A 72,089-nucleotide genomic window follows, 5' to 3' on the forward strand; every position below is an offset into this window, starting at 1 on the left:
GCAACAAAAGTCCAAGGGTCCAAGACTCCTCTGATGAACATTATAAAAAAAAAAAAAAAAAACTTTTTAGAAAATGATTTTGACCCGAGGGAAGGATATATTGTACAACACCTTCAGGAGAACATTAAAGAGCATTAAGATAAAGTTTTACATGCAACAAACAAGAGGAAAAACATAGATAGAAACAATGATAAACAGATGAAAATCAAACTAAACCTAATCAATAGAATCATCCAAAAAATTGTTTCAAGAAACTTCCACATTTTTATTCCTAGTTTATTAGTGATGTTAGTAGAAGTGGCTCCCTGTATGAGCGACGCCTACGGCATGACGTCAGGAAGAGCACGGGGTGTTCCCGACGCGAGTCATGCGCAGGCGTCGCGTCTCAGCTGACGGAAGTGCAGGGCGCTCGTGTTGTTGTGCTCGGGCTCGTGTCATGAACAGGGTTGCCGTGAGATGAGCGGTGTGATCGTGTCATGACCTCCGCGAGCATCATGGCAGCGCTCTCGGGACAGAGCGACGACTCCGCCGAACCGGACCAGTCCCTGCAGCACATGCTGAAGGCCATCGCGGACGAGCGCAACCGCCTGAGCGTCAAACAGGACCTCAGCGGACTGGGTCAGTAACGATACATTCAGCCGTGAACACTCACAGCCTCTCTGTCCTTCATGAACGCCGCAGACACGTCAGCAGAACTTGGTTTTATCATGTTATCCAGGCGCGAAAACAGGCCGCGGTCATCAGCTTTTGTTTCAGCCGGTGGTCCTCTATCATATGACATCATTATTCACGAGGCGCGCCGCCGCGCTGTCGAGCCTGTGATGTCATAGTGCTGTCGTCTCACTCCAGCGTTCAATTCGATATCTATCTATCTATCTATCTATCTATCTATCTATCTATCTATCTATCTATCTATCTATCTATCTATCTATCTATCTATCTATCTATCTATCTATCACAATACAACTCTCTCATAGCGAACACCTGTTGAAAATGACATCACTCAGTGATGTGTGGTAGCCTACTGTCTGTATATACCAGATATTTATAATTTTGCTTTGTGAAACTATATTGTGGCTGATTGATTTCATTGACTGTCCCTTTGGCTTTTTCCGTTCTATTCACAACACAGCAAAAGGTTTTTGATGAACTCTTTGGCTGTTAGGTGCTTTTTCTGCTGGGAAGCTGCTCTCATATTACAGTGTCCTGTTTGTCAGAGTCGTTCTAGTGATAACTAACTCAAGTCACATGCAAATTCATCATCAAAGATCATACATAAACACATTAGAGTGACTCTCTCATATTCTGAATCATATAGATATTTCAGTTCACCTCACTCAACTAAGCCAAACTGCACAGAAGAAATTTTAGACATTTTCCATTTTTGATTATGGTCTTTGTGCGTCATTCTCTCTCTCTCCCTGTCATCTTTCTTTGATGTTTTGTCCCTGTTAAATATTTCATTCTCTGTGCGACACACTGTTAATGTTTTGTGTTTTGCACGGTCTTCACTTCTGCTTTTGTGAACATCTTCCTCTGGTTACAACTGGCACATCTCATAAGGTGTTAAATTTTTTGGTAACACTTTACTGCACCGTGCAAGTTGTTAACATTAGCTAATGCATTAAACTAAAAATGAACTTTTTATTATTATTCTAGATTAATGTTAACTAACACATTATTTTTTCATTGTTATTTCATGTTTTGTTCATAAATAATACATTCATGTTAATTTACACAACTTTAAATGTTGAAAAAAAATGTAGAAATGAGCAAATGCTGTAACCTACTCTATTAACTTAATTTCACCTTATTCTGAAATGTAAAAAAAAATCCTTCAATCCTGTTAGTTAAGCATAGCTACTAAGTGGATCATTTTCAGAATATGTTAATAAACCAGTTTTTGATCATTTTTTTAAATACATTTTCTGTTCTTCACAGCATTACAAACTTTATCCAGCTGTGTTACCAGAGAAAGATATCATACTCTTGCTGGTTACTGGGGAAATAACAGTATATAAGTAGATATTGCAACCTTATGCCGAGTTAACCTCAAATTTAGCTGTTTAAGCAATAGTTTAATAGAAAGAAGAAAGTCTAGGATGGCTTGAGTGTGAGTAAATCATGGGCAAATGAATGAGGCATTAATCTTGTAGATTCAGAACTTAAGGCTTGTTGAGTGGTAGATCTTCAGGCAGAACTGAACATCTTCCTCTTTCTAAACGAGGATATGAGAGTCCAGGCCATACAATCATTTCTCTTTTTGGCAGCTTCAGATCCATGGAAGTAAATGTCATGTTAGGAGCCACTACTATAAAGCACTTTCCACTGGCAAGGTGCTGATGCCAGAGCTGGAACGGTTCCGGTTTTCACAACAACTCTCAGTCTGGACAAAACTAAATGGCTCATTAACAGCAATAAAGATGTCACTAGTGGACAACATCCAATGTGTGTTTAGCAGCTCCTGCCACTTTATATTCCTTGCTTGTCTAAAACTAAACTATTTTAGATATATCTATTTTACATATATCGAAATAGAATTGAATTGATTGCTAGTAATTTAATTTGTTATATATTTAACTTAAGGATGCTTCAGAAGCAGCTCATGATGACATGACGGAATTCAGTTACTTTTGATTACTTTTGATTAGATTTTAAATACAGTATGTTTTCAAAGCTTGTAAGACTCATATACAAAGTCTATATTCATTTTATCTTTTGAGAATTGGGGACATTTACACGTCACCGTTTTCATTCAACTACAAATGGAAAACTTTTTATGTGTTGTGGCCATTCATTTACAAGACATTGACGTTTTGGGGACTGAAAACGCAAACTTTTGAAAACGAGTTCAAGTTTCTGAAAACAATAACGTTATCGTCTCTGTGTAAACTACAAAAATGCAAATTTGTGAAAACGGTGATGTCATGCGCATACGTGTTACATGTCCAGTCTATAGGCACGTAGTGTTTCTTTACAAAGTGGCATCGCCAACTACTGGCCTGGCATGAATAATACAGCGTTTGTAGTTGTTTTGCGAATCAGTGCGAACAGGGATCGTTTTGACAACGTTGTCATTTGTATACGAACCTTTTCGAAAACACAAAGAACAACTTTTCTGTTTTTGGTACATTGTTGTTGTGTAAACGTACCCAAGAACTGAATGCAAATGACTAATTTACCATTGTTTAATAATATTGTCTATGCAGTGAGAAAGGAAAGTCATTTCAGAGGTGGAGCAACTTATTACAATTTTGGCATAAGATTATAAGCTTTAATCGATGTGTACTAAGCAAGTAAATAGGATCAATTTTGATTTCCTATTGACTGCAATATTGTCAAAACTGTTTGTCAAGTTACATTCAATATCACCAATAGCATCTGACAACAATGGTCAGAATTTTACTTAAGCTGAAATCCATCTACAAATTAGTATTTTTTGCTGTCTGTCCACACTTATTGTATATGTGTGTACTGTGTACTAAAAACAAACATATTGTGCATTTACTTTTTCGGTGCATTTAAGTAAAAACATTTGTGCTTGATTCTTGTTTCTTGTGACAGATTCTTGTTTTGTTTTGTTTTGTTTAGGGTGCTTCAAGGATGACCGTATAGTGTTCTGGACATGGATGTTCTCCACATACTTCATGGAGAAATGGGCACCCCGTCAGGACGATATGCTCTTTTATGTGCGTCGCAAGCTCTCGTATGTCAGTACAGACGAAACAGAAGGTAAAAAGGTGAGATGAACCTATTCATTGTCAATCAATTAATTGATCCAAATATGTCACACCTAATTAAACCATTTCATACATGCCTTAGTTTTTATTTTATTTTTTGTGAGCACTGCAACAAACGGTAGTCATACATGTTTGGAAGGACATGAGTGTGAGTAAATGATTCAAGGGTTAGTTTACCCCAAAATTAAAATTATCCCATGATTTACTCACTGTCAAGCCATCTGTGTATGTGTATAAAACTATCTTATTTCAGACAAACACAATTGGAGATGTATAAAAAAAAAATCCTATCTCTTCCAAGCTTTATAATGGAAGTGAACGGGATCCAATATTTTGAAACCCAAAAAAAATTGTATCCATCCTTCCATCATAAAAGTAATCTATGTGACTCCAGTGGGTTATTAAATGCCTTCTGAAGCAAAGCGATGGGTTTTTGTACGAAAAATGAACATATTTAGAATTTTATGAACTATAATGAATGACCCCCATACGTGCATTCTCGAGAGAGTGGTGTTCCTGTGCTTGACGTTGGACGTTAGCGTAGTGTAAGCTCCGGTGAGGAGTGACAAACACGGTCACGAACTAGAAGTCCAAAATGAGGATTTTTTTAAAGAAAAATGTTGGAGGATTTCGATATAAGAGAAGAGGAGCTTGAGTTTGTTGTCCAGCTCTATTTGTCTGATCCGCGAGAGGCATCTAAGCTTCCGCTACTCCTACATCCTACGTCATACATCGCGCCAGAAGGTACTCTTTTGGCGTAAGTCGTCTTGCATAGGCCGTCTGCTGGAAGCTAGTTATTTTAACTAGCTAAGTTATAAATATAGATATTTTTCTTACAAAAATCATTGCTTCGCTTTAGAAGGCATTTACCCCCTGGAGTCGAATGGATTACTTTTATGATGGTAGGGCTGTAATCTCCCAGTCGATTAGTCGATTATTTGGTCGATACGTTCTGGCTCGACCAAAATTCTGATTGGTCGATTTTTTTGCCGCGTTCATTTCATCAGTTTTGCCGCGTTCATTTCATCAGGTGGAAAGCACTTATTGCTAATGGGGGTGTTTTCAGAGCACCCCTGTTTCACAGGTAATAGTCTGTCTTCAGAACACCCCCCTTGTTTTCACTTCTTTTGGATTAGCCCAACCCACTGGAGAAGAGCGACAGATTGAAGAAAGTAGGCAACTAGAAGGTTTGCTGAATATTATTTATTTAATTGTGAGAGCGTTTAATTCATAGTCAGTCAGTCCTCTTCTACCATGTCAACAAAGACATCGGCAGTGTGGCAGAACTTTTTTATAAGTTAATAGTCTATTCGTGTCTCAGCCGCGAAGCTGAGCTCCACAGAGCGGCTGAAATGATAACGTTACTGTCTGTCAGTTATTATAATACATATGACAAAAACAATTGTCTAAATTATGTTGCATATTCCTCAAAAGTTCTAGTGATGATATCACTAGTTGACAACATAGCCTAGTACTATTTTCGTAAATCATAGGCTCTGATATTGCGCAGGTGCACGTTATGCAACGCTGTGAGAGCCGACAGACTCGCGTGTCAGACTCATTTCAGTGCAAAATAATTAGGTCAAAAACGATTTAATATACTGCAAATAGCCTACTAGTTTTGTATGTTTATTTATAATTCATTTAGGCGGACACGCAGCTAATTAATTTAACGTTTTTTTTCCTAACGTAATTTTTAGTCGAAAATTTCAGGACTTCAGTCGACCAAGATTTTCTTTGGTTGATTACAGCCCTATATGATGGATGGATGCACTTTTTTGGGCTTTAAAATATTGGGTCCCATTCACTACCATTATAAAAGCTTGGAAGAAGCATGATATTTTTTTAATATAATTCAGATTGTGTTTGTCTGAAATAAGATACCTAGGATGGCTCGAAAGTGAGTAAATCATGGGATAATTTTCATTTTTGGGTGGACTGTCCTTTGAATAGTTATTTTTAGGTAAACTCTCTTTAACGCCCAGTATGTCCTGTCTCCTTTACTCTGTTACTTTATCACCTTCTCCCAAACAGGAAAGAATTACAGAGTAAATAAATAAATTGTCACAAACTTCTGTAGTAATTGCTGATATAACAGAGAAAATTGCTTTATATTGCTTTATATAATCATCTGGACATTTAAGATTAATGAGATGGAGAACTTTTCAGATGTCATTTTTGATGCAATTGGCAAAGCTGATTTATGAAACGTAAAACTGTTGTAAAAAGCACATGACAAGGCTCAAAAGCACCTGACAAGGCTAATCTTGCCTACATTAATAATGACATATTATGCCAATCAGAGATCACCAAAAAATGAATGTTTTGATACCAAAAAGACAATTTTGAAATGTCCAAGCACTAACCAGACAGAGAATGCAGAGAGAATCTGAAGTTGTTTTATTTGTTGTAACGATGACTTGCTTTGGTTTCAGGTGGAGGTGGAGGTTTACAGAAGAGACTCTAAAAAGCTGCCTGGACTTGGTGATCCCGACATCGATTGGGAAGAGAGCGTCTATCTCAATCTCATCCTGCAGAAAGTAAGCAAACCTCAATGATACGTCGCCATCAGGGTTTATTTGTGCAATGTCAACAACTCAAATAAACCCAATATTTCTGCATCATTGATGTTTACATAATGCTGTTTTTGGTGTGGTTTTGCCTATGAAATCTTTTTGTCCCACAGCTGGATTACGTGGTCACATGTGCAGTTTGCACACGCTCAGATGCAGGAGACATCCACATCCACAAAAAGAAATCACAGGTAAGACAACATTTGTGCAGTTTGTGTTAAGAGAGGTAACAGGGTTGACAGTCTTAAAGTTCAATTTGTCATTTTTCGTCTAAGCTCAAGGTTAGGATACTAGAAGGTGTTTATTTTAAAATGAAAACAAATCTAATAAATGTTTCAATAGTCAGTTGTTTACTAAAAAAAAAAATCAAAGCAACAGGGTTAACAGTTGCTTAGATTTGAGCTGTGAGACTGTCAACCCTATTACCTTCCAGCACTTAAGGTGGAATATGATGCTATTTTCTAAAAACATGTTCCAGATGAAAACACAGACGTCTCATCAATAGACGTCTCCATGATGTATGTGTGCTATGAGGAAAACCGAACTAAACAAAGTGATAACCGAGACATTTACTAGTCCTTGAAGAATTTACTTCCTTAAAGGGTGATGACATGTCTGTCATAGTATTGGGCAAATAATCACTCAGCAGTGTTTTACCATTTAAATATTTCATATATTTAATTAATGAATTACTTCTGCGTATATTCTAATGAAAACAGCGTTTTCAACTGTTTTCAATAGAAACATTTCAGATGTCAAAGCGTTTCAATTAGAGCCCGACCGATATATCGGCAGGCCGATATTATCGGCCGATATTAGGCATTTTCAAAACTATCGGTATCGGCATTTATAACGGCCGATAAATTAATATTTCAAAAATAAAATAAAAATGGACGAAACACCCTTCAACCATGTTATGAGGGTTGCCGTTGTATAGTTAGTCCACCAGAGGGCACTCTACACCGTCCCTGTTGGCAACACTCGTGTATAACGCGCCTCACATTCTGACTGCAACCTGATCCAGCCCGAGTCGGGCAGAGAGAACCGCGAGTGAGATCAGCGGTGAAGTGTGTTCATGGTGAGTTGGTCACGACTCACGAGACATACATTGCTTGAATAACAATTAAAAGAACATCCCTATCAGTTCTCTTAACTCAAATAAGGATGACAAAATTCGTGACTCATGTCCAGTTTTGCTGCGGTTAAATAAGCCGAGAGTGAAGCGGAACAACGCGACGTAGGCTATATTCACATAAAATGTTAACACTGCAGTTCACAAAAGTTCATAATGTGCATGTGCTTTAATGCTTTGTCGGTTAAACATTTAATTTTAAATACTGATGCGCGTTTCTCAGCGCGTACATGTGAAGCTCACATGCACTAAAAGCCTTTCTACCAGTACCTGGATACTGGACTAAGTTATCTTTCGAGTATTATTGTGCTAATACTGTTAAATACACACAAGACTTACATAAACAAAGTCGGTTGTCTAAAGTAAAGGCAAAAATTGAGAGAAAATCTGCTTGTTAAATGCGTGTACATTAGACGTGTCGTGCTCAGCTCTTAAAGAGACAGTAGCAATTGTAAACACATTGCCGCTTGTCCTTAAAGGGATAGTTCACCCAATAATAAAAATTATCTCATTATTTACAGGCACTCTAATGTTGTTCCAACTGTATTAATTTCCTTCTAATATTTTTCTAATATTAATAGTTTGAAGAATGTGGGTAACCAAACAGTAGCTGGTCCCCATTGACTACCAAAGAAAAAAAAATATACTATGGAAGTCACTGGGGTACATCAACTGTTTGGTTACCCACATTCATCCAAATAACTTATTTTCAACAGAAGAAAAAAACAACTTGAGAGAGTAAATTATGACAATTTGAATTTGTTGTCAATTTGAATGTGAAATTGTTGTTTTTGTTCAAAGGACTAAACGTTTAGTCTTAAAAAAAATCTTAAGTTTGTATTTTTATACATTTTATTTATCAGAACTTTAATATATTTTGATGTTCCTCTGTTCTGTTGTGACAATAAAAGAAACAAGTTTCTTTTTAAAATGCATTATCATATTATTTTAGTTAAAACTCATAAATAACTACAAATAACTAATGTTAAGGAAATTTGTTAATGTTTTGTTGCGCGTTTCTGAAAAAAATAAAAAATAAATTTAAAACCAACAAATATTTGTACCGGTATCGGCCTTCAAAATCCTTTATCGGTCGGGCTCTAGTAGCCATCAAAAGTTTGTACACACCAATTGTAAAGTGTGTCCAAACTTACTATAATACACATAAATAATATTGCTACTGTATTATAATATACACAGAAATAATATCGGCCGATATATCGGTATCTGGCTTTTTTTTTATCGGTATCGGCATCGGTGCCCAAAAATCCATATCGGTCGGGCTCTAGTTTCAATTCAAAGAGTTTCAATTGTTTTCAATTAAAACATCTTTATTTTACAGCAAGTGTTTGCCTCTCCAAGCAAACACCCAATGGACAGCAAAGGGGAAGAATCCAAAATGAGCTACCCCAACATCTTCTTCATGATTGACAACTTTGAGGAGGTAACTCTCAAATGTGCTGCTGGAGCAACGATGCTAGAACAAAACTGCTAGTGTACTGCAACATCATGACGTTAATCAAAGGTGTGTGTCCTCCGAGATAAGGAAATGAAGTACATTAGCTTTCAGGTCATATCGCAGTGATCGCTTTCTGAGGTGTGTACGAACAGGTTGGACAGGTTTATGTGATTTTGCTGATGTTGTTGACACACTAGCACATTATTTTTTCCGTCAGATTACACAAACACAAATTAAGCCCTGTCTTAAAACAACCGTATTTATAAATCCAATCAAATGTTAGACAATATGTGTGTTGGCTGACGATCAGATTTTCTCATTCAGAAAAGGCTACAATCAGTTTTAGCACAAAAAGTTGTTTACCAAATAGTCCAGGCAAAATAGCGTTTTACGACAGACTAATTGTAAAAAAAATTTTCAGCATAGATCTTTTCTATGAGGTGTCCAGAACAACATACTAAAAGTCCTAAGAAATCCTAGTTGAGGAAATATGTTCTCATCAATTCGAGATGTGTGCCAATAAGGCCAGGCAAAAATACAATGGGGCTATTTTTTTCCTTTACTCCTAACAAAATGAAACTTTACACAATGAAAGTACCCATGAAAAGTAACATTTTTTGTATTACAAGTTTCTTTGAAAATTAATTTTATTATGCAAATGAGCTATAGACTAATCGAATATGCCCAAAATACACCCAAATAGGCTTAATTTTTTTCTTTACTCCTAACACAATAAAACTTTACATAGTAAAAATATACATGAAAAGTAACTTTTCTTGTATTACAAGTTTCTTTTGAAATGAATTAGAATATGCACATGAGGGCCACACCTATTGAATATGTCCTAATTTGCATAGGCAGATGGCAGAAACACCATTATGACAAATACATCGGCCCAATATTCATCCAATCATCCTACTGCCAATGGGTGATGGCAATGCTGCTTATAGACTGGCCTCTAACCTGAAAACTGCCTGGCTTGGTAGTGCCTGCCAGTGGTATAACCCCCACCGGTATAGTCTTCAGGGTCACGGAGGCACACAAGCCTCCCCACCACGACAAGCTAGCACCAACAGGGGAGGGTTCTTTCTGGTGTTTATTATTTTATTTTAGATTTTTTTAGTTTTTCTTTAACTAAGTAGATATTGCTGTTGCTAGCTTCTCATAACATTGCAAAGCTACTTTACAAATGGTGGAAGTCTGTGGCCTGCCTGGTCTGAAATATTTGCTAACTACAAACAGAGAAGCAGTTTTGGTGTCTGGCAAAATTATTGTAAAGAGCTGGAATGTCTGGAAAGTGTGTCTATCAGTCTTCTGTGTGAGAGTGAATCGTTTAGTTGGTAAGAATGACAGAAGCCTGTAATCTTACCAACAATACCAATCATTTGTAAATCTACCAGCCCAAAATTTAATCTCACCATGTTACTAATGACTAAAATGGCTATTCTAACTTTCTTCTTATGTTATCTGTTTGGGAATGTCATTAAGTAAGGCTTGTTTGCCAAAAAAAAAAAAAAAAAGAATTTAGAAAGCAACTGGAGGCAAGAATGTGCAATTAATTCTTAAAGGTAGGGTAGGTAGGATTTTCTAAAAAACTTTTTTTCAAATTTGTTTAAACTGTCTTTATATACCAATACATAATTAAAATGTAAGTGCTCTGAAAAAGAGAGTATAAAAATCGAGTGGCTGTAGACCTTTTAATCTGCAATAAACACAGCTCATTATTTCCATCCTGGACGAAACAATTGATTGGTTTGGGCGACAGTCACTCTCTCGCAACCATGGCAACCACCCCTGTTACAAGATCTGCCCATATGCGTGCACCCGACACCGTTTGATTTGAGGAGTGAAGAGAGGCGCGGAAAGAAAGAGCATTCAAAATTCAAAGCACCTGCATATGCAGTCAGCGAAGGCAAACCAGGCAAAAAAAGAAAGACAGTACTAGAAAAGGCAATGAACAAAAAGCATTTGGATAAACAAAGAAATCAAACGAGAGTAAATATCGGCGTGGCTTTCCAGCGATGGCGAGAACTGAGGGACCTAAAGGGGATGAAAAGTGATGCCTTGTGTGTCGTACACACTGTGTTGTGTGTGTGTGTGTTATATTATTTTGTGTCTGAGTTGTTTGAGTGTATGTTACTCTGTTTATCTGTAAACAAGGCATTATAAAACTGTGGTGATGTAACTTAGTTGTTGTTGATTTGTATCAACCAGTATCCAGTATCGATATGCTAGCTTGATAGTGAGTAGGCTACTAAAAGCCATCTTATTTGTTTATATTCATAGTGATAAAGTTAGGTATTTTATTACATGTGATTCTGACATGATGGCACTGCATGCACTGCGCTCCTTCCTCTCTACTCGTCTAAGGTAAATAAATGCGTCTTCCAGCTGAGCCTGAGCGTTTGGCGTCGCGCGTTCATGTGTTTTGGGGGTGTGGCTTTGGAAAGAGCTCAGAAGGGAGGGGGTGGAGTGAATGGAAATAATGAGCTGTGTTTACAACAGTCGTGAGAGGTCTGAAGACACTCGATTTTTATACTCTCTTTTTCAGATTACTTGCATTTTAATTATGTATTGGTATATAAAGACAGTTTAAACAAATTTTGAATTTTTTTTTTTTTTTTTTTTTTAATCCTACCTACCCTACCTTTAAGGTCAATATAAGTCTTTTTTTGTGGCAAGTAACCCAGGTAAGTGTGGCAAGTGACTTTAACCCTCTGGGGTCTGAGGGGTTTTTGGGGTCCTTGAGATGTTCTGACATGCCCTGACATTTGTGCTTTTTTCAGTTGCTTATAAACATATTAATGGCAAAGGTGTAAATTCACTCTATTTAGCACAAACAGGGCTACCATAATATGTGAACAACTTGCATGTACATGTTTGTATTTTTGATAGAATAATGTTTATGCATGGTTTTTTCAAAAACAAAAAACTAAAGTTTCTGAAATAAGGCCATAAAACACATTCTAAATATATGTAAATAAGACTTTTGACTAATGGATGACGTTGCCTAGAATTTTTTCTTCAAAATTATGTGAAAATCATCCTGCCTAATCATTCACATAACACAATACATTGATTTAAATCTTGTAAAACACTTTTTGTTTGCAAAGGCCATATGCGGGTGGGCGTGATTCACACCTGTGGAGTCAATGGGGCCCGCATAATGAGGCTGCATACGTAATGAGCCTTTCATTCAGGTGTGTGAATGAGCCACAAAAATGCAAGGACAATATCTAACTGGTTTGTTGTTTTTTTCCACAAATTTTGCTTGCAAATTGTACAATATCCAAGGTAAACATTTCTAGTAATTGTGCAGTTAATTGTTCTCATACTGTATTTTCAGATTTGGAATATATTCTCTTCCCAAATGTGTCACTAATAAAGCATAATAAAATTATTTAAAGAGAAGGCTTATAATGACCTTTTAAGATTTTGTTTACATCTATCCTTATATATATATATATATATATATATAATATATAATATATATATATATATTTTTTTTTATACAATTAAGGTTATACAATTACAACAACATTTAAAATTGTAACAATATTTCCAGTGTAATCTTTCTTTGTATTCGCGATTCATATTAAAACAGTATTTTTGCCAGCTGTAGTAGCTCCACAACAGCGCGCATCTGTGCGTTCGTTCATCCGTTCATTCATTCATACACAGAAACGCAACTCATATTTAAACAGTATTTTTGCCAGCTGTAGTAGCTCCACAACAGCATGCATCTTTGCGTTCATTCATTCAAACGCGATTCATATTATTTAAACAGTATTTTTGCCAGCTGTAGTAGCTCCACAACAGCCCACATCTATGCGTTCATTCATTCAAACGCGATTCATATTATTTAAACAGTATTTTTGCCAGCTGTAGTAGCTCCACAACAGCACGCATCTGTGCGTTCGTTCGTTCATTCATTCATACACAGAAACGCAATTCAGATTTAAACAGTATTTTTGCCAGCTGTAGTAGCTCCACAACAGCATGCATCTGTGCGTTCATTCATTCAGATTAGAACAAAGCAAACAGAACTGACCTAATTCCTCAGCGGGATCCGTTTGCTCCTCGAAATGGTACTTCCAGAACTTCTGAGGTAAATTTTTGCAGGATTATTATCAAGATAGTAGTATTCCTCACAGCATCGTAAAGTACATAAGTCTGAAAGTGAACTCGCGGTGTGTGTTATCCAGCTGATGTGGGCGTTTCACAGGTTTGTTTGGATCGCCTCACATTTGCGTTTGAATAGCGCGCGCTCTCCGTGGGCGGAGCACATTAAAACTTAATTAGCTGAGATGAGAACGACTGACATCTCTCTCTTTGCATACATATTACATAAACTGTGAATATTTGTTTTTTATAAAAATTACTTAATTTAAGGGAAAGAAAATTCAAGCTTCATGCCTGTGTGACTGTATGCCTGTTTGACTGAGTATTCGCTGAGTTACAGTTCATTTTCGGACGCGTTTCAGAATTGACTTCACTGACGGAGAGTAGGCAGAACTCGCATCATGTTTATTTTTCTTTATTTGGCGAAAAGCACAACACTTTGTTTTTATTATGAGCATACACAAAAAAAATACACACTAAACAGGATCGATTGATGTATAACACAAGCATATAAGATAAAAATTAATATTTTTTTTTTATTTTTTTTTGCACTCATACGGAAAAAAACGAGCCTATCGCGCCGGCGCGACAGCCGACCTCAGGGGGTTACAGGATTAGTTCACCCCAAAATGAAAACAGGGTTTCCGCGGAGTCATAAAAAGTCATAAAACGTCTTAAATTTAATAATTAGAATTTTAGGCCATAAAAAGTCATAAAAATGTCCGGATTTTCCATACAAGGTCATAAATTTCACTTAGCCACGTCTTAAATTGATATGCTCGTTCATTCGTTGGTTCTACCATTGCCTTTTCCCCCTGAAAATGCGCTGGCGGCATAAATGTTAAATGCGCCAAAAGCGGAACGCTCATTTGAACCGCGCGCCACACGGACCATTTACCCGCTCGGCTCCAAGTCCAAACGGCAGCACAGCGCGAGCTCAATAGAACTGATGCGTTTACTCTGACCGGTCTCGGTCACAAGATCCAGTGAGAAGTGCTTGAATTCAGCGAAGAACACACTGTCTCAGTGATTTAAACCAGTTTAAAGGCAGATGAAACAGCGCTGACCAACAGGAGAAACTCTGCACAACGATACAGTCAGAAGGCTTTTCCGTCTACAATCTCCCATCATTTACCATGGATTTACTGTAACATTAGCCTAGTAATATTAACTGCACCATGTGGGATATACATATTGAATTTTATTATATTATTAGTGCTAATAATGTATTAAAGGACTAATGGAATATTTACAGTAGTGCTGCACGATTAATCGTATCGCAATCGCGATGTCAAGCCTACTAGGGAACAGAGAAAAACACTCACTGCTCTTGACTAAACAACTTTTTTCTTTAGGCTGATTATCACTAATCTGTGTGTGCATTTATTTTCCTTGAGAACCAAGCAAGTTGACTCATGAAACCATTTGTTTATTATATCGCATATCGCAATCGTAATCGCAATATTGACCTCAATTATCGCAATATGACATTTTCCCCAAATCGTGCAGCCCTAATTTACAGTATTTAATAATGTATTTAAGCTACTGTTTTTCATACATTTCCTGAAGATACGTGCCATCAAAGTTAGGCAACACAAACCTGTTTCAAGACTTGACCCCTATTAGCACATGCAGAAACTAAGTAATTATTTTCCCAATAAAGATATTTATTTTGTTAAGGACAAATGACAAATATTTGAATGTTCTACCTCAGATTTGTGAAATGTTCACCTGTTTTAGCAAGTGTTTGTCATTATATTTTCTGACAATAAAGAGTAAAGTTAACGCTCTGGTTTCTACAACTTTCACTTAGAAGCAACAGTCTGCCTTTAAAGTCTGGTGTGTTTAGTAGTTGGCTCAAGCCCGTTGCAAATAATCAGTATCAAGAATATTGCTGTCTATTAATGTATTCAAAGCTGTCTTTAGGCATTTAAATAATACATCTTGTTACTTTCAATGAAAGTCAATTATAAAAAAAACTTTTGAAAGGAATTTGAATTAATTTTTCTTAATTCGTGTAGGTCATAAATTTCAATCATAATGGTCATAAAAAGGTCTTAAAAAGTCTTAAATTTGACTGACCAAACCCTGCAGAAACCCTGGAAAATTTCCTAATAATTTACTCACCCCAATGCTATCCAAGATATCCATGTCTTTCTTTCCTCAGTGGGTGAGAAATTATGTTTTTGAGGAAAACATTTCTGGATTTTTCGTCTAACAATGGACTTTATTGGTTACCATCGATTTTAAGTCCAAATCAATGCAGTTTCAAAAGTCTTTGAAGTGTTTAAACGGGCTGTACGCGATCACAGCTGAAGAAGAGGTTGTTATCCAGCTAAACGATAGGTCATTTAAAAAAAAAAAAATGTATAGACTTTTTAACTTCAAAAGTTCAGATTGAGCTGATCAACAAACGGACAGGAACTACATCATCACGTTGAAAGGTCACACCAGCGCCGTCAATACTATTTGAACTACTATTCTTATTCATCAGAATGTTATTCATATACTATTCATATTCATATTCACTGAATACTATTACTATATATATAATAGCAAACAATACTATTGGAACTATCCTCCTTACGTACGGTCGCATTGTAAACAGTGGGGCGGTACTTCTGCCGGCGCCGGCTTGACCTTTCAACGTGATAACGTAGTTCCCTGTCCGTTTGTTGATCAGCTCAATCCGAACTATTGAAGTTAAAACAATTTTTTTTAAATGACTTATTGTTTTCATTTTGGGGTGAACTAATCCTTTAAATTTATCGTGTTTATGCATAGATTAATTTACTGAATGGACATGAATGTGTTAGTTATTTGGCCCCTGTTTTTTCTACTTGTGACTTTATGGTATCTTGGCCATACAGTAAGTCAATTAGGCCTAGTGTTGAGCTCATTTCCATATTTAGAATAGATTTTTCAAAGAAACTTGTAAAACAAAAATGTAACTTTTCATGTATACTTTCACTGTGTGAGGTTTGATTGTGATAGGAGTAAAGGAAAAAATAAGTCCATTAGGGTGTATTCTGGACATATTCAATTAGTATATTTCTCATTTGCATATTCAAATTCATTTTCAAAGAAACTTCTAATACAAAATGGTTTACTTTTCTTGTAGACTTTCATTGTGTAAAGTTGTTTTTGTGGTAGGAGTAAAGGAAAAAATTAAGCCTATATGCGGGTATATTTAGCTATTCGATTAGTGTATAGCTCATTTGCATATTTAAATTCATTTTCAAAGAAACTTGTAATATAAAAATTTTTACTTTTCATGGGTACTTTCATTGTGTAAAGTTTCATTTTGATAGGAGTAAAGGAAAAAAATAGCCCCATTGGGGTGTATTGTTGCCTGGCCTTATTGGCACACATCTCGGATTGATGAGAATTTAACATATTTCCTCAACTAGGATTTCTTAGGACTTTTAGTATGTTGTTCTGGACACCTCATAGAAATTATCTATGCTGAAAAAAATTATTTTACAATTTATTTTATTTTTGGCTCCAAAATGAGTTACTTTGCCTGGACTAAAAGATTGTAATTTTCATTTCGGTTACGTCATACTGTAATATGTAAGGAAGTATATCTGTCAGGTGAGGTTTTGAGTCATAAATGCTCGAGGAGTGATTTGTACGATTGTCAGAACTTAAAATTAGTCTTAAATTAAGATCAATTTTGTTCTGTACTCCAAACTAGAATTTAATATCATCATATATATAATCTGTAACAAGTGAAGTCAATAAAACCACACTGACATACATTAATACGACATAAAGAATGTAGATTTAAACTGGAACATTGAAATTGTGGACAAGAGCATTCATAAATGTCAGATCGGACAGGTTGTCACAATTTCTGTTGGCCAAACCAGTCATTCCATTATTAGGGATTATTAGGATTATTAGGAACACCTGTTCAATTTCTCATTAATGCAATGATCTAATCAACCAATCACATGGCAGTTGCTTCAATGCATTTAGGGGTGTGGTCCTGGTCAAGACAATCTCCTGAACTCCAAACTGAATGTCAGAATGGGAAAGAAAGGTGATTTAAGCTATTTTGAGCCTGGCATGGTTGTTGGTGCCAGACAGGCCGGTCTGAGTATTTCACAATCTGCTCAGTTACTGGGATTTTCACGCACAACCATTTCTAGGGTTTACAAAGAATGGTGTGAAAAGGGAAAAACATCCAGTATGCGGCAGTCCTGTGGGCGAAAATGCCTTGTTGATGCTAGAGGTCAGAGGAGAATGGGCCGACTGATTCAAGGTGATAGAAGAGCAACTTTGACTGAAATAACCACTCGTTACAACCGAGGTATGCAGCAAAGCATTTGTGAAGCCACAACACGCACAACCTTGAGGCGGATGGGCTACAACAGCAGAAGACCCCACCGGGTACCACTCATCTCCACTACAAATAGGAAAAATAGGTTACATTTGCATGAGCTCACCAAAATTGGACAGTTGAAGACTGGAAAAATGTTGCATGGTCTGATGAGTCTCGATTTCTGTTGAGACATTCAGATGGTAGAGTCCGAATTTGGCGTAAACAGAATGAGAACATGGATCCATCATGCCTTGTTACCACTGTGCTGGCTGGTGGTGGTGGTGTAATGGTGTGGGGGATGTTTTCTTGGCACACTTTAGGCCCCTTAGTGCCAATTGGGCATCGTTTAAATGCCACGGCCTACCTGAGCATTGTTTCTGACCATGTCCATCCCTTTATGAACACCATGTACCCATCCTCTGATGGCTACTTCCAGCAGGATAATGCACCATGTCACAAAGCTCGAATCATTTCAAATTGGTTTCTTGAACATGACATTTTAGTACAGTGAACTCACTGTCATGTTCAAGAAACCAATTTGAAATGATGTAGTAATAAGAGTAAAAAGATATATATAAACTAACGATCTGTTAAGCATTATGTAATGTTTGTTAATGATTTATTAATGAAAGTTATTATAAAGTGACTCATCATTTGCTACTTTGTAAATGTTTACAATTAATCATTTAGTACCTTTATTTGTATTGTACTTTTAGCTACTGTAACAATGTTTGTGTGAAGGGTGGTTAGTTAAGTTTTGCTAAATATTTACTTTAGACAACAACTCATAAGTAATTTGGATGCAAAGCATGTTTTTATTGCCTCAACACTTAGTATACTATATTCTTAAACATGATATTCCTTGAATCATACATAAACAAGAAAAAACAAATACATTTTTCAAGAAAACACTTGTTCATTTATCAATACAATGCAACATAAAGAGTTTGAACCATGTTTCCTTAATCAAATTGACCCCTGTACACTGTTAACCGCTTAACCCTCAAACCTGCCCATACCACCAAACCTGTCCCTAACCTTACCCTTATATCACCTCAATATCAGTAAGAGTGTTTTGCAAGTGTGTTTCAGAACATGAAATCCAATAAGTACATTGTACCTAACAATTATTTTGATGGAAGTACACCTTAGAGACCTCAATGAGGTCATATATAAAGTCATATGAGTCATATATAAAGTAAGAACATTCATTCTTATATTGTTAAATTTTCTGTTGAACATCTGGATCACTCATAGCTACCAAACTCCTTTTTACATTTGTACATTTAAAAATGTAAAAAAAACAAAAACAAAGTGCATTAAGTAATATATGACCTGAAGTTCAATGACATTTGTATAGTTTCAAAAAGTGCTTGATCATATGAATTGAAAGTTGAATAACATGAATTCACATTAAATAATTATCTGTTAATCATTATGTAATGCTAAATAAGATCTTATTTTATCTCATATTTCTAGCTATGTGAAAATATAACAACTAATTACGTTAACGTTTGTAAAGTTTGTTAATGACTTATTAATGAAAGTTATGAAGTGTTGCCTTTTTTATGTCTATAGTTTAGGGCTGTGAAACGATTAATCGCGATGAATCGCATCCAAAATAAAGTTTGTGTTTACATAATATATGTGTGTGTGTGAACTGTGTATAATTATTTTGTTTATATAAAAACACAACAAATATTTCTTAAATATATACATGCGTGTGTGTATTTATATATATACAAAATAATTACGATAAAACGGCGTCTTTTCAGTTTCGAGTCAACTAGTAGCCTAGTTGTATCATTTCTTCCGATACTGCCCTCTGTAACTGGCAGGCATGGCTTGGGAGCGGCCTCATAGGGCAGCGAAGCAAGTGCATTCTGGGAGTTGTTGTCTTTCATCCACATGAGCCAAAAATACATTTTCTGGCTTTTCTCAGTCTAGAAGGCACCAACTTCTAAAATAATTTCACATTTTTACTACATAAATGACCCAATTTAAATACACATTCATCTTTCCAGCGGTGAAATATCCTTTTAAGTTTACTGTAAAGCAAATGTACATTTTGTTATTTTCTACAAATAATATATTTTGGACTCTCAGAAATGGAGCCCACTAAAATGTCCAGTTTCAAAATGGTTTCCCAGCATGAATTTTTGAACATTTTAAGCTTTGGAATGATACCTAATTTATGATGAATACGAACATTTTAAGTAACAGCCTGAATAATTAGTCCGTCTGAATGAGCAGTGGTGTAATTGTCCTGATTGGCTGTGATTGGTGTGTGTATTCTGGGCAGGTTTTCAACGATATGACTGTTGGGGAAGGTGAGATGGTCTGTGTGGAGCTGGTGGCCAGTGACAAAAGCAACACATTCCAGGGTGTCATCTTCCAGGGCTCCATCCGCTACGAGGCCCTCAAGAAGGTCTATGACAACCGGGTACGCTCCCATGTGTGCTTGTCCAACGTTTTCATTATCTCGTATGTGCTTCATGTGTGTATTTTATGGTATGTCTTGCCTTGATAGGTAAGTGTGGCCGCTAAGATGGCCCAGCGGATGTCATTCGGCTTCTACAAGTACAACAACATGGAGTTTGTGCGTATGAAGGGTCCTCAGGGGAAAGGTCACGCTGAGATGGCCGTGAGTCGAGTGCCCACTGGAGACACCTCACCCTGTGGAACTGAAGAGGACCAAGACTCCCCCATCCACGAGAGGGTTAGTTCAACTCTGTTTCTGTTTGCAATTCATCAGTCATAATATGCTGCAATTTAAATTACTACACAAATACTGAGTTCACATTTGTTCCCTGCATTGAAAATTTGTGATTGTGCTCTGCGTTTTTAAAAGCTTTGAAACTGTGAAACCACAATCTAGATTCATATACACTATATTGACAAAAGTAAGCAGTGATGGTAAAAACAAAGTGATACTTTTAAATATTAAATTAAAATCGCCAGTAGGTGGCAGTAAGTCACTAGCTGCGTTTACATGGACACTTATAATCGGACTGACGGCTCAATCGGACTAAAAAACCCTCATGTAAACACCTTAATCGATCCGATTGAGCTCGATCCGAATGAAATTTCGATCCGATTGAAAGGGGTGGTTTATCCCTTTTGTAATCCGATCGAGAGAACATGTAAACACTTGATCGGATTGAAAACCGAAACTAAAAGGACTGCGCATGTGCGATGACGTTAAATAGCGTAATGACGTATGACGCGCGGAACGAGCTGTTCTTCCTGTTGAATAAAGTGTCATATTAATAAGTTTCCCGTCATTCTAAAATCCTAATTTCACTCGCGCGTCTGTGAAGTGAAGCAGGACAACGTCCCACCAGTGCTTGTTTTGGATTCTCATCCACAGACGACTGGTTTTGGCTGCGGGGAGGGGCATTTTTACTGCGTGATCAATAAGCAGCACGGCAAAACGGTTAATATGCTCTAAATTATGACCAGAGACGAATTAATATTACGTCTGCTGTTTTAAACAAATAAAGAACCAATAGATGAGAATATTTATGCGGGAAAGTCTGTATATTCGTGCAGTGTGCGCATGTCAAAACATCAGATCCGATTTGAAACTTGTGACATATAAACGCGCACATCAACCCGATTACTTTATTTATCATTCATGTAAACACCTTGTTCGGATTCATCAATCGGATTGATTTCATTCCGATTGTGTCCATGTAAACGTAGCTACTGTCTTTATGAGTGAGTCGTGGAGTCATTCATTCATTCAGTAACAAAGTAAGTTGATATATTTATGAACAGGTCATTGAATCTCACGATTCGTTCAAAGCCACAGATTGGTTCACGAATCACCGCTGTGTGCTGCAGTTCTGCTATGGCTTTCTTTGCAAAATAGAGCAATAAGCATACTGACAAATACTGTTTTAACCATCTGGGGTCTGAGGGGTTTTTGGGGTCCTTGAGATGTTCTGACATGCCCTGACATTTGTGCTTTTTTCAGTTGCTTATAAACATATTAATGGCAAAGGTGTAAATTCACTCTATTTAGCACAAACAGGGCTACCATAATATATGAACAACTTGCATGTACATGTTTGTATTTTTGATAGAATAATGTTTATGCATGGTTTTTTCAAAAACAAAAAACTAAAGTTTCTGAAATAAGGCCATAAAACACATTCTAAATATATGTAAATAAGACTTTTGACAAATGGATGACGTTGCCTAGAATTTTTTCTTCAAAATTATGTGAAAATCATCCTGCCTAATCATTCACATAACACAATACATTGATTTAAATCTTGTAAAACACTTTTTGTTTGGAAAGGCCATATGCGGGTGGGCGTGATTCACACCTGTGGAGTCAATGGGGCCCGCATAATGAGGCTGCATACGTAATGAGCCTTTCATTCAGGTGTGTGAATGAGCCACAAAAATGCAAGGACAATATATAACTGGTTTGTTGTTTTTTTCCACAAATTTTGCTTGCAAATTGTACAATATCCAAGGTAAACATTTCTAGTAATTGTGCAGTTAATTGTTCTCATACTGTATTTTCAGATTTGGAATATATTCTCTTCCCAAATGTGTCACTAATAAAGCATAATAAAATTATTTAAAGAGAAGGCTTATAATGACCTTTTAAGATTTTGTTTACATCTATCCTTATATATATATATATTTTTTTTTGTTTTTTTTTTTTTATACAATTAAGGTTATACAATTACAACAACATTCATTTAAACAGTATTTTTGCCAGCTGTAGTAGCTCCACAACAGCACGCATCTTTGCGTTCATTCATTCAAACGCGATTCATATTACTTAAACAGTATTTTTGCCAGCTGTAGTAGCTCCACAACAGCACGCATCTGTGCGTTCGTTCGTTCATTCATTCATACACAGAAACGCAATTCAGATTTAAACAGTATTTTTGCCAGCTGTAGTAGCTCCACAACAGCATGCATCTGTGCGTTCATTCATTCAGATTAGAACAAAGCAAACAGAACTGACCTAATTCCTCAGCGGGATCCGTTTGCTCCTCGAAATGATACTTCCAGAACTTCTGAGGTAAATTTTTGCAGGATTATTATCAAGATAGTAGTATTCCTCACAGCATCGTAAAGTACATAAGTCTGAAAGTGAACTCGCGGTGTGTGTTATCCAGCTGATGTGGGCGTTTCACAGGTTTGTTTGGATCGCCTCACATTTGCGTTTGAATAGCGCGCGCTCTCCGTGGGCGGAGCACATTAAAACTTAATTAGCTGAGATGAGAACGACTGACATCTCTCTCTTTGCATACATATTACATAAACTGTGAATATTTGTTTTTCATAAAAATTACTTCATTTAAAAGAAGAAAATTCAAGCTTCATGCCTGTGTGACTGTATGCCTGTTTGACTGAGTATTCGCTGAGTTACAGTTCATTTTCGGACGCGTTTCAGAATTGACTTCACTGACGGAGAGTAGGCAGAACTCGCATCATGTTTATTTTTGTTTATTTGGCAAAAAGCACAACACTTTGTTTTTATTATGAGCATACACAAAAAAAATACACACTAAACAGGATCGATTGATGTATAACACAAGCATATAAGATAAAAATTATTATTATTTATTTATTTTTTTTGCACTCATACGGAAAAAAACGAGCCTATCGCGCCGGCGCGACAGCCGACCTCAGGGGGTTAAATGTAGTACATCACTTAATTTTACCCTTCTGTTTGTTGAACTGTTGTATAAAATCAATGTCACATTTGAAAACGTGTGGATATTCAGCTTGTATAATATGATCAGCATTAACCCCCTGAGGCCGGCGCGACAGGCTCGTTTTTTTCCGTATGAGTGCAAAAAAAAAATAAAAAAAAAATATTAATTTTTATCTTATATGCTTGTGTTATACATCAATCGATCCTGTTTAGTGTGTATTTTTTTTGTGTATGCTCATAATAAAAACAAAGTGTTGTGCTTTTCGCCAAATAAAGAAAAATAAACATGATGCAAGTTCTGCCTACTCTCCGTCAGTGAAGTCAATTCTGAAACGCGTCCGAAAATGAACTGTAACTCAGCGAATACTCAGTCAAACAGGCATACAGTCACACAGGCATGAAGCTTGAATTCTCTTCTTTAAAATGAAGTAATTTTTATAAAAAACAAATATTCACAGTTTATGTAATATGCATGCAAAGAGAGAGATGTCAGTCGTTCTCATCTCAGCTCATTAAGTTTTAATGTGCTCCGCCCACGGAGAGCGCGCGCTATTCAAACGCAAATGTGAGGCGATCCAAACAAACCTGTAAAACGCCCACATCAGCTGGATAACACACACCGCGAGTTCACTTTCAGACTTATGTACTTTACGATGCTGTGAGGAATAATACTATCTTGATAATAATCCTGCAAAAATTTACCTCAGAAGTTCTGGAAGTATCATTTCGAGGAGCAAACAGATCCCGCTGAGGAATTAGGTCAGTTCTGTTTGCTTTGTTCTAATCTGAATGAATGAACGCAAAGATGCGTGCTGTTGTGGAGCTACTACAGCTGGCAAAAATACTGTTTAAATATTGATCGCGTTTCTGTGTATGAATGAATGAACGAACGAACGCACAGATGCGTGCTGTTGTGGAGCTACTACAGCTGGCAAAAATACTGTTTAAATATGAATCGCGTTTCTATGAATGAATGAACGCACAGATGCGTGCTGTTGTGGAGCTACTACAGCTGGCAAAAATACTGTTTAAATATGAATCGCGTTTCTATGAATGAATGAAACAGCGCACAGATGCGCGCTGTTGTGGAGCTACTACAGCTGGCAAAAATGCTGTTTTAATATGAATCGCGAATACAAAGAAAGATTACACTGGAAATATTGTTACAATTTTAAATGTTGTTGTAATTGTATAACCTTAAAAAAAACAACAAAAAAAAACATATATATATATATATATATATATATATATATATATATATATATATATATATATATTTATATATATATATTTATATAAGGATAGATGTAAACAAAATCTTAAAAGGTCATTATAAGCCTTCTCTTTAAATAATTTTATTATGCTTTATTAGTGACACATTTGGGAAGAGAATATATTCCAAATCTGAAAATACAATATGAGAACAATTAACTGAACAATTTCTAGAAATGTTTACCTTGGATATTGTACAATTTGCAAGCAAAATTTGTGGAAAAAACAACAAACCAGTTATATATTGTCCTTGCATTCTTGTGGCTGAGTCACACACCTGAATGAAAGGCTCATTACGTATGCAGCCTCATTATGCGGGCCCCATTGACTCCACAGGTGTGAATCACGCCCACCCGCATATGGCCTTTCCAAACAAAAAGTGTTTTACAAGATTTAAATCAATGTATTGTGTTATGTGAATGATTAGGCAGGATGATTTTCACATAATTTTGAAGAAAAAATTCTAGGCAACGTCATCCATTAGTCAAAAGTCTTATTTACATATATTTAGAATATGTTTTATGGCCTTATTTCAGAAACTTTAGTTTTTTGTTTTTGAAAAAAACATGCATAAACATTATTCTATCAAAAATACAAACATGTACATGCAAGTTGTTCACATATTATGGTAGCCCTGTTTGTGCTAAATAGAGTGAATTTACACCTTTGCCATTAATATGTTTATAAGCAACTGAAAAAAGCACAAATGTCAGGGCATGTCAGAACATCTCAAGGACCCCAAAAACCCCTCAGACCCCAGAGGGTTAAAAACACTGCTGAATATCAGCCTGTATTTTAATCCCAGATTTAGTCGCACAGATAGCGCAAGTAGCTCGTGGCAGAACACAGACCGCCTGAATGACACTTTAATTTAAGTAGAAAATCTCAAATGAAGATCGCTGAACTCCAGCTTACTTGTCTGCAGGGTAGCCGCGGGGTCTTAAAAGTCTTAAAAAGGTCTTAATGTCATGTTCCTAAATTAAGGCCTTAAAAAGTCTTAAATTCCGTTGTCCAAGTCTTAATTTTTTAAACGAAGGTCTTAAATTTCATTATACTAGCCTATTTATTCAAAGTCAACCAGACTGCAACGCAAGGTGAAATGGGGGGAAAAACAACAACGACGTGAAAATTCAACAGGCAGGGCTCGAATTTCGGCTCGGTATTGCGCATAATTTTAATCATTCCCGCAGGTCTGCCATTTATAATTCGGGAAATTCCCGCAAACATTGATTCACTTTAGCATGTAGGTTGTATTAGTAAATTAATCCACACAGATTATAAAATCAAATCAGTCATTTTAAAACTGTCTGCGAGACGCAATTTCACAAACAGCGTGAGTGATTCAGCGGCGCTGCGTCTTCTATCTCTCGTGTCTCAAAATGGGTTGCACAAGGCAATCGTTAAGCGCGCTGCAGGCGGCGATAATACACTCTCGCGTTTCGAGAGTCGGGATAGACGGAATTGTCACTTGCATAATCGGGCCAGCATTGCATCATGAGTAAGTAAAGTTTACCATTTGCACGTCTTTTTAAGTCTTACCAGTTTAAACATTCACGCGATTTTAAACTCTTCGGTACTTGCGCGCTGTCTGAGAGATGTTTTTTTTCTCTGCACACACACATAGAGTAAAGCCGCCTCACAAACAGCTCGCGGGTAACAAAAGTTGTTTTCCGTGGATTATATCCTTTAACAGTCAAAAACATGCGAAAATCCTGTCAATTTCGGTCTTGGTGATATCCTCTAAACACAGTCGGTTATGTCTTAAATAAGCATAAATCGCACGTGACCGTATAATGAAAACAGGATCCGTGCACTAGTTCTTAAAGGGACAGCAGCCATATGTGTCTGTCATAAATTTGGTTGTCAAAACAACAAAACATAGCTTTCATTTTAAGGAATCAGGATTAATAGCCTATGTATTTAATTTAGTCAGGACTAAAATACTACCCAGTGTTATTTTACATTTGATTACTTTATTCAGTCTCTGTGGTATTTCTGAATACTAGTGTTAGACCTAAGCAAAAACTTTTCTCTTTATTTCTCTTTATTGGTATCTTTATTCTATTGTATTTATTTGTACTACTTTTTTCAATTTAATTCAAAGATTGAAATCAAGCTTCCTTGAGTTGTGTAAATTCTTGAGAACAAAATTACCCCATTGTAAAAATGCAATGAGTGAGCATACATTTAGGTGAGATAAATGTAATAAAAAAAAGGAAGTCTAAACTCCCCCCTCAAATCCCCCCCCCCCCCCATAAGAATCACCTAAGGGGGGATTTCCCCCCCATTTTCCAAAATGAAATTCAGGCCCTGAACAGGGTTTAGCATAATGCCAGAGAACGTCTAATTTCTTGGAGTATTTCTTTATTTACCAAAAACATCACTTTGCAGTGTATTGTTCAATGAATTTTTTTTATAATAAATGTATTTTTAATTAAAATGGGTGCGATGTAGGTCTTAATTTTCATTAAAGTGGTCTTAAAAAGGTCTTAAAAAAGTCTTAAATTTGGGGTGATCAAACCTGGTCTGTGTTTTCAGATCATCCGCACATAGCTATGGTTGCCAGATACTATTGAAAAAAACGGGTAGAAAACGTGTTCTTTTAACAGAAAAGCTCTGACTAGGGGTTTAATTATTAAAATCTGGCAACCGTAAGCCTGAACGCTCGTAAAAACAGTCAATGTGTTGTCGTCTCCTTTATTTGACACAAACAAGTGGTTTTGGTCAAGTTTAAAAAAAGTTTAAACACATTTCAGTCTCGTCTTTTTTCGTCAACGATATTGCATGTGTTGATATAGTCACAGTTATCGTTTAATGACGGGGGTGTCGTCTCTCATTGTCTTGTCTTAGTCAGGGGAAACAAGGTCGTCAACGAACATTTTTCGTCATAGTTTTCATTAATGAAATTAACACTGCTCAGGAGCTCAGTGAATTCAAGCGTGGCACTGTGATAGGTTGACACCTGCGCAATAAGTCCATTTGTGAAATTTCCTCACTACTATATATTCCATGGTCAACTGTTAGTGGTATTATAACAAAGTGGAAGCAATTGGGAACAGCACGTAAAATCACAGAGCGGGGTCAGCGCATGCTGAGGCGCATAGTACGCAGAAGTCAATAGGTACAGTCCTCCAAACTTCATGTGGCTTTCAGATTGGCTCAAGAACAGTGTGTAGAGAGCTTAATGGAATGGGTTTCCATGGCTGAGTCACAAGTGCAATGCAAAGCATCGGATGCAGTGGTGTAAAGCAGCCGTTGGACACTAGAAGTGGAGACGTGTTCTCTGGAGTGACGAATCACGCTTCTCTGTCTGGCAATCCGATGGACGAGTCTGGGTTTGTCGTTTGCCAGTAGAACGGTACTTGCCTGACTGCATTGTGCCAAGTGTAAAGTTTGGTGGAGGGGGGATTGTGGTGTGGGGTTGATTTTCAGGGGTTTGGCTTGGCCCTTTAGTTCCAGTGAAAAGAAATCTTAATGCTTCAGCATACCAATACATTTTGGACAATTTCATGCTCCCAACTTTGTGGGAACAGTTTAAGGATGGCCCCTTCCTGTTCCAACATGACTGCGCACCAGTGCACAAAGCAAGGTCCATAAAGACATGGATGAGCGAGTTTGGTGTGGAGAAAGAGAGAAAGAGAGAGAGAGAGAGACTTCTGTTGTATGCTCTTGATTGCTGATCGTTCACTCAGCACATATGCATCATTTGTGCAACTAAAAACATGAACTGTTACATGATTTATGTATAAGAAGTGGTACCCTACATTATTACAGGAAGGCACTAAAGTAATCACATGATGTTTTAAAAAATTGTTCTATGTGTAAACATCCCAGGAGGCAGTGCTCAAATAGACTATTAAATCGAGTTCAAAATATTGTTAAATTATAGGCTGAGTATAGGCAAGTATCCTTGTGAAACATAGTCAGTTATGTCTTAAGTGAACGTAAACAGTTTTGTAACAGTATGTTGAATAAGTACAGCTCTTAAAGTGACAGCAGCCTAATAAACCTGTTGCTGTCTTTGTCCTAAATGCTAATCTAACAACAAAAGACAAAAATAAGTTCACTCACTGATCTTTACTGGTTGAGCCCTGCTGGAGCAGCTCTAAATATTCACTGTGCTATTAAATTAAAGATAAATTAGGCAAAATATAGTCCTGCAGTTACTATAGTACAATAAGCTCTAACAGAGCTTTATGATTGGTGGTGGTTGAGGAGATTCCCCTGAGTGCTGAGAAAAGCACTATATAAATGTAATGAATGAATGAATTGGCCCAAAGCAGACTTCTTATGTCAAAGCATCACCTTTATTCTTTGTTGACACAGCATCATACCAGTAGTTTTCTGGTAAAGTTACATTTTCTCATAATTTAAAGGTAATTTACCAGTAAAGACTGTATGTGTGAAAGAGGCTATTGTCTCAAACATCATGTGATATAAATCAATAAAAAAAAAAAAAAACAGATTTTGAAAATACAGTAGCCGAAAAAATCCCTAAATTAACTAGTCCTCTTAAAAAATACCAAATGCTAACATTATTATTTTCCATAATGTGGAACACATGCATAACTGATGATAACATAAGGTTTGTGTTAAACAACCCTTTAAAAAAAGTGTTCCAACTTTGATTTTCATTGGGGCATCAATTTAGCACATTAATTTAGTACACAAAAACAAACAAAAACAACAATTAATAAAATGAATCAATCGAATCTTGTATCGTATAATTAATTCATGTGCATTTTTAACCGAATTGACAGTCCTGTTTTCCTTCTAGGTGACATCATTCAGCACTCCCCCTACCCCAGAGAGAAACAGACCCTCCTTCTTCTCACCTTCACTTCGCCGGAAAGTGCCCCGAAACCGAAACGCTGAGATGAAGAAATCGCACTCGGCCAACGACAGTGAGGAGTTTTTCAGAGAGGAGGATGATGAAGGTACACAAACACACTGGAACAGTAGTGACATTAAACAACAGTGAACCGTTTTAGTGCCGTATCTTATAGATTTGTATTTTTAAAATGATTTTAAAACAATTTTTTTTTTACTTTTTTAGAGGTCAGTTAGCTATATGTATTCTAATTATAAAATGACAAGTTTCCAGCATCTATCTATGTTCTGATTTATTGATGATCTCCTGCAGTCTTAAACTGCGAATTACTGAGCCAAAGAATCGAAGTAGCTCTGCGATTGGTCAAAACACACAGTATTCTGATTACCTCTACTTTTGCTTTGTTTTTTTACCTTAATTTATATTGCGCTTTTAACAATACAGATTGTTTCAAAGCAGCTTTACAGTGATAATAAGAAATTACAGTAACATAGATTGTTTTGGCTTTACAAGCAGCTCTAGAATAAAGTTATTGTCCAGCTAAAGTTTCTTTTGATTGATTGATTCACTTCTGTTGCAAAGATCATTAGTTATTTACTTAGGGGCCACTTACAGGACTAGGAAACCTGAAACAATGCATTTTTAATATAGCCGCAAGCTGCGATTTATCAGGGTCCAAGCACCAATAGCTCATTTAGACAATTATGTAATATAGCTGCCATGTGTCTCTAGATAATGTGTGTTTGTCCTACAAAGACAGCGGTGTAGAATCGACAGTCTGGAATCTCCACTATTACTAACCAGTTCTAAACGAGACAAACTGAAAATGAAAGAAAAGAAAAAAGAAAATGAGGAAATATTCAGCCATTTAAATGATCAGAAAGAGATAATAATTAAAAGCATTTCTTAACCAGTGGCTTCCTCTTGTGGACAACATTAGTATTAAAGGATTAGTTCACTTTCAAAAAATGTTTTGCTGATAATTCACTCATTAATAAATGTATTCTTTCTTCAGTTGAAAAGAAATTAAGGTTTTTGAGGAAAACATTCCAGGATTTTTCTAAACAGAATGGACTTCAATGGCAACCAACTATTCCAATGTTCAAAGAAGGTTCAAATGTCCGTTTCAATGTAGCTTCAAAGTCTCTACACGGTCCCAGCCTAGAAATAAGGGTCTTATATAGCGAAAGATCGGTCATTTTCAAAAAAAAAAAAAAAAAAAAAAAAAAAAAAAAAAAATATATATATATACAGTATACACTTTTTAACCACAAATGCCCGTCTTGTACCATCTCTGCGATGCGCCACGTATCATCACGTTGGATGGGTCACGAAAAATAAATAAATAATAATAAATTAAAACAAAGATGTCGGATGATTTTGAAGTTGGAGGAGAAAATAAGATGGAATTTTTCGGCCTTCCCTACCTTTTTGAACTGGAGTACACAGACAAATAACTTAGATAGATGATGTGACGCGTGACCTTTCCAACATGACGACGCAATGCGTTGCACATCTCAGAGATGGTACATATATATTTTATGGTGATGGTATATATATATATTTTAGAAAATGACTGATCGTTTCGCTAGATAAGACCCTTATTTCTCGACTGGGATCGTGTAGAGACTTTGAAGCTGCATTGAGACTGACATTTGAACCTTCAAACCGTTGATTGCCATTGAAGTCCATTATATGGAGAAAAATCCTGGAATGTTTTCCTCAAAAACCTTAATTTCTTTTCGCCTGAAGAAAGAAAGACATGGATATCTTGGATGACATCGGGGTGAGTAAATTATAAGCAAAAACATTTTTGAAAGTGAACTAATCCTTTAAATCCCTCATCTGTCATTTACATTGAGAAAATGCTGAAATATGATTGGCTACCATGTTTGCTGATGTATCAGAGTGATATTTAATGAACGTATTAGCATGTGTACCAAATTTCAACTTCATGGATCATAGAGTTGTGGAGTTACCGTGGGTTTGAAGTTGTAGGAGAAATGGGTGGAATTTAACAAAACTTGTGTGCAGCCTCAGAATATCCTGGGTAGGGTTGCACCAGCCGTTCGTAAGTGCTTTCTTAAATTGGAACGAAAAGTCCACACTAGAGGCTTAGTAACTACTAGCTAGTTTGTAACTAAATCTGTACTTTATTCCGTTGCACCATTTGTTCGTAAGGCAGAACGTTGCTAGTAGGTCGTAAGCTCTCCATAAAGTAATGCGTAGTAACATAATGTGACGTTTAGTCTCGATGATCCAATAGCAGCCTTCAAATACATGAGGAAAAGTTGTTTGAAATGCCATAAATATTAATAAGGATCAATAAATAAATATTGATACAAAAAACATAAGACATTACATTTATTGATTGATATTTGACATGCACAACATAGACCGATGCACACAGCGGCAAGCTGTTTAGGACGGGTTCGTGTTCAAGAGCCACTAACAAAGTAATCTTTTCACATAATGTTCTCTCTCTTAAAATGTAAGCGAGTGTAAATGTCAGCATTATCACATATGGCTAAAGAATTGAAGTCTGTCAGGTAAAAGAAGAGCTTATTGATGCAGTTCAGTCTGTCTGATATTTTATTCCAACAGTAAACTACTGATTGGAGGCTGCCGTAAATGTTTAGTTTATACGTAGAGTTACACTTCAACTAAGTTTAATGGTGCAACGCAAAAATATTTAGAAGTGCTTAAGTCGTAACTTAGTGTCCATTTATGGCAAAACTAGGCTAAGTTGTAACTTAGCACAGCTGGTGCAACCGGCCCCTGTTGTCTATGTGTATCAAGTTTTGTTAAGTTTGGACATTGCGTAAATATATATTGATCAATAAAACGAATAGATCAATTTGTGCAAATGGCTGTCGGCGGGACAATTCATTAACATATCTTTACAATATTTTCACGGTGGAAATTAAACTGCCAAAAAGACAAATTTTTAGATTTTACTTCAAGTAATTCAAAGGAAAAAAATATTTTGAATCTAGCCCACACGGATCTGGAGTTAAAATAGTTTAAATGGTTAGGTTGTCAGGCTTTCCATCCCAAGTAAAATGTAAGGTTCTTTTCTCTCTCCTCAGACCTGTGCAACACTACAAACCTGCGCTCCCGCTCTCTATCAGGGACGGGCCGCTCGCTGGTGGGTTCTTGGCTCAAGCTGAACAGAAAAGAGGAGTATTTTCTGCTGTATTCTCATCTCACCTATGTGACTCTTCCTTTGCATCGTATCACCACAGGTACAACACACCTGCCCTCCATACAAATGGCAAGCCGTTTTAGCTTAAAATGTAGAGTAAGATCTCTATAATTGGAATTCTTTCTAGTAAGAATGCAGTCGAAGAGCTCTGTAAAGGCATTCTTTCTAGTAAAGACAATTTTAGAGCTCTACAGTAGCGATTCTTACTAGTAAGAACTCTTACAGCGCTCTCGATTCAGCACATTCATTGATTAATCGTGCCTCGTCATTTCATAAAGTTTTAATGATGAATAGCAGCACTGAGGCTCCAATGATTTTAGTGTTGATTAAATCATAATATTATGGTTTATAGAGAAGAAAGATGTAGGCTATGTACTGTAAGCTTTACACTCAAACAGAAAATATATACACAATTATATGCATATTTATTTATGGGTTGTAAATTACCTGGCTGTAAAATGATGCCTATTTTGTTCAGCATCGCAAGGGTTTTATTCACATTATCCACTCACAAAATATTGCTGAGGCTGGGTCCTGTTACATCACGGGATGGTCATTTTGGCTATGGGTTTGGATTTGGCTGTGCGATATTTATTTATCGTCTACAGTAATATCGTAATTGTCATTTTAATGTTATTGAGTATGTCACTCACTTTGCAAAAAGCAAACAAAAACATGTCTCGAGAGTTCAAAAGCATTCTCTGTGTGATGAAGCCTATTAGAATGTTAGATTGGCCCTAGAATTCAGGTTATGGGGGGAAAATATCCCTGTATGTGTTTTTTATATATACTTATGACTTAGGGGTTAAGTAATATGAATATGACACAAGCAAGAGTGACGTTTTCCCAAATATCAGTGCATAAGCGCGATCGCGAGCATTTTAACTTACAAGAGTGAGTTATATATACAATATTGTCTGTTTTTGCTCTGTTTAGCCAACGAAAATTCTGTTTGCATCATTGAATCATTATTTTCCTGTTATGACTGTAAAGCTGCGTAAAATGTCTCAATGTCTGACAAATTTATAAACTGTTGGACAAAAAAAAGAAAGAAAAAAGTGTGATTTTCTGATTTATGCAAGTTAAATTCCCATATAGATGCTGTAATGAAAATGGTGCGCTAGTACAATAGTGCCATTTTCCATCACTCTGTAATTCACATATAATTATTGGAAAATTAAAACAATCATGATGGATAAAACAAGAGAAAGAAATACATTTTAAAACTCATTTGTCGTGATGAAAAGCCTAACAATTATATGTAGCTCAACTTCTGCATACATGTTAAACACCAAAATGAAATGATATTTTGTTTGGTTGAGGGCACCTTACTGGTGAGTTTTCTTTGCTCTCAAGCATTTTCAGGAGTATAAAGATGTGAATTAATGTAGTGATTAAATATTATTTTTTAATCACAAAATATATCCGAGTTGTCATCTCAGTCTTGTGGTTATTCTGACACAATGAAAGTGCTAATAGGGCTTTTATTGTGAAGTATTGTAATGTGTACAACATCTAAAGCAGGTGGGATTTGCAAGGGAAATGGGCGTAATCTCAAATCTGTTTTGCATCTAATTAATTTTTTAATAGTAAGAGTAAATCTAATTGGATTTCTTACTAGCAAGAATTTGAACTAGAGAGCTCAAATGTTACTAGCAATAATCGAATTAGAGAGCTCAAATGTTACTAGTAAGGATTGAATTAGAGACCTCAAATGTTACTAGTAAGAATTGAATTAGAGAAATCAAATGTTACTTGTAAGAATTGAAATGGAGAGCTCAAATGTTACTAGTAAGAATTGAATTAGAGACCTCAAATGTTACTAGTAAGAACTGAATTAGAGAAATCAAATATTACAAGTAAGAATTGAATAGAGAAATCAAATGTTACTAGTAAGACTTGAATAAAAGAGCTCAAATGTTACTAGTAAGAATTGAATAGACAATTCAAGTGTTACTAGTAAGAACTGAATAGAGTATGGCAAGCCGTTTTAGCTTAAATTGTACCCAGCATTACTCGTTGTAATTGCAATTTTACTAGTAAGATTTCAATTTGAGAGCTCTACAATTCAATTCTTACTAGTAGCAATTACAACTAGAGAGCTCTTTAATTCAATTATTACAAGTAAAAATTACAATTAGAGAGCTCTCTAATTTAATTATTTCTAGTAAGAATTACATTTACAGAGCTCTCTAATTCAATTCTTTACTAGTAACGATTCCAATTAGAGAGTAGGGCTGCAACAAACGATTATTTTGATAATCGATTAATCTAACGATTATTAGAACGATTAATCGACTAATCGTCGATTATTTCGCCGACTAATCAGTAAGTTTGGAACGATTATTCAGCCTTTTCAATTAGTTAAAACACTGAGTTATACATATTCTAACTATAATATAAAAAAGAAAATCACTTCAGCTTTTGAAATGGTTGGTTTAATGAACTTTGAGCCAACTAAACAGGTCATTCTCTTTAAGTTTTCAGATTTCTGTCCAACTCAAATCACACACAAATGCAAAAAGCATTGGTTAAATATTCGGTTCTCTTTCAATAGAAAAAAATAAACAAAAAAATTATCAGCTGCATTACAGACAAACTTAAACTGCAAACAATTATTATAAGAACACAATTTAAAAAAAATTGACAGCTGAGCTGACAGAGACATTCTCATTCACCTTTTAATTTACTGTATAAAAAAATAACTGACATGATATTCTTCATAACATCTCTTTTTGTAAGTCTTCATGAATATGGAACAAAATACAGGCAAGTGATAAGACTGTAATAACTAATAGTTACAATAAAAAAACAGCCCTGACTCCTAAGCTCGATCAAGCTTTATTCTATGCAAAAATAATCATCACATTACTGTAATTATATTATTATTGTTAATATTATTGCTATTATTAGTAGTATTGCATTCTCTAAAAAGAGATGTACTGCTAGTTAAGTTATTTACGTTAGTGTTTTAACATGCATGTTGTGCTCCCGTGAAAAGCAAGTTCCGCCTTGCATGCATTGCACACGACAGCATTCTTGGTTTGAAGTTTTGTGAAACTTTCACACACCTAGCTAGTTCGGATTCGTTTGCACTCCGTCATAATTCGCGCTGTGTTTTCTTCTACCGCAATAGCATTATAACGGCTGCATTACACTCTAGCGCTACAGCGCCGTAGCGGTCAAATCGCGATATTGCAGGCCCTTACATTAGGTCACGTTGGATCAAACGACTACTCGACAACAAAGATATTTGTCGACAATTTTTTATTGTCGACGTTGTCGACAATGTCGACTAATCGTTTCAGCCCTATTAGAGAGCTCTATAAATGAAATTTTACTAGTCATATGTCTCCATTTTTAATTATGGAGCTGTACAATTGACCGTTCGCAAAACCCCGCCCTCAAACGGTCCTCGTCCAATCCTAGCTCAGCAACTGTAACTAAGTAGAAGGACCTCCGTCAAACATTGCGATTTCAGCAAGATGGTGAAACGATGCTCCTACGGCATCTGCAAGTCTGACACCAGGTACCCCAAAAGTTTAGAGGGAGGGGTCGTTGTTTTTTTTTTTGCCTTTCCAAAGCCCAAGACCCAAGCGGAAAGATGCCGACAATGGATTAAGCAGTGTGGGAGACCTCACTCACAGCTAAATGCCTCGAAGATTAATAAGCATACATATGTCTGCTGTAAGTAAAGCTAGCGAGCTAACTTAGCATATCAGTTATCAATAAGTAATTTAAGTAAGTTACTCTTACAACACTTTGCAGTTTTAATTATGTCCTGTATGAATAAAATGACAGAGTATTTATTTTTATGTTTCCACTGTTCGATCGCGCCCGTGTCTCTCTCTCTGACACACACACACACAACAGCATTGCAATCTTGACATCGGAGCCTGTTCATTATGCTGCGTTCACACCAAACGCGAATAGAGCATCAAATTCGCGTGTATCGCGTCTAGTTCGACGCTTGAACATTCTGAATCCATTCGCGCGTCCAAAGCGAATAGGACGCGAGCGAGCGAGTGCAGTATGAAATGTTTAAAGACACGTAGCGCTAGAACATATGCGATGATGAAAGGTGGGGAAACTGTAGGCTAATAACGTTACTTGTTTAGGTTGGTCGTCATCCTTAGCTTAGCTAGCATAGCTAACCTGTCATACCTCTGATAGAACAGGTAGAAACTGAATCTTTGTAACCTAAACTAGATTGCAGCCCTTTCTGTCGTGCCCTGGAGGATATGTCTGCTGCATTACTCCAAAACCAATCACTTATACCAATAGGTATGGAGCTCAACCCAGCCATGGCTATGTCTGGTTCTCAATTGTTTGACGGGCGTAGTAACAATAACTAGGGGGCGTGGCTTTTGCGAACGGTCAATTGAATTGTTACCAGTAAGAATTACAATTAGAGAGCTCTACGATTGAATTGTTACTAGTAAGAATGCAATTGCAGAGCTCTTTAATTCAATTCTTACATTCTTACTGGTAAGAATTCTAATTAGAGAGCTCTCTAATCCAATTATTACTAGTAACAATTCAAATTAGAGAGCTCTCTAATTCAGTTGTTACTAGTAAGAATGCAATTACAGAGCTCTGCAAATATACATATCTTTAATTCGTTTTTTTACTAGTAAAAATTTAATTAGAGAGCTCTCTAATCGTAATTGTTACTAGTAATAATTGAATTAGAGAGCTCTCTAATTGGAATTCTTACTAGTAACAATTCAATTGTCGAGCTCTCTAATTGGAATTCTTACTAGTAACAATTCAATTGTAGAGCTCCACAATTAAAAATGAATGGAAGTCAATGGAGACATATGACTAGTAAAAATTCATTTGTAGAGCTCTCTAATTGGAATTGTTACTAGTAAGAATTGAATTAAAGAGCTCTCTAATTGTAATTTTTACTAGTAATAATTGAATTAGAGAGCTCTCTAATTGGAATTGCTACTAGTAAGAATTGAATTGTAGAGCTCTCAAATTTAATTCTTACTAGTAAAAATGCAATTACAACGAGTAATGCTGGGTACAATTTAAGCTAAAACGGCTTGCCATAAGAGAGTTCAAATGTTACTAGTAAGAATTGAATAGAGAGCTCAAATGTTACTTGAAAGAATTGAGTTAGAGAGCTCAAATGTTACTTGTAAGAATTGAACTGGAGAGCTCAAATGTTACCTGTAAGAATTGAATAGAGAAATCAATGTTACTAGTAAGAATTGAATAGAGAATTCAAGTGTTACTAGTAAGAACTGAATAGAGAGTTCAAATGTTACTAGTAAGAATTGAATAGAGAGCTCAAATGTTACTTGTAAGAATTGAGCTGGAGAGCTCAAATGTTACCTGTAAGAATTGAACAGAGAAATCAAATGTTACTTGTAAGAATTGAATTGAGAATTCAAGTGTTACTAGTAAGAACTGAATAGAGAGTTCAAATGTTACTAGTAAGAATTGAATAGAGAGCTCAGATGTTACTAGTAAGAATTGAACTGGAGAGCTTAAATGTTATTAGTAAGAAATGAATTGGAGAGCTCTCTAACTCAATTGTTGCTAGTAAGAATGCAATTACGACGAGTAACGCTGGGAACATTTTAAGCTAAAATGGCTTGCCATTCATACAAACAAACTTATTTTCTGTACATTAGCCTTGAACATTAATTGTAATGCTAATGGCTCTAATGTTTCCTTTTTAGATATTCTGGAGGTGAGACAAAAGCCCATTTTGATGACATAGCATTTCCAGACTCCTCAAAAAACAGTTACCAAGTGCCTCCTCACATCAGGCCCCTGAGGAACCACCATCAGAGAACCAAAAAAAAACTACAAACAGTTCACAACAGTGACGGAGAAGAGGAAAAGGGAACAAACTCCATCAAGAAGTGCCTGTTCTTCAGCGAGACACCCTCAGAACGGCTCGAGACCTGGAACTAAAGTGATGCGAAAGGGAAGTGTGTAGTGGGAAATGAAACACAAAAAACGAATGTCGTTCTTGTAAATACACTGCTGCTTAGATACTCAGTGAAATGCACCGACCACAGCCGTCTCCCTTCCTCCCTCCCTCAAGAGACACTCGTAGGTTTCACCATATTGCTGATTTTGTGCATAGTATATTTTCCAAAGGACGTTTCCTCGCAGCTCTAGGCCTTAATACATCACTAACCAGCTGATATATAACACACACTATCCTTTTGATAGCCCATTGCTAATGTCCAGCAAACGTCCTCCTTTACTTACACGATTGTCGTTACTTGATGTTGTCAAGGGGATTTATGATATCCAAATACTAGTGAACATGACGTATCTCCTGAGAGGAATGACGGAGAAGAACTTCTACGGAGAAGGATGACGACAGCACCTGAGCACAGTTCTTGGAAACATCTCCGTCCACAAAGACACTTTGTTCTTAAACGTGACACTGCTTTTTTTTTTTTTCTCCGCTGTGATTTCTTCGCGTTTGGTGACGGTCGACTTCGAGTTTCAGTTTTGAAAACTCTTTTGCACTAAAGGGCTTTTGGAGTTGAACATGTTTAGCCAACCCAAAGTGTCAGTATTACTTTGTTTTGTACTTACGTGTGTGTGTGTGTGTGTGTCAGCTGAATGTAATAACTGATCCGACAGCTTTAATATCCATTTGATATTTGATAGGGAGATTTGCCAGCAGCATTTTGAAGTTGTTGTTCAATCTATTTTAGGACCCTAGTCCTGTTTTATTTCTCTTTATGCTGTATGTGCGAAGCTTCAGTGGAAGGCTGTTTTTAAGGAAGTCCCAGTTTGTTAAACGCTTTACATGCGCTTTTTGTATCAAGTGGTAATTCAGCAGTAAATGTGCATGTTGTCATATTTATGTTGGTAATATATACACCTTTTCTGTACATCTTTATGAAAATACACATAAAAAAGCTTGTTGATTTATTTTTTTTGCTTAAAAGTGTTTTGTCGAATATCGCACAAATTGGCTTAATGGGCTTTCCTGTTGCTCAAACAGTAGAGCATTGGCGCTTGCAACACCAAGGTCATGGGTTCGATTCCCAGTGAAAGCAAGAACTGATAAGAATGTAAATGTGTACCTTGAAATGCAATGTAAGTCGCTTTGGATAAAAACGTCTGCCAAATGTAAATGTGAAGGGTTAATAATATGAAGGGCAAATCAATAATTAGTTTTCCCCCAAATTATTACCTTTCATGAATTAACATATTTAAAACTTAAAGGGATAGTATACCTCAAAATGAAAATTCTGTCATTTACTCACCCTCATGTCTCACAACCCGTTACGGGTTTAGAATGACATGAGGGTGAGTAATTAATGACAGAATATTAATTTTGTATTAATTACAAATTAATTTGTATTTTTTTTAAAAAACACTGCTTCGTTCATGAAGTTGCAAAACATTTACAAATGTCTTGTTTCGAAACGTGTCAAACTTGCCAAGCCACCTCATTTCAGCAAATAAGGCTTTGTTACTTCATACAAGACAGTGATGACGTATTTTTGTAGGCCAACCCGGAAGTTGACATCACCCTGGTTTCCTTTGCATTTGGAAAATTGTAGAAAATAAGCTCTGTGACCAACAAAAATGTATGATTCTCACACATCTAGTTTATCATAATAATCTTGACAAATTAACAAAGCTTTTATGAAAGTTCAAGTTCAAATGCAATCGGCAGAAGTAAAGAGCTATAAATGAACTACACCATGGTCATATGACTTCAACATTACCATTACTAAGCTTCTGACAACTTTCAGTTTTCCCTGAAGTAGTTTGCAAGAAAATGTTTATAAACACAAGGCTGTGAAAGAGGTTTTTTTTATGCTTTATTTGAACATTCAGTTTACTACAGTGTGGAACAAAAAAAAAATTGAACACAACAATTAGTATTAAGAATAACAAATATAAAGAATAGTTAAATAAAACACTTCAACAACACCAGAGCACAAAACAAAAACAGAACTAGACAGTAACTAAAAATAAATGAGAATGAAAAAAATAAAGAAAGAGGGCATTACTTTTATTAAAAGAAATTTAAACATTAAGGTAAAAAGTTTGTAGGTCATGCGGATTGCACTTGTTCTGAGTCCTTTGGGGTTAAGAGAAGATGAAATTGTAATCAAGTAAATGTTTTATCTCATATAAGAATACCAAAAATAAAATTAAAAATAGGTTTACAATTCGAAAACTTACATTTATGAATATAAAATCTACATAGGAAAATAATTAGATTTATTATAAAGCAGGCATTTGAATTGCTTCAAAAAATAACAGTTTTGGGATTCATTGAGAAATTTTGAAAGATATTGCTTGAGATAGATAAACAAACTAACATCTTTCCAAAGTTACAGAGTATAACTGCATGACCAAAACTAATGTGAACTAGTGAGTAGATGAGTTTACCTGTTCGGCTAATGACGTTTAGCCACTTATTGGCAACAATCTTTTCAAGACAAGAAAAAAAAACCTTACAAAACACAAGGGATAATTAGGCCTACTGATTTTTTGGTAATAGAATAAAATGTGAACATATCTTGAGCTTGTGTTAACCACATACCTTATTTCATAGATTTAACCAAAAACCCTTTACTTTCCACTGAAACCCCAACTAATCAAGCCAAAGGTGACAAGGAACCCAAACTCCCTCAATTGACATAAATGGAGAAAGATTGTTAACACAGCAATCTTTGATGGTAAAAGTGATAGTTCTACCATATTTGTAACAAGGAGTTGATTTTGCAAACTTGGTTAAACAGAATATGCTGAATGATCTGAGATGTTATCGCTCTGCTGCTGAATTTCAATGTCATCAACATTGATCCCATGTGACGAAGTATGATTACGACAATGAAACGTGTTGTCTAACTCCAATAGAGTTTAGAATATATCTACATGGATGTTAAAATCACCAAGTAAGATATTATATTAATTATCTAACTCTGATAGAAAATTAAATTCTTTGAAAAAGTCTGATAAATGTGCCCTGTATACAGAAGCAAGTACAAATGTCAAAAGGGAATTTTAGTGTACACTAGATAACATTACATAAAGCACCATCTCTTCAAAAGAATCATACTTGAAACCAGACCTCAGAGTAAAGGCCCGTTCACACCAAGCACGATAACTATAAAGATAACGATAAAGATAACTCCACACCAACGACCGCCCAGCTAACAATTTAACGTTCTGGGAACGTTCTGGGAACGTTAGTTTTTGGTTCCCAGAACGTTCCCAGAACGTTCCCAAGAACGTTCCCTATTGGTTAGCCAGGAAAGTTTTCTTTACGTTAATAGAACGTTCCCTATAGGTTAGGGGAACGTTCCCGGAACGTTCCCGAAAGGTTCCCAGAACGTTCCCGAAAGGTTCCCGCAAGGTTCTCGTAACGTTCCCGGAAGGTTAGGGGAACGTTCCCGGAACGTTGCCGAAAGGTTCCCAGAACGTTCCCGGAACGTTCTCCTAACGTCTACACATCCTGATATGCCTGTACACAAATTGTAGGTCTACAAACAACATATTCTACATTGTTTATTGTTCAAACACTTAAGAATCCTATGAATATATTATTACAATAAATTGAATTTACAGAAACTATCACTAATAAGTAAATCAATCAGTTTGTATTAAATAAATAAATCAGCACACAATCCATGTTTTTGTTTATTCATTGTTTAATTATCAACCTAAAATAAGTCATTAAAAACAGCGTTAGCAAAATGTATTCAGGAACAGTAATTTACATTTAATATTTCAAACATGAAAATATTTCAAATAAAACTGCACAAACATTTTAATTAAAACGATCTTTTTGCAAACTGTAGCCTATAACTTTGGCTATAAAGTTGAAAAAGTATTCATTTATATACAATATACATGAATGTGCCAATCTTCACTCCGCTCAAAACATTTAAACTCCCAACACCATCTGCAAATTTAACAAGAAAATAAAAAGACAACGCGTTACATGGACACACAATCCCATGCCAAAATTCAAGCCCTGTAATGGCATTAATATTCATCTGGAGCAAATGAAAAGAGTGAGGTGGGATTGTGGATCACAATTGGGATCACAAGCTGTAGGAGATATGAGCACGAGCGCTGCTGGTATCATGTATTTATTCAGATATTTCAGCATCAATGTGTATAGAAAAATTTATATATTTCAAAACAATACATTGCATTTATTTATATTGCACTATTTATTATTTCAGACTACAAATCAAAAAAGGAATGTTTTATATAGGGGTAAGGATACCCATATTAAGCCTCTCTCTCTGAAGTCAAATAAAAAACAGAGAAAATAATATTTAAGTCTAGTGAACTCTGACCTGCGAATTCGCTCTACCTTTTATGTATAAGTCTCACCTCCAATGAAGAATTTGAAAACCTGTAACTGCTGTGTTGTTTATGAGAAAGAAAGTGAAAAAAAGTTTGAAACTGCTATCAATTTTTTTTTTTAATCTCTGTGACTTTACACCTACAAATTCCACTGTCACAGGTGCTCAGTTTTGCTATAATGAAACCCTCACAAAACATGGTAATAATCAGCCATCCATGCAAAAGCAAAGGTCGGTGTAGTTTACAGGTGCATCTGTCCAGGCCAACATCTGATGCCTTGATGCCTTCCGCTGGGATCCCAGAAAACCTGAAATAAAAAAATAGTACAGTTCAAAATCTATCATACATACATCTCATCTGGTATCACAAATTATCATTCCAGGTTCACTTTAAGATATGCTCAATATTAGTGCTGCACAATATTGAAAAATTTAGAGTTTATTTAGAGATATCAGCCGTATGGTTTAGTGCATGCGCTAACGGCTCCAGGTTTGTATCTGGTAAATTACCCCACTAATAATGCCCAGAATGGTACCAAACTACTACAGTAGTACAAATAGGTTCTGTACTCATTAAACGAGGCATTGGAAAGTTTGTAAGTACATCAGGAGTTTATTTAAATAACACTTGCCTGACGGCGAATGCTACTGCTGATGTTGACGTCACTTTATGAGTACAGAACCTATTTGTACTACTCATTTTCCCCGACATAGAGCAGACCGGCACACAACAAAAACTGCTGTTCGGATGTTCCCTTTTCTGATATTTTAGCCTTCGTGACATTTTAATTAAAACAGAAGTAAGAATTTTAGTGTAATAAGCAAAAATTAACAGTAAACTCAGAGATCACCTACCGCTGCAGATGTGTACGGAAGTGAAAAGCGGAAATGCTTAGACCTCTTTCCGGTTCAACCGCTGGGCGCTCCGCATAACCTCTATTGGGGGGATTTTGTAGAGTGAACCTGCATAGAAAATTACAATAGATAACAAGCATAGATAAATACAATAGAAGAAAAACACAGTTGAAATAAGCAGTGCATTATGTTTTTCAGTTAAATCTAACTTATCAGGTACAGAAATTGATTTATCAAAATGTAAAATAAGTCTTCAGTGCAAAAATAAAATAACTATAAAATTAATGTATCTTTGCTAAAGCTACAAGTCATTCTCTCTTTTGATGTTTGATCACCATTGGCGACACAAGCAGCTGCGGGTACGTTAGGCTGCTGTCCCTTTAAGACGAATGCGCAGAACTAATATAAATGACACGCATCCGTTTTCTTTCTGTTTAAAACACAAGACAAGAGGAAACTCGCCATTTTGACTTCATTTTGCGTGCACGTGTCTGTTTAAGCTAAAAAAAAAAAGTGAAAGAGAACTGAATTCGGCTAAACTCACCTTCTTCATCTACTGACTGTGGATGGCATCAAGGTCTTGTCCTGAAGAATACAGGGCCAAACAATAGGGATTTTATCTCATCTGGTAACAAGAGCAAAGCCATAACTTTAAGAACTCTAATGATATATTTACCCCCTGATATTGCATTGGGGATATCAATTCAAACATTTTTAAAGGCTAAGAGTATGAGCCACAGCTGCCCAAGATATCTAGGGGTTGCAAATTAGTCATGGCTATAAACCTGTATGCATGGCATCTACTTTGTATTTTTTATAAAGCAATGTTCTATGCATTTGTCCCTGTCAAATAAACATTAAATAAATAAATCTGTGAAAAATAACTGCCTAAAGTTGTCGACCCCCTGAACCGCATTTAAAAGTACAAAGAATTTCAGTATTGATCAATAAAAAAAAATAAAAAAATACATAAATACCTTTGAGTTGGACAGTATGTTGTCAGTCTCATTGGCCAACATAATTCAAAACAGACCTAAAGAAATAAAATAAAATATAGTAATCATCAGGATATCATGTTATCATAATAGTTAAATGAATTATTATAACTATGACCATTATAATATTGTATTAGTCGCCTATTATTTAGCTGATTATTTAGCTTACAGGCTTCTCAAGGACAATCTCACTGAAAAAACTTGGGGTTAATGATTTTAAAATGTGAGACTTATTTCAAAAGCATAAATCTTACAGACCCCAAACCTTTGGACAGCAGTGCACTGCATGTTTGAGGTGGTTTTGCTTACTAGTCATATGGTTCATAGAGATTTTCTTGGACAGGGAGTGCAGCAGGCCATCACAGCATGATGATCTAGGAACATAACATGCTGTTTGTCACAGAGCCAAAAATATTACATGTGATAGGTTTATTACAAGGAACCAAGCTAGAACAGAGGTGAAATGCAGAAAAGATAAATATATACAAATCTTAAGATAATATATTGTGAAATAAATGCATGTGGAATTATTATCATGATTAAACAATAACTCACCCCTTGTTGTAGAGTTTTATTTTTTCTCTCGCTATTCTGAAATCACATTTTAGCAATATTGGTAAGTAACGTCACTGATTAAGTTAACAATACAGTGCATTCTTTTTGGTTAGCCTAAATAAATTAGCTTACTTCCCATTGACAAATTACCAGCAAAACTATCAAAAACTGTTATCTACACTAAATATGTGTTTAAAAACCCAAACTTTCATAAATAAGACCTCAACTTAACGTAACTTAGGCCTAACGTTGTCTTTTGAAACCGGTTAGCTAGCGTAGATGCTAACGGACTTTTTCAAAGACATAAAATCATTTCTTTAAAATAAATATTTAACAGAAGCGTGTCAATTACACGTAAGAAATGTGTCAGGGGCGTTTGTGTGTATTATTTGTGAGATTTTGTTGTCTAAACTTACCTGAAAGCAGTGAAACCAACAGCGAGAGACGGGAGTTTTGTTGTTTGTCAGTTGTCGATGACGTTTCCATCTGCTCTCGCGCTGCGCACGTGCTCCAGTGTTTGATCACGCGCATGCGCATTAAAACACTTCAAAGTCATGCAGCATTTAAATAAACATATAGAATTAAAATATAACATAATTTAAAATATCATTAATAAAAAGTTATTGCGAATAGATCTGAACGTTGTTGGTTATCTTATAACCTTAGGGGACCGTACTGACGACGTTGTCAGTTGGTAATCTGCCTGTTAATAGTAGGCTAAGTGATATTAAAATAATAACCTGCAGAGAACGTTCCCAGAACGTTCTCTTTAGGTTATACAAATAAAACCTAAAACCTGCAAGGAAACGTTCTGGGAAGGTTCTCTTTAGGTTATAAAAATTAAACCTAAAAATAACCTGCAGGGAACGTTCTGGGAAGGTTCTCTTTAGGTTATTAAATAACAACCTGCAGGGAACGTTCCCAGAACGTTCTCTTTAGGTTATAAATTTAAACCTAAAAATAACCTACAGGGAACGTTCTGGGAACGTTCCCTTAAAGTTATAAAAATAGATCCTAAAAATAACCTACAGGGAATGTTCCCAGAACGTTCTCTTTAGGTTATAAATTTAAACCTAAAAATAACCTACAGGGAACGTTCTGGGAACGTTCCCTTAAAGTTATAAAAATATATCCAAAAAATAACCTACAGGGAATGTTCCCAGAACGTTCTCTTTAGGTTATAAATTTAAACCTAAAAATAACCTACAGGGAACGTTCTGGGAACGTTCCCTTAATGTTATAAACAAAGATCCTAAAAATAACCTACAGGGAACGTTCCCAGAACGTTCTTGTTTGGTTCCCAAAAAAATAACCAAATGGGAACCAAACGGGAACGTTAGGGGAACGTTCTGTGTTTGCTGGGCGATAGCCTAACGGTCTTTTTATTCTAAGCACGCGCGCGCGCCCCATTTTGAATGCGCGAGACCTTTAGATCAGAATGGATTCTGATTGACTGTCAGTGTTTTATCGTTTGACAGCTGGAAAAAAATCGTTCTGAAAGTGATCCCAACGATATCGTTCCTCATATCTTTATCGTTATAGTTGTGGTGTGAGCGGGCCTTAATACCACAAATATTACTTTAAATTACAGCAACTTTCGTGCGCGACTCATGTTTATAACATGTTTAAGTCCCCCTGTGGTGAAAATCAAGTTTTTAATGTTGTTTAAAGGGGTCATATAATGTCATTTTTGTACAAGCTAATATGATTATTTAGGGTCTAAATTAAAAGTTTGTAATATACTTAAATTACAAACTTTCATTAGTATTGTAAGAAAACACTCGTTTACCTGGGGCCCGTTCTTCGTACGTTGCTTAAAACATCCGAGATCAATGACACATCCAAGATGATATCATCGTGCGAATCATGATCTGGCTAACTCGGTTCTTCGAACACACTTGCCGGATATGATTAGTATCGCTGGATTGAGTTATCTGAGATAATTGCGCGTTCATGCGCTGGCTTAAAAGGGGATATGTATCGATAGTAGAAACATTGACAACGCTGCTATTGGCTGTTCAGCGTGGCCAAAGAGCGCGCTCAGCCGCTCAGTTTTTCTCCTCAGCAGAGCAAGAACTAATAGTCGAAGTTTATTCGGAATTTTAATGTTTAATCAAAACGCCAGGGAACACCTCAAAGTCTGCAAAAGCCAGGAGAGAGGGCTGGCAAAAAGTAGCAGACAATTTAAATCCGTTAGAAGTGGCCATGTTAGATGTTTTTATTACTTATTAGCCTATATTTTTGTATTTTAATAATTGCTTAATTACTTTGTGCATTGTTATGTCAGTCACCACACTAGAACATGGGAACTAATAAAAGTGAAGTAGCCTACAAAAATATTCTACATAATGGTAATTTTTTGTTAAATTATAGTCTCTTTTATAAAAGGCACTGTTAAATAAATGGTTGTCTGTTTATAAAAGCAACCAAGAAAAAGGCTGAGAAAAAAAGATCTTAGTAGCCTACACTGTAAAATAAATTTTGCTGCATTAAATTAAGGCTGTATTAATTTAAACTGTTAAATCTTGAGTAATGATGAATTGCTTTGACTTGTGAAAGTGAAAACTGATAAACTTATGTTAATGTAAAAAATATTTTGCCATGAGTTATTGATCACATTTTTCCAGAGTGTAGTTCATTGTAATGAATTTGTGTTTTCCTCTTTTGTGCACTTTTATATAACACACCAACACTTGTATCTGTCCCAATCTGGCTGAAATATGTGCGGTAAGTGGACATTTTCTAACTTTCCAAAGGAAAGAAAGAATAAGACTTTGTAATGTCTATTTGTTTCCATTGCACTGGACAGTGAATAAACCCTCTCAGATAACTGTCATATGGAGGAACTAGCCTACCTGCAAATGCATAAATAACTTTACTTAATTTATACTTGTATGCTTTATGGCTGCAATATAAGTTGCAGGATTCCACATCTAAAGAAAGGCCTACAGAAGAGTCTGCACAGACAGAAGAGACATAGGCCTACAGGTGGGCAGTGTATAGCCAACTTTTCCTTTTTATTTGTTGCATGAGGCATGTGTCTAATATCTCTTGTTGCAGGCACTTGACCACTGGCTTTTCTTTACAAAGAACAACTGAAATAAAACTCAAGGAACTAGGCATATTTGTCTTTTATTAAACATTAATTTTTTTTTGGCAATGTTGTGTAATATGGCACATGCAACAATGTCACAGGCCCTGTCAGGTGTGCAACCCTCAGACTTTTCAGACACTGAAATCTTCCCTTTAGTTAGCCAAAGTTCATATCATTGTGTGCCCTTGTCCTGGAGCTGCATTGTAACTGGTTTGGGTCATGGGAATGGGGTCATAAAACACCTTTCTGCAGGCAGGAACATGTCATAATGACCTATGAAAAAATGCAGTTCTGTTAGTATCAGCATAAGTGTATGTAATACAGTGAGCTTGATATTTAATTGTGGAACTTTCCTTACCACTTTCAAATAATGTGCATAAATGTGAATCTCTGAAAATTCTTGAGTCATGCACAGATCCTGGCCATTTTGCTTTCACATTTGTGATATGGAAGATTTTAGTCAACTGCCTTTTTTTATTTGATGTAATATTACTAATCTGGAATATTAAGAATCACAATAGTGACTGGGCTGCACATTTACATTGTGAACCCCCTTCTGTTGCACATAATCCCCTTCATTGAGGCCTTGATGGCAGTCTATAGTCTATGGTAACAATCACGTTAGTGAAGCCTAAGTGACATATCTGTAATCGGCATGGTCATGCATGATCTTCATAAAAAATTATGATAGCCTAAAAAAAAATAAAAAAAAAATAACTGCTTTACAACATTGGCTTGGAAATGCCACAAAAAAACCTAAAACTGTTTTTTAAACCTAAAAGCGACAAAAAACGACAATCTCACAAGTCACGAGAAAAAAATATATATCTCAGAAAGTGCACTATCGCTGCGCTGGACTTCCCGTATCAGCTCCGCTTATAAAGCCGCGATATAATCCTGTTAACATGAAATAAGCCTGCTCCCAAGCAGGTTTAAGATTGCGCTGTTGATATGACAGCAAGTCCCGGATGAGCTTTGAAGAACCAAACAATCCAAGATCATGCCACATCGTCAACAATCAAATCCAGCTAACTGAGTTAGCGACGTACGAAGAACGGGCCCCTGGTCAAAAACAGCTGTTTTCAGCACGCCGTTTCAGTGCATGTGTCTTTAAATGATGAGCTTTGCCTCTGTTCTGTGCGTACACCGTTTGTAACACAATAACCACAACGCGTTGTTCATTAAAAACGTGGGTGAAACGTGAATTATATTGATAACGTCATACATAGAAAACATGCCATAATGTACCCTGAGTGTAAAAATAGCCACATTCATCATGAAGCGTGCAAGCTATTTGCAAAGATTAATATAAAGATTAATATAAAGGTCAATAAAACGTTACACTCACTTGTTCTTCTGGAGGTTCAGCAGGAACACGAATAGTTGGTACTGATCCTTTTTTCAGGAGCAGCTCCTTAGCAAATCCAGCTTTATACTGACCCTCGTTTGTAAAGCAGTCTGGTGAAATGATTCGCGCAAACATGACAGCATGACGACAACATTGAAACAAACTGAGCCACTGCGGCACATTTCAGTACAATCAACTTGTAAAAGTGCATGTACCATTATATGACCCCTTTAAAAATGTTGTTTAATCTATGTGGTGTTTTTAATATGCTTTAAGACAAACCATGTGCAAATTCATAAGTTTTGCTGAGTACCCATTGCTGAGTATTTTCTCCTTAAAACTGCAGTGAACCAAAGACAGTCTCAAAAACACTGTTTGAAAACGCTGGTGAAACACTGACGTCACAAACTACTGTGGTAGATTTTTCCCTAAACCTAACTATTCTGGGGTGTCTCCAAATCGACACCCAATTGATCTTACTATCTGTGGCATCTCCAGATCGACACCAATACCTTTATCTGGGGCGTCTATAAATCGACACCCAATACCTTAAACTGGGGCGTCTACCGACACCCAATACCTTTATACTCTAGCTCTTGCGTCTTCAGTCGACAACTGGCCAAGTCCTACTCTAAATAACTCGCTTTCCTGACTTACTTGTTCTGTTGCTGCGCAGCATCAATGACAGACAAACTCTAGCAATTGTCCTTCAAATGCTTTAGCAATTGTCCTTCAAATGCTCTAATTACGGCCGGGAGAGTTTCTCGAGCATTTCTCAGAGGAATCTCTCAGCCACATAGAACAATACATCAGGTTTTATAGGATAAAGACATGACACATAGAAACCAAATCACCTGCCTAACTCATGACTTTAATATTGTAACCTTCTATTAATATGAAGCAAGCCCCCTCCTTTTCACCCTCTGTTAGTGGCCTATGCAAAAATCTTGGAACATAGAAAAAACACAAGTAAAGGGTTAAGAGTTCTGTTGATTACTCAGTATGTCATGGGACAAGAGAGACAGTATATTTTTGATTTTGTTATAGTCTGCACCAGACAATTTTCCATAACTCAAATAGCCAAAACAGAACTTTTTAGTACAATGGGTCTCATTCATGAAACACGAACAGAACCAATTTTTGTGTAAATCGTGTGTAAAGTGGTTTTGGCGTAAATTTTCGGATTCATTAAAATGTTCGTATTTTCCAAATGTTAGTTGGTACGAAAGAAATCTACACCTGCTCCCACCCACACGTAGTGCGTTTAACATCCGAACGTTTTGCTCATTAATAAGGCTGCATTTTAATTCACCTTAATCGGGTACATATTTACACAGCATTTTGAAAAAATATTCTGTATAGTAATTACATACGTTTTTTCTTTTTACTTTTATTATGAGAGCCAGTAATAGCATCTGCAAACGGAACACTTTAATCAAATAATTAATTGCTTTCAATAGGGCTGGGACTCTTTTCACTTCTGGGACTGTTCTATTAACAGATGAAACTCCATTAACTGCATCTGTAATATGCTGCCAAGCTTCCTTTTTTTAGGACCTGATACGCCACTATGTATGCTTGAAAATAAAATGTGGCGTTTTGAATGAACTTCTGAAAATAAAACTTCAATTTCTGCATCTGAGAAATTTCTCTTTTTCATTTGCTTTTAAGAAGACATGTTGAAATTCTTCGTTTGGTGTCATAATATGATGCCCATATATAGTTGTCAGTCGGATTTAATGGGCGGGATTTATGGTAATTGAGAATGAGCGTGCACACGCGTCCCATTTACGACTGATTGGAATTCATTAACACACGCACATTTCACTATCACATCTGACGTTTACGAAGTATTTGTGAATCAGGAGAAGAGTTTTCGGGAAGGTCTCTTTACGCACAAATCACTCACATATTTACTCGTATATTTACAAATGTTTCATGAATGAGACCCATTGTGTTTCCAAGTGTTAGAATGTTAGCCATGGAAAAAGGAAGTAAAGTTTATGTGTTATTACTGTTAGAATCATGGTTAGTTTAAAATACAGTTTTATTATTTTATTCATTAATTTTCTACCACACTCCCCTCTCTGGTCGTATTTGGAACGACCATAATTAATTCCCAGATTTGTTTAATTTGGAACATTACTGTAATGACTCTCTGGACGGTCAATTAGGCGCAACTGCGTTCGGTTGGCCGGGTGCAATTGCTCATATTAGTGGTCCTCCTCTTCTTCTTCCACAATGCTTCTGACCAATCTCCCCATGCTAGCTCGTATACATTTGATTACACATCCAATCACGATTGCTACAATGAGCATGGTGACAATTAATGGCAATAAGAGCTTAAGAATGTGTCCGAAGATATTACCAAAAGTACTGTGGAAGGCATCAGCAATCCAATCTAACCCCTATCCTATTGCTTTGTTCTTTGCCTGTTCATCCTGCCACAAATCATTCCGCACCTTCAACATATCATCTAGCACCTTTGAAATGGTACTACCATCTGCATCATAAGCTGGAATGTAAGTACAGCATTCTTTGCCAATTTTAACACAAACTCCCCCTTCTTCCGCAAGAATTGCATCTAGTGCCATTCTGTTTTCCAGAGTCACTTGTCTGACAGCCCCCACCTCGCTTTTCAATAGTGCCACAGCCAATTGGGTGTCGAATCAGAATAGTTCATAATGGATTCTATTAATCCAGTTCATTGAGTCAGTTACAGCATTATGGATCAGAAAAGCCTTCCAAAACTGAGAAGTTTTGGCAATTACAAGGTTTTCTTCAGGGATGTCAGGAATGCATGTTAACTGACACCACCAAGTGTCATCATCCCTTCTCTTTAAGGCCCTTTTCTCTCTCTGAGGTTTTCCCACATAGCCAATCTTAATTCTTGCTCTGAGCTGAACCAAAGCGCAGAGACCATTCCATGAAACAGGCAGACTGGGATATGCAGTATGACCGCACAACCAGTAGTAGTTAAAAAGGATGTAAGCCCCTCCTGCAAGGTGGTCACTTTTACCTGTGGGCTCATAACAGCTAACTTTGTGGATGGTTTCACAGCCCTCAAGTATCCCTAAGAATTGGTTTCCCCTTTTTGACCTAAAACACTCTTTAAATTTCTGCTTTGGCAAAGGTCAGACCTTCTTTTTGCCTTCAGGGGAGAGAGAGAGCAATGGTGCCGGAATAGTTACATTATCACATTCAGGTGGAAGTCTCTTACGGAAGATTTTTCGGGATCATTCTGACCCCGGTCCGGCTATGTAAGATAAAATACACTTCAATTTGTGACCCTCAACTGGCTCTGGCAACAGAGGATATGGATACGCGCGGCAAAGGAGGCATAGACATAACAATCTTTGTTAGGTGCAAATTTTTTTAGCTGTGTAATCAGCATATTTCCAGAACAAATTTAACCAATTCTTATTAAACTAACCCTAACCGTTTGGGTCGGTGTTGGATGAGTAGGCATGATGAACAGGCACTTCCCTTTTCTTTCTTGGGGGTTGGTGGGGCTAGCAATTCGACACGTGAACCCAGGTGTCACACTCAGGACAACCTTGATTGCTGTATTTGTTGTTAGAATGATCTCGTATGGACCATCTGAATTGCTCCATCTTCACCTTGATGACTCTTTGCGAGCCGTAGCAAGGTCTTTCCCTCGCTGGTAGAGGAGGTACGTTACTAGCGCGCCCTTTTTTCCCCTACTTTCCATTTGCTGGGGGTTGGTGGGGCTTGCAATGCGACACATGAACCCAGGTGTCACACTCAGCAACCTTGATTGCTGTATTTGTTATTAGAATGATCTCGTATGGACCGCCTGAATCGCTCCATCTTCACCTTGATGACTCTTTACGAGCCGTAGAAAGGTCTTTCCCTCGCTGGTAGAGGAGGTACGTTACTAGCGCGCCCTTTTTTCCCCTACTTTCCACTTGCTGGGGGTTGGTGGGGCTTGCAATTCGACACGTGAACCCAGGTGTCACACTCAGCAACCTTGATTGCTGTATTTGTTGTTAGAATGATCTCGTATGGACCATCTGAATTGCTCCATCTTCACCTTGATGACTCTTTACAAGCCGTAGCAAGGTCTTTCCCTCGCTGGTAGAGGAGGTACGTTACTAGCGCCGCCCTTTTTTCCCCAACTTTCCATTTGCTGGGGGTTGGTGGGGCTTGCAATGCGACACGTGAACCCAGGTGTCACACTCAGCAACCTTGATTGCTGTATTTGTTATTAGAATGATCTCGTATGGACCGCCTGAATCGCTCCATCTTCACCTTGATGACTCTTTACGAGCCGTAGCAAGGTCTTTCCCTCGCTGGTAGAGGAGGTACGTTACTAGCGCGCCCTTTTTTCCCCTACTTTCCACTTGCTGGGGGTTGGTGGGGCTTGCAATTCGACACGTGAACCCAGGTGTCACACTCAGCAACCTTGATTGCTGGATTTGTTGTTAGAATGATCTCGTATGGACCATCTGAATTGCTCCATCTTCACCTTGATGACTCTTTGCGAGCCGTAGCAAGGTCTTTCCCTCGCTGGTAGAGGAGGTACGTTACTAGCGCGCCCTTTTTTCCCCTACTTTCCACTTGCTGGGGGTTGGTGGGGCTTGCAATGCGACACGTGAACCCAGGTGTCACGCTCAGCAACCTTGATTGCTGTATTTGTTGTTAGAATGATCTCTTATGGACCCAGCCACCTCGGGTTGTTCCACGCCTTGTGTCTGAGGTCCTTGATCCAGACCCACTGTCCTGGTTCGTAAGAGTGCTGTGGTTCTGTACCTGGAACTGGCAAGGCAGCTTTTACCTGCGAATGAATTGTTTTAATAGTTCTGGTCAGTGACAGTATATATTTTCTCATTTGCTCGTCTACCCCCGCCAAACCCTCCTGGGGAGGAGGTTTGATTCCTACTCACATGTCAAGTCAAGTCAAGTCATCTTCATTTATATAGCGCTTTAAACAATGTAGATTGTTTCAAAGCAGCTTTACATAGATAAATGTATAATTTAAGGTAACAGAGATTGTTTTGGCTTTATAGCGGTTCTTTAATAAAGTTATTTTCCAGCTAATGTTAGTTTTGATTGATTCGCTTCTGTCGCAACGATCATTTTTTATTAAATTAGGGGGCGCTAAGACGACACCATTCTCTCTACACAGACTTTAAACGCGAACCTGTGAGAAACGCTGATGGCGGTCACATGCACATTAAGAATGGGTTCTATAGTTATGTGTGTTTGAATATATGTGCGCAGGTTTGGAATTCCCTACAAACCAAGCCTAAACAAAGTACTGGTGTTTCCTTATAATTTTTGATACAGAATTTTATTTTATTTTATCAATTCGGGGTAGATACGCGAATTGAGTTTCCCGACAACGCTTTATCTGTAGAGTGAACATGGGCTGACCTGTAGTGGTGTCAACAATAATCGATGCGGGGCATGCACGATTCAGCATCGATGCGGCAAAGTGCCATAATTGATTATGTCACTGTTTTAGGGGTGTAATGGTACGCATATTCGTACTAAACCGTTCAGAACAAGGCACGCATTTTCAAACCGAACAGTTATTTCAAATGTAAGCGCGTCGCGAGCGCGCTCATAATGTAGACGCTGGCGCGACCACAACATCAAATGGCAAACACAGATCAGCAACATTCACCATGGATTTACTGTAGTAGCACTAACTGCAACTTTGGAAGTTTGGCAGGAATAGTAGGCTATAATGCTTTAAAGCAGGGCTATTCAATTAGTTTCATTCGAGGGCCGCATTATCAAATCGAAAAGTTGAGGTGGGCCGGTGGGTTGGTTTGGGGGTTTATCTTATTTATTGGATCATAACAGTTTCACTAAATAAGCTAAAGTAACCCTAAAGAAGTGTGGTATTTGGAAATGTGGTACCCAACAGTATGCAAATATATAAAACCATAATAAATAAAAACTTGATAATTTACAGCTGTGTACAACTATTTTTCTTGGAACAAATAAATTATTTATACAAACTTATAGCTGTTGGTGAGAAATAATAATTATTTTATTTATAATTGTTATGCTTAAATGAAAATATTCTGACCGTGAGACTTGTTAACCACAGGCTCCCACTGTATAAAAAATGCCTGAACACAAGTTAAAAACTATACGCACCTTTACAAAGAAACTGACATAATTTCATAACAAGCATTAAATATATATTCCTCAACCCACCTAATAAATCTAATGCAATATAAATCACTATATTTACTATTATACTATATAATATTATAGTATATATTTACTATATTTATTTATTACTACATAGTATTCAATATAAATATTGCACATTTCTGCCCAACCATGGTATATTACTACAGTAAATGTGGTAAATGTTTGTAAGGGTGATTAGGGGATTTAAAGTCTTCTAATTTCGTTCATGCCACAATGTTTCTCCTGCTTTCCTCATCAGTCTTGTTGGGAATGTTGAGGCTGTTTCATCCGATTTAATACTAATTAAATCATCGAGTGATTTGTGGTTTGTAATAGAGAGGTTTCTGTCGAACTGAAACGCTTCCACTGGTTGTCGCAACGCTGTTTAATATTAGTGTGTCCGGGACCGGGAGTAAACGCAACTCCGCGCTGGGCCGTGTTTAAACAACTAGTGAAACAACTGAAAACATCGCTATTTGTTGTAACTGTACTGAACGAGAAACCGCTTCAGATGATTCAGTGACGGAGCAGTCCGAATGAATCCGAATAGTTTTAGACCGTTATGCAAGCGCGTTTAGAAAGAATCAACCCAAAAGAATGATTCATTCACGAATGATTGGTAGCCTATCGCTGGTTCAGTCGACATAAATTCGGGACACATATAATAACTGCTGAAATATTCACACGTAAAACGTTTCTCAGGTCGATCGGAGCGAAAAGAGGAGGAGGGAGGTTGGTGCCGTCGGGCCGCATGGAGATGATTGGCGGGCCGCATGTGGCCCGCGGGCCGCCAATTGAATAGCCCTGCTTTAAAGTAACGTTATGTCGGATTTATTTCGACATTATGAATAACATTGCTGCCCTCAAATGTTAATCTGAACTAAAATAAACATTTGTTTATAAGCCCAAATAATACATTGAATTTTTTCCAAGGAGCTGTTTTGTTTTATATGCTCATAAGAAGAGTCAATTATAGCTCCATCATTGCTCAAAGAAAAAAAATGTCATACTTTATGATGTTAGTTCTAATAAAAAAAGAATAAAAAAAAAAAATCAAGGAAATTTCTCTGGCATTTCTTTCTTTTTGCTGTATCAAAAATGTACTGAACCTTGACACAATATCGTATTGAACCGAACCATGAATTTTGTGAACCGTTACACCCTACACTGTTTATTTTCTGGCCTTGAGTTGGACAATAAAGTTGAAATTTAATTTCAAATGGTTCTCAAGCAGAGAGAAGAGAAACATTTCTTATTCAAAGCACTGAAAGCAGTGATTTATGCTTTCTTTTTCAGGTTTGAAAATGCCATATCCAATACCCTGTACCATTCAATTTTATTTTATTTAATGACATTTATGTCAAAGATAAAGGAGAGTGATAATACACACATAGCAGCCAATAAAATCTGTTGTTCAATATCTGACTGCTTGTATTGCCTCATGACTGATGAAAATTTTGCCTTGTTGTGTGCAGTAGAATTTTGATGCATCGTAGAATCGAATTGAATCGAATCGTTACCTGGTTGAATCGTAATCGAATCGAATCATGAGGGCAGTGCCAATGCACACCCCTACTGACCTGTAAGAATTTCATGTGGAAAAAATCTAGGGTAGACAGAGCAAGCTGTAAAGTTTTTTCACATGTAACATCTGAGGTTGAACTGTAAAACACCTGTATAAAACTAATCATTAGAATGAATACAACTCCATGTATGAAAAGATACTTGCAATGTTAACAAAAATATTTGGTTCAAGTTTTCCAATAAGACGAAAAGAAACCGCAGTAACTGCCTGACCTTTAAACAAGTGTTTAATCAAGTTTGTGGTGTTGAAGCTTCCAACGATGCTGCCACCTCTCGAAACGCTTACATTGCATAAATTGCACTCGGCTTTTGTTTTGTCGTCCTTGAGTTTGAAATAATTCCACACAGCTGACATGATAACTTAATTGCTGAGAGGGCTTACCTCACTCACCTCTAGCTACCGTTCACGTGATGCCAGTGTTGCCAAGTCCGCGGTCTCTCCCACCCCGAAACGCGATTGGCTATTTTTAAGAAGCAATTGGGCGGGATTTGTATGTGAAAATCTGGCAACCCTGCGTGACGCGTGTTGCTCATCTCTCTTTATGGCATGTCTCTCAGGTGTTGTTAAGCATTTGTATGACAATTTAGGACTAAGGGACGTGATCGTATCGGATCGGGTTATACTCCCGCGATTCATGCAATATCCGATCCAGTGATTTTGGCCAGTATCGGACTAATACCGATACCGAATATCGGATCGGCGCACCCCTAATGGAAATGAAAGGTATGTACTATGTTTCAGGAATGGCACAAAGGTGTGTGACAGTTCAAGTCTCTGCCTTTAGTTCAGTGTGTTAAATAATGTGTTTTTTTGTCATTTGTGTATCTTTGGATTATGTTGTGCTGTAAATAAATCCAAACAATAAAAAAGCCATTCTTTTTTAAATCTCCTCATTCTTTGTGCAAGGTTGCTCAGAATGATAGGGCCTGATGGCTCCTAATAGGGCCGTTAGGGAGTGTCTTTGTCTTTCTCAGGTGTGAAAAGCTTACATATTATTGAGATGTCCACGCCTCTTGCATAAAGCTTTATCACATAAAACACGTCTTACAAATTTTAAATCAATATATTGTCTTCTCTGAATGAGCAGTCAGGATGATTTTCACATAGTTTTGAAGCAAATATTCTAGGCTACGTCATACAATTTTCAAAAGTCTTATGAAGAAATAATCAGTATGGGTTTCATGAGCTTATTTCAGTGACAATTTTTTTTTCACAAACCACGCATAAATGTTATTATCTCAAAACTACAAACTTTTATATACTTGCTGCTGATATATTATTGTAGCAGAGTTTGTGCTGAATACAGTGTAATCAGACTTTAGCCATGAAAATGTCACAAGTAACAGAAATAAGCACAAATGTCAGAGCATGTCAGAACACCTCCAGGACCCAGAAAACACCTCAGACCCCAGAGGGTTAAAAAGACATGGTAACACTTTACAATAAGGTTAATTAGTTAACATTAGTTAATGTATTAACTAACATGAACTAACAATGAGAAATACATTTGATACAGTATTTATTAATATTTGTTAATGTTAGTTAATAAAAATACAACTGTTCATTGTTTGTTCATGTTAGTTCACAGTGCATTATCTAATGTTAACAAATACAAACTTTCATTTTAATAATGTATAAGTAAATGGTGAAATTAATATTAACTAAGATTAATAAATGCTGTAGAAGTATTGTTCATTATTAATGTTAACTAAGGTAGTTAAGGTAGTTATCCATCTATCCAACTCACTAACTGTTACTCGTTCCTGCTCGCTTAGAGCTCACGGCGCCCGCGCCCGCTCGCGATTTTACTCCGCCCACTTCTATGTCAAAATTAAAAATAATGACATTGGCAACATCGCTGTCTGTATCTGACAGGACAGTTAACATTGTAAGCTAACTTATCTAAGGCTTGCTTTCCGACGTGCGGTTCTTTGTTCGGCAGTGTGTCCAGTTGTCAGACTCGCGGTGTAAAAGACTTTGAAAACATTTCTGCCCTACCGTTACTCTGACTCGTATTGGCTGTCAGGTTTCGGCATTAGGAATGATGATTGTTTTTTTAAAGTTTTTTTTAATAGCGGGTAAATGCTAGGGTTGTGCCGATAGAAGATAGTATCGTGTATCGACGATAGTCAGAGATATCGCTGCTGGCAGATGCCTTTGACGATATCAATACGATAATTAGCTCGTTTTCCCATAAATGCTTTAAATAATTATTATTCTTATTATTATGAAGCTAGTATTGTTATTAAATTAATTAAGAACTACAATTAATTTGCCTTGCCTAAATTCATAACGACATCACCACATAACCACGACATGACCGACGCGCGTATGAGATCCATTCAAAAATTGTCAAGAGTGCTTGTTTGACGCATTCTCATACAGAGCCAAGATGAAGACGGCATCGTCGTTTGTTCGTTGTTCATAATGACACTATTAACACTAAAAACAATACAATTACAAAATATTAATGATAATAAAATTATCACTAAAATTATATAGGCCTAATAACAGTCTTAATAACACTGCATTAACAGTCGTTAATGCAGTGAAAGCTCAGTCCGTTTCTGCTTTCACTTTTAGGGAATGAGCGCGATTACATGCACGTTATTAACTTGATTATGCTGAATAAACTGACAATGCATGTCACGTAAACACATTAACACGTTTTCCTTTATCGGAGTCAAGTCATAAGTTTAAGTATAAACCGATCGACTTTTTGATTTTTGCCTCTGATTTCTCCCGGCATTTAAAACACATTAACCCGCGTTATTTGGACTTATTGAAGTGCGGTGTGCATATGTGAAGTGCATACAGACAGAGAGACCACTGGTAGGAGGACAAATATCACAAACTCCGACTCTTTCTTGACCAAAGAAATTATTAAAACGTGTTCCCATCTCGTGCAGAAGTAGGCTACAGTCAAAATGCTGCATCTGTAACGGCATGAGAGGGATAATGTGTCCCCGTAAATTTCCAGCTGACATGTTGAATTACTCTGAGTCAGATACAAGAATGATTAGATCTTTTTTTTTACCTCACTCCACCTTTGCTAGCAAAATAGAAAACAATTCTCATATATAAAACGAACTAATAAAACAAATTAATGAGTAAATAAGCAAGTTAATAATCAAATAAGTAAGCCCCGCCCCCCTCACGATAATATCGTGTATCGCCGATCTCACAAGCTGACGATAGGACGATATGAAAATGGAGCATATCGCCCAACACTACTAAATGCTAGCCTTTTTTTTTTCATTATAGAACAGAATAGAATAGAATAGTAGAGAAAGTGTTAGTATTACTGGATCAAGTGCTGTCGAAAAAGAAGCGTCTTCAGTCGTTTCTTGAAAGTGGCTATGGACTCAGCAGCTCTGGTTGAGTTAGGCAGATCATTCCACCAGCAGGGAACAGTCATGGTAAAGGTCCAAGAAAGAGATTTTGTGCCTCTTTGAGATGGCACCACAAGACGTCATTCGCTTGCAGAGCGCAAGTTTCTGGATGGCACGTAAGTCCGAAGTAATGAGTTTAAGTAAAAGGGAGCAGAACCAGTGGTTGTTCTGTAGGCACACGTCAGTGACTTGCATTTGATGCGAGCGGCAACTGGCAACCAGTGCAATTTTGTGAGGAGAGGAGTGACATGTGCTCTCTTCGCCTTGTTAAAGACCACTCTAGCTGCGGCATTCTGGATAAGTTGCAGAGGTTTGACCGTGCAAGCTGGAAGACCAGCCAGGAGAGCATTACAATAGTCCAGTCTGGATAGAACTAGCGCTTGGACAAGGAGTTGTGTAGCATGTTCTGATAGGAAGGGCCTGATCCTCCTAATGTTGTCCAAGGCAAATCTACATAACCGGGCAGTTCTAGCAATGTGGTCTGCGAAGTTCAAATGATCATCAATTACCACACCAAGGTTCCTGGCTGACCTTGATGGAGTTATGGATGACGAGCCTATCTGAATGGTGAAGTTGTGTTGGGCTGGCCGGGACTACGAGTCTTCGCAAGTAGGACTGGGACAACGCGTCGACGTAATCCTGGGACAACGCGTTGACGTAATCCATGACGTTGACGCAAAAAATATGTCGACGCAAAATATGCGCGTCGATTCGTCAGACCCAAAACAAAGATGGCGGCGCCGGAGAGTAGTAGCAAAGTCTATGGTAGTAACACGAGTGGCTCCTTAGACTTTAAGAAGTGCACTCGTTCCTCTGAGAGTGATTGCGAAATTGCGACCATTTTGGTCGCATATGCTCTTAAAATTTAATCTGTGTGACCTAAAAATTTATTTGGGAGCATTTGTGCGAGTGCAAATAATGGTTGTGGTACGACCTGTTTTCATTTCTCTAAAAAACGTTTGCAAATTACTTCACAGTGTGTTCCTTATGTGCTAGGGGTGTAACGATACATCGATATGGATCGATGCATCGTTATAACGTCTAACGATACAATGCATCGATTCCACACGTAAAATATCGATATACACCTTTATTTTGACACTCTCCACATTCTCACGTAACAGCCTTCCACCAAAGCGCACATTTTCGTTTACTCACCAACCAAACGTTAATCTCCTCATCTGAAATAGATGCCTGACAAGACTGACTGAACCCTAAACAAGTTTTTCACAAAAGCCGGCATTGTCCGGCCGCTGTCAAGGCATCGCGAGTTCATGTTTTACAGCAGAAACAGACAAGCAGTCGTCGCACCCTTGTTGGTGAACACAACACGATAAGTCCGTTTTAGCGACTCAGCGCGCAGTATTCAGGTCAGATGTCACTTTGAAAAGATGCGCTGGCTAAGAGGAGTTTCGTCAAAGCTGACTAAAAGTGATCGAGGATGGATCATTTCAATGAACTTGATGAACCCGTGATATCTTCTTCGGGGCGTAAAAGGAAAATAAAAGCTGAAACATTTTCACGGAACCTTACTAAAGCAGCTCGTTTAGTGGTGAGGGAAAAGCTCACTGTATCGCGTGTACGTTAATCACAACAACAAAAACAAAAAAACAAAAACAAAGTTTGTCAGGCGTCTATGTCAGCTGAGGAGATTAAACGTACAGTATGGGATTTTTCTCCACTAGGGGACGCTAACCTCTTTACAATAACAAAGGCGTAGATTGATGACGCAGCATTTGCTAAGAATTATGGATGTTGTCGTCAACGTCAAGCCGACCGATCTAATAATGTTTATGGATGACTGAATACATCAATGCTTTTATCATGACTGTGATATGAAGCAGTTCGGGATTGCTAAGAGACAGCTATCAGCTCCACACGTGACGCAAGCTCCCGCGGATATAAAAGGAATATGGACATTTCATTCTACCGAACTACACGCAGAATTACTACTCACAGGTCAGTTTATTAGACAAATTAAACTTGTGAGGTAACGCAGCGCTGTTTCACCTGGTCTAACATTACACTATCACACTAAACTGCACTTGAATGTGTTGAAATGTATGTGTTATGCCTGGCTCACACTACAGGAGTTTTAGGCCGATTTATGCCCGATTTACCCCTCCCGAGAATCTGAGAAAAAATCTTGTCGAGGACCTCGATCGGTTCCGATGTTCGGCGCAGATTATCTGGTAATGTGAGGCGTTCACAGATCGAATCTTGCCCCTCCCGATCTGCTCTCACACAAATCGGGCTCGCCCCGATCATATCAAACATGTTTGATATTTATTGTGATTACGTCAGTGCTGTCAAAAAGACAGCAGGGCTGTCGTGCTGAAGGAATTTCCCTTGAGATAATTTTAAATGACTCAACTCGATATGCGTTTTTATCTCCATTTATTTATTGCTAAATAAATAAGTATTACGCTGTGGTCAGCAGGCACAAACGTTACATGTTCAGTAATGAAACCGAAACTAAAAAGCGCGTTAAAAAGCGCGTGGATTTCAAAATCAATGCACGCATCACCGGATTTAAAAATGCACATCTAGCTTGTTGCACGCACACATATTATGCCGAAATAACGATAGTATATTATGTTAACATTATTAGCCTAATAATAATAAATCTTTAATTAATATTTGATTGAATGCTGAATGTTGTGCTTGGTCAATTTAATAAAACGAATAGGCTACTTTAATTGTGACAATTAAAATGATTGAATGAATATTAAATATTAAGTGGACAATTTTTGCAATAGTATTTATATGCTATCTAGCACCCCCTCGTTAAAAAAATATCTCGCACCGCCCCTGGCCCACGTATTAAAAAAATGGTCGGGTTTAAATCGGGCTCGGGCTCATAATTACAGTTATGTTAATGTGTTGTGTTGTGTTGTGTCGGGCCGGGCCGGGCTCGGACACAACGTGCATGGGCTCGGGTAGGGGTCGGGCTTGATTTTTTTGGGCCCGATCTAAGCTCTTAACTCAAAGTACCGGTAGGTTCAAAGTCTCTGTGCGTGTGTATGTGCGTGCATGCGTGTGTGTCTCATGGCAATGCATATCCCATATGTTTCCATGTTTTTACACTTCAGATCTGCTGCGTCACGTGATCACGTGAGACGCTTCCTCTGGCACGATAATCTTAATAACATTTTGTAGTGTGTGGTGCACCGCGATTTTCAAACCTTGTAGTGTGAGCATGTTTAAGATTTGGGGGAAAAAATCTGCAAAGATTCTCCTTAAGTTTGTGCTTCAACCAGATTTCAAAATCGGTTAGGATTTTAAAACTCCTGTAGTGTGAGCCAGGCATTAGTTTGTCTGTTTGAGACTAGCAGTAAGCTAGATCAACATTAGAATAACATGCAGATCATATTCTAACATTTTATCATTGTTGAACTATATAAAATTGATTAGTTTTATGTAAATGTGCTCACCTGTTTAATAAAGTACATGTAGGAGCGGTCGAAGTCTCGGACGTGGAGCTCTCGTTTATATACTGTCTATGGGAGCTCTCGGCATCTCGAAAACACCACGCTGATATTGATTCTCGTTTTAGTTCTCCTTTTTTATCCAAAGTCTGCTTGCCATGGTCCGTAATGTTTGAACGAAACAACAACAGCGTGTAAATAGACATTGCGAACTCCACAGTTGTCTGCGTCTGTCGCTTTGGTTAATCAGAGAGCTCTGCTCATAGCTCTGGTTACCATGGCAGTACGAGCGGAAACCATAGGCGGAAACCAGGGACAACGCGGATATGACGCCATTGACTGCGACATAACGGAAATAAAGACACGGTCCGTGTCTTCGAATTAAAATATTAATTTCTCTGGATTTAGAAGTTAATTGGAACTAGACATGTGCCGGTATTCGGTAATGCGATAAATCGCGGTAATGAATATGCACGATATTGTTATCGCGGGCACTTCAAAATACCGTGAAAAACAATAGATCAGAATTTATATTTATAGAACGCGCATTAGCTTATTTTCCATCAACCGCTTAAACAAACATTGCGTATATGCTGTGCAAAACACGTGCGCACTCTGATGTAAACAATCCCCACATGGAGAAGCAATGTGCGTGCGGCGCCGTGCGCACTCTAGTCTAATCTAAACAATCCTCACATGGAAAAGAAGCATGGCGGAAGGAGGAACGCTGCCGACGATTTATCCATAGACAGTAAAATAAAGGATTTATCCCCCTTCTAAAAGCAGGGCTGCCAACTCTACGCATTCAGCGTGAGACTCACGCAATTTACACTTCTCACACGCTCTCGCCCCACACATCCATTTTCTCACGCAGAGAAAAATCACGGAGCAAAGAGTACACTGACACCGACAGACTAGGCAGAGCAGGGTACTTCCGATATGAAAAAAATTCTCAGCTATCAGGTTCTGTCCATTTTATTACGAAATTCAGACAATAAATACCGTTTTGGCGCTTGTAAATGTGACGTGACCGATCGCTGTAGCGCCTCAGTTCAAGCAAACCGATCATGTTACTTATTATTTAAAGATACAGTACAACTTACAGAAAGGTATTCATGCCTCATACATAATATTGATCAATCAGTGTTTTTCAACCACGGAAAGAGGTCAATAAAACTGCAGGTGAACAATTATGTCACAGAACGTTACATTTACCTCAGGAAAGCCATTTAATGACCAACACGTTAGTTGACTAGAAAAAATAGCTATAGAGAGGAGTATTTCGCTAAATATGTGCACTATATTACATATGTATTATATTTTTACTTGTGTCATAATTGTTATTATAATGAAAACCTATTATAATGAAAGCTGACAGGGCTCACTGTATGTTTACAGCATTATGTGAGATATTTTTTCTTGAGAAAAATTAACATGTAGGCTTATCTACTGTACCTAATATTTATCCAAAGAGTCAATACTGAATCAAGATTGAAATCAAATCCCAAGAATTGAATTGAAATCGTGAAAATTGTGTAAAATTCTGTTTAGTTACCAAATGTTTTGACAATCACAATTACACCTATTGTGATGCAAGTTTTTTTTTTTTTCTACATCCCCTCCCAATCCATCCATTTCTCTTGAGCAATTAAAATATTGTGATAATACCGTATACCGTGATAAAAGCTCAATCAATTAATCGCAGCATGAAAATTTGATTCCGGCACATGCCTAATTGGAACTGTCGGGATAATGTAAATACACAACTTTAAAAAATATATAACATAGGTATAGTGATTTTTTATATTTTTAAAGCAAAAAAAATACATATTGTGCCTTTAACGTTACAAAGATTTACCAAGTGTTGTATTATTTATCATAGCAATTACTTGGTTTTGTTTGACTCAGAAAGATGAAATGTGAATGTATCTGCTCTGCTAAAAAAACAAAACAAAAAAAACTTAACATATTAAAGCATACTTTCAATTAACTTTAATTTTGTAATTTACCTGTATTTTTTAGGTTATTATTGTTATTAATCAAAACAACCCAGCTGCAGTTTGATTGATATTACTTGGAATGCACAATCTATCTATAAATTACAGGAACGTCTGTCTGTCTGTGTGTCTGTCTGTGTGTCTGTTAACCGCATATCTCTCGAACCGTTAGTCCGATGGATTTCAAACTCGACAGGTGTCTCGCTACGGGCACGAGCAAGTGCAGTGCCAAGTTTGACGTTGTTTTGAATGAGAAATGCTAAAGATATCGTTAAATATATCATTTTTAAAAGGTTGTGGTTTAAAAATAAACATTCTGACATTAGAGGGTTGTATCGGTCAAAGAAGCCCCAAGAAGGTTGTGGTTTAAAAATAAACATTCTGACAATCTGTCAGCTACACTGCTTACTTCTGAATATTATAGTTTGGTTCCAGAACGTGATAAATCCATTTGGATTAATTTGAGTAAAAATGTGTTTTCTTTACCAAGAAACCAACAATTACTAAAAAACACACACAAAAACTGATTTTGCACGGGCACTTTGCACTGCTCCCTGAATCGACACGCTTATTCATTTGTGGATGTAAACTGAATCTATATGTTAGCTATGCTGTTTACTTCTGAATATTATATTTCATTCTGGTGCGCTTAACGTCATCGCTACTGTGTAATAGTAGCCTATGCTATTCACTGACTAAACATATCCTATTCAATGCGTTCACAGTCTCTTACACGGGCATCATTTGTAGTTGCCTTTTCACAAAGCATAAGTTTACTCAAGCATAGCGTTTTCTCAGAGTTCACTGTGTGCTTTCTACCGTGCACAAATAAAAATGTCACTGAACTTTTGCTGTGTAATTGTAACAATGAGCATTCAATCACACCAAACCAACAATTACTAAAAACACACACAAAAACTGATTTTGCACAGGCATTTTGCACTAGTAATAATAAAAATCATGATTTTATGAAAATGAACAAGAATGGAGTACTTGCAAATGACCTCTTCTGTTGTAAATGTCCCAATTGGTAGAGGGTGTTCAATTTTCAAATAGTTTAATTAAACGTTCATATTATATATTTTGGTTGCATTTGAGTTAATAAAAACGTAACTGGTTGTGTGAACATATCTAAATATCGATTAATCGATCGATATAGCCCTGAATCGGATCGAATCGTAATCGTATTGCAGAATTTTTTGAGGTATCGGCAAATATCGTATCGTTGGCTGAGAGAATCGATATCATATCGTATCGTGATGAACTGTCCGATTTACACCCCTATTATGTGCGCTGATACGCGATGGCCGGACCATCATTCTATCCAACGTTATATAACCAATCCACGGGTTTTCCTGCTTTGAATTTTCTTTGGCGGCTGCCAAAGCCTTATTTGATCGGTGAGTGATGTATGCTGCGCTTGACAGGGCACATATAGAGAGAGCCCCGGCCGAGCGCGCGCACTCTCCGTCTTCAAACAACACGAGCGCTGTTTTGCTCTCTATCCCTCGCGCATATTAATCTAAATCATTTGACACGATAGAAAAATGGCTGAAGACCAAAGTTTAACGTGGAGCATTCAGAGATTTCTTTTCTCCTGAATTACCGCAGAGTGTGAATTGTGCTAAAAAATAAACTGCCAGGATAATCACACAACGCTTGCCGTAGGCTAGAGTCCTGCACTCCCACGGGAGTCCCGCGGGACCCACGGGACCCGACGCAAAACAGAGCGGCGCGGGACAAATTTTAAAAGGTCATTGCGGGAGCGGGCGGGATGATGAAGGTGCACTTGCGGGTGCGGGCGGGCGGGATGATACGCTGCACTCCCGCGAATTAAATATGAGTGTAAAGTAAAATATATAAATGATTAAAGTAGCGTACATACTTTGTAGTTGTGAGGGAGATTCTGTTTGGCAGCAATAAAAACGTTTTAAGCAGCCTAAACTTGGATGTTGCCGTTTAGGGTAGGACGGAGCCTAATCTCACGCACACTTGTTTAGAGACAATTCCTTCACGTTGCTCCGTGTTCGAATTCGAAAGCTTCAAGTTCAAAATAGACAGCATGGACGAGGAAAAGAGCACCTCTAGTGCTTCAGATGTAAGCACTTCTCTAAAGAAAGGCACATTTAGGCTACTACAAAACAAATATCACGAAACATCAAATCAGACATTTGGCAGTCTTTTTCGGTTGTGCATGATGGAGAGGGGAATCAACTTCCTTTTACCTGCTGCCATAAATGCCAAAAGGTGTTAACATACAACGGACACAAATCGCATTTTTTTTCCAAGACCTTTCGTGAGACAGTTCGTGAACATACATCCTGCCTGCCGTCTTGCGGGCATTTGCGGGCGGGAGCGGGACATAATATCACAGATGCTGGCGGGAGCGGGACTAAAAATAACAAATCTTTGCGGGAGCGGGACTGAACACTGTGGGAGCGGGCGGGAGCGGGACTGAAAATTGTGTCCCGCACAGGTCTCTACCGTAGGCTACACATCCACTAATGACACGTCCGATTCGCGAACTAATGACTCATTTGAACCCATTCACTTTAATGAATGGGTAAAACAACTGATCTGTCCGACACTGAACTCACGAGACGTCTGAATCGGTCTATAACAAATCGGTAACACTTTACAATAATGTTCCATTTATTAAATTGTAGTTAACTACATTAGTATTTTTTTTAAGAAAAAGGTGAGTGGCAGAGTGTATTACTATACGTTGTTGTTATTTTTAAGTGAATGCAGAATTAAAAGATGCACTTTTTTCAGTAAGCTAGGGCTATGTGTTTTCAACAAATGGTCAATTATGTTGGTTCAGGAAGGACGCCATGACAGGCTGCTGGCTCCCACTGTCGCTGTTAATTTTTATTTATTTTTTGTTGGAAAAGCACTCTCTTGTGTTAGCTTAAAGCCCTCAAGTTTACATTGGTTACTGTATTCTATTAATTGCTCTAAACAAGTATTCTGGGTGACCTTTTTTTTTATTATTATTGAATGCTAGACATCAAGTTGTTGTTATTTTCATCTGAAAGAAGAATTACAAGGTGCACTTTTTTCAGTAAGCTAGGCCTATGTGTTTAAGGCTTCAAGGTTTTATTGAATGCTACCTCTGACTAAGAATGCATTACTTTGTTTGCACTTGTATAGTCTTTTACTTTGGATTTTTAAGAGCAATAAAAATATATTGCAATGTTAAGAAATTCATGTTTTTTTTCATTCAGATATGTAAATCAACATGTATAAATTGCTATTAATCAATTAATGGGGAGATAATCGAATCGGACAGAAAAAAATTATCGTTAGATTAATCGATGCATCGACAAAATAAATAAATAAAAACTAAATTAAAAAATCGCTAGATTAATCGTTTAAAAAATAATCGCTTATCCCAGCCCTATTCGCAAGGTTTAGTTGAAGGTGATGGTCCTTCATCCAGCCAGAAATGTCTGTCAGGCAGGCTGAGATGCGAGCAGCAACCATCGGATCAGCAACCGTGGATATGTGAGAGGGTGAGAGTGAGCATAGGTTTCGCTGAAAGGTGACCTGTGGAGGAGTGTGTGTTGTGTTCTGAGGCAGGTTGAGGTTGAGATTGAGGAGGAAGTGATCTGAGGTGTGCAGTCGAGTGACCAGTGGAGCAGTAGCGTGTGTAAATAAGGTCCAATTTATTACCTGATTTGTGAGTAGCCGCAGTAGATACTCGTTTGAGGTCGAATGAGGCAAGCAGAGTGTGGAAATAAGCAGCCTGAGGTTTTTCTAGGTGGATGTGCAGTCTCCAAGAACTATGAGAGGAATACCGTCTTCGGGAAAGGATGAGAGTAGCACATCAAGCTCCTACAAGAAACTGCCAAACTGCCCTGGAGGACAATATACAATTACAAAATGGATTTTAATAGGGCTGGTGATGGTAATTGAATGTGATTCAAATTAGCTGTTGTCACACAGAGGTGGTAAATGATCAAGTTTCCAATCGTTTGAGATGAGCAGACCAGTACCTCCACCCCTACCAGTCAGGCGAGCGGTGTGTGAGAAAGTGAAGTTAGAGGAGAGGGCAGCCGTGTGGCAGTGTCCTCTGGTCTGATCCAGGTCTCAGTCAGGGCCAGTAGGCTGAGACCCAAATGACTAGAAATGGGGGGGGGGGGGGAAGTAGTTCCACCCTTGTTTCTGGAAAACCATAGAAGAAATTGGTCATGTGACCACATAATTTTGAAAAGCAATCACTTTTACTCGTCCTCCAAAGAAGAGAGACACATGGCATGAGAGTTAAGCACATTTTAGTGCAAAAAACTGTTTTTTCCCTTTCAAAGTAAAATTTCTATGATTAAAGGGTTACTTCAGGATTTAGCATTAAGCTTTGTATTAGTAGAAAACCTGTAGTATTTTCGAATTACCATGCTTTCCCCCCTCATATCCCCCTGAGAGGAGAGATTTATGTATTTTTTGTCTGGAAAAAATCCTCCGATGACGCAAAAATCGTCATTTTGCGTCATCGGAGGATTTTCTGTCCAGAGGCTAAAGACTACAGCCAGTAGATGGCGTTGTTCCGTATGTGTTCAACCCATAGAGGGTGGGATCTCACTCAGAATGTACACAGTATCAGCCGTCTTTCTTTGGAAGCTAAGCTAGCATGCTCTTGTTCTGCGGAGAAAGCTGAATAATAGGAGAAAGCTGAGTAAGTAGGGGTTACCATCTTCCTTTTCCCGGACTTGTCCGGGATTCGGCTTTTGCGTTCTGCGGTCGCCATTCATTGTTTACATGCACACCTCTCGTTTCAATCTAACTGAATTAATTCCGATCGGTGAATCTGACTGTAGTGTTTACATGAACGCTAAACAAGTGATCAGTTGATGTGCGTTTTACCATTGCCAAGAAAATTCCCGCTCCTCCGTGAGAGATGCGAGACCCGGCGCGTCTCAGTAATGAAGCCACCGGCCTCGCGCCGTGCTCCCGCGGCCGTCAGCCTTGTCCTGCTCGCCACAGTAAACATGATGAATGGCGACTGTAGAACGCAAAAGCCGAATCCCGGACATTTTGGGTCTCTAAATCCCTCGCAAACTCATCACTTACTTAGGCTAGCCTTGTTGTTTTCAACTGTGCTCTCTAACCGGTAGGCGTGGCCTCCTAAGGCAGCGAAGCAAGTGCATTCTGGGAGTTGTTGTCTTTCATCCACATAAGCCAAAAATAAATTTTCTGGCTTTTCTCAGTCTAGAAAGCTCCAAATTAAAACATTTCTCCACATTTCTTCTACTTAAATGACCTATTTTAAATACACATTCATCTTCCCAGAGGTGAAGTATCCCTTTAAGGTTTTTTGATTGTAGTGTCTGAACAATTATAGACAAGTTTGAAAACATTTCACACGTTTTAGTGCTTTAGTAGGCTACACAATGAGTCTATACAGTTAGCATGATGTTAGCTCTTAACTGCTGGATCATGCTAGTTTTTCAAACTTGTGGGTCTGGGGTGATTTGTGCCAAAGGGCCTGGGTTAAGTTGTGCCAGATCCAGACCACCTACATACTCACAGGGGATAATCTTGAGAAGTGAGGAGATGGGCATGCCTCATCATTGTTTGACTTAGGCCTGCCTGCTAATTTGTTTAGCTAACACTGATTTCAGTTTTGAGTTTGCACTATGTTATTAAAGAGAAGTTTTATTCCGTTTGTAAGTGGCCTATGTCACAATAGGATGTTTAGAAATTAGCCTAGTCACTTTATTCTTATATGTTACATAATTGACAGACAGCGCTATGTCAACAGACATCTATTGCCAAAGCCTTTTTGCCTGAAATGAGTCACAAATATCATATATTGTGTTGCTATGGTGCTCTAAATGGTTGCTAGGGTGTAGCTTGATAGCTTCACAATGATCCTCCTGAGAGACTGATTGGTCGTCTGAGTAAAATGAGTCCGTCCCCTTGTCTCTATGACACTGTGATCCAGAGTTATGTACAATACAAAATCCCTATGCAATTGACCATAGTAGGAAAAACACATGC

General features: G+C 37.3%; 1 protein-coding gene and 1 long non-coding RNA gene across 4 annotated transcripts; one reads left to right on the forward strand and one right to left on the reverse strand.

Annotated features, from left to right (window-relative positions):
• The first annotated feature begins 307 nt into the window (after window positions 1–307).
• Window positions 308–39,496, forward strand: kiaa0930. Of its 2 annotated transcripts, none has more exons than XM_081364225.1 (10): window positions 308–618; window positions 3,592–3,732; window positions 6,176–6,280; window positions 6,427–6,504; window positions 8,788–8,889; window positions 19,656–19,796; window positions 19,884–20,072; window positions 29,089–29,248; window positions 32,232–32,387; window positions 38,041–39,461. In XM_081364225.1, the coding sequence occupies exons 2-10, from the start codon at window positions 3,688–3,690 to the stop codon at window positions 38,079–38,081; spliced, it is 1,017 nt and encodes a 338-aa protein (XP_081220351.1). In that variant the 5' UTR covers window positions 308–618; window positions 3,592–3,687; the 3' UTR covers window positions 38,082–39,461. The 2 variants fall into 2 exon arrangements, with proteins under 2 accessions (XP_081220351.1, XP_081220350.1); XM_081364224.1 differs by having other exon boundaries at window positions 336–618; window positions 3,592–3,740; window positions 38,041–39,496.
• Window positions 39,497–41,997: 2,501 nt separating this feature from the next.
• Window positions 41,998–45,215, reverse strand: LOC308690021. Of its 2 annotated transcripts, none has more exons than XR_014030109.1 (6): window positions 45,075–45,215; window positions 44,829–44,893; window positions 44,502–44,557; window positions 44,069–44,109; window positions 43,525–43,632; window positions 41,998–42,977 (listed from the first exon to the last, which is right to left on the reverse strand). It is a non-coding gene; the product is annotated as an uncharacterized lncRNA (long non-coding RNA). The 2 variants fall into 2 exon arrangements; XR_014030110.1 differs by having other exon boundaries at window positions 44,069–44,149; window positions 45,075–45,208.
• Between the last annotated feature and the right edge of the window lie 26,874 nt (window positions 45,216–72,089).

This window comes from Scardinius erythrophthalmus (genome assembly GCF_964197995.2).
Source record: "Scardinius erythrophthalmus genome assembly, chromosome: 4".
Taxonomy (NCBI): Eukaryota; Metazoa; Chordata; class Actinopteri; order Cypriniformes; family Leuciscidae; genus Scardinius; species Scardinius erythrophthalmus.

Excerpts from the sequence above, each read along its gene's own strand:
- kiaa0930 (XM_081364224.1), top strand. The coding sequence starts at position 477 with ATGACCTCCGCGAGCATCATGGCAGCGCTCTCGGGACAGAGCGACGAC. Across the intron at positions 19,797-19,883 it reads AGAAGGTCTATGACAACCGG|GTAAGTGTGGCCGCTAAGAT; the intron begins GTACGCTCCCAT and ends TTGCCTTGATAG. Across the intron at positions 20,073-29,088 it reads ACTCCCCCATCCACGAGAGG|GTGACATCATTCAGCACTCC; the intron begins GTTAGTTCAACT and ends TTTTCCTTCTAG.